General features: G+C 46.3%; 3 protein-coding genes and 1 long non-coding RNA gene across 4 annotated transcripts; 2 read left to right on the plus strand and 2 right to left on the minus strand.

Annotated features, from left to right (window-relative positions):
* Positions 1-1174: 1174 nt before the first annotated feature.
* LOC109772359 (anthocyanidin 5,3-O-glucosyltransferase) lies at positions 1175-2962 on the minus strand. Its single transcript, XM_020331042.4, has one exon. It carries the CDS (start codon positions 2854-2856, stop codon positions 1432-1434), a length of 1425 nt encoding a protein of 474 aa, XP_020186631.1. The 5' UTR covers positions 2857-2962; the 3' UTR covers positions 1175-1431.
* Positions 2963-9864: 6902 nt separating this feature from the next.
* Positions 9865-11723, minus strand: LOC109772371 (uncharacterized). The gene is made up of 6 exons (XM_020331057.1): positions 11359-11723; positions 11084-11291; positions 10886-10969; positions 10284-10773; positions 10052-10215; positions 9865-9930 (listed from the first exon to the last, which is right to left on the minus strand). Exons 1-6 carry the CDS (start codon positions 11721-11723, stop codon positions 9865-9867), a joined length of 1377 nt encoding a protein of 458 aa, XP_020186646.1.
* Positions 11724-29522: 17799 nt separating this feature from the next.
* On the plus strand, positions 29523-31206 carry LOC109772360 (UDP-glycosyltransferase 88B1). The gene has a single exon (XM_020331043.4). It carries the CDS (start codon positions 29697-29699, stop codon positions 31122-31124), a length of 1428 nt encoding a protein of 475 aa, XP_020186632.1. The 5' UTR covers positions 29523-29696; the 3' UTR covers positions 31125-31206.
* Positions 31207-32536: 1330 nt separating this feature from the next.
* LOC141025332 (uncharacterized) lies at positions 32537-37127 on the plus strand. Its single transcript, XR_012186814.1, has 5 exons — positions 32537-32844; positions 33373-33458; positions 33725-33950; positions 35124-35220; positions 35821-37127. It is a non-coding gene; the product is annotated as an uncharacterized lncRNA (long non-coding RNA).
* The last annotated feature ends 34962 nt before the right edge of the window (positions 37128-72089 follow it).

A 72089-nucleotide genomic window follows, 5' to 3' on the forward strand; every position in this document is an offset into this window, starting at 1 on the left:
ACTTTATCTCCCCAAGAGAATTTACAAAGGTATGCATCAATGTTTGATTCTGCAATGTCAGATGCCAAGAAAGCACTCGTACATTTTCATGGCAATATTATTTCCAATCAAACGTCATACACATTGCCTGGCTTCTTTTACCCTGGAGATGAATTCATCCAGATAATCTTGTAGACCATCCATCACATTGTTTTGCCTGCAATTCCAGTATGTACAAGTACAACACCATTCAACAGGGTGCACATGCACAGAAAAAGAAGTAAAAGAGACAAGTTGGGAGTTGTACATTACTAACTGAAAATGATCTTTTATCCATTTTCTTAAAAGATTCCTTTATTGTTGATTCTTCTTGGTAAGTATATGCTAATTATGAAATAAATGTCAATCATGTAATCAGATATGATAAGCACACAAGCAAACATAAATGGAATGACATGGCATGAAATCTCTAGCCAGGTTTTCTTTTTAATACCCGAAAGAAGAATCTGGCTGGTCTCTTTCAATTGCACCTCCAACTTTGTTCGGTGACAGCGACGTGGAGTTTAGACAAGATTCCCTGGGAGCACCTCCAACTGGACTGGTAGGGGTTTTATGTCGGCCAGTTGGATGCCCACTTTTTAGACTAGTTAGCCACTTAGTTTATACTTTAACAAATTATTAGTTGTTATGTCAATGTAAATCTCATTGCAACTAATTATCCGTCCAAATTATTAGGAATAAAATTGGTTTGAATTTTGGATTATTGGGGAACAACCTATGAGCTATGACCCAACAACATGTGTGTCCCACTTGCAGAAAATATGAAGGGCGCACTATGATGACTTTGTGTTTGCGCACAGCCGCCGCAATATCCAAATACATATGAAGTGCACTGCTCCATATGCATTATGGAGGCAACCGACATGAATCAGAATGAATAGGGAGGGGGGGGGGGGGGGGTCGATCGACACAATTTTAGGATAAGGAGTGCACATTTCATGAAATGGAGTCTGAGCTCACATTTTTCTCTTATGCTGGTGGAAAGAAAGAGCAAGGACAAAGGACAAAGTAACACATGCCTCTCTGATGATGTAATAATGTCGTCATTATTCAATTTGACCGGTATAACGAGAGCAATGAGGCCTGGTGCACTAGATACAGAAAATTGGTGTGTATGAGTCATAGGAGTAGGAGCTGTTGGTAATCAACGATATGCTCTTATTGATGATGTTATTGTTGTTGTAAAATCAAAGACGCATTACCCCAAATGCCTTCAGAAGATCTGAAGTAATTCCAGCTGTAATTGTGCGTATGGGAAAAAAATTGAAATGCGAAGGCAGTATAACAATCATCTATGATGAACAACATCATATTTTTCTCTTATGCTGATCAGAAAATCTGCATTATCTGAATTGTGTAAGTTGTCACTACCATCCTTCCACAGTTCATCCGTCAATTGTTGCATCCTCCATTCTCCATGCTGCTGTTCTCCAAATCACTCAAGAACTCGGCAAATGCCATTTGGGAAGACCCGCCGTCGCCGATCGCGTCCAACGCCATCTTCCTCGCCGCCGCAAGCATCTCCCTGAGCTTCCTCCCTTCCTCCGTCTCCATCACCAGCCTCAGCTTGGCCTCAATCTCCTCCGCCTTCACCGTCCCCTTCTCGTACCCCTCCAACGGCACGGCGATCTTCATCTCCTCCACCATGAACACCTTGTTTTGCGCCTGCTCGGCGTAGAGCGGCCAGCATACCATCGGCAGCCCGGACATGATCGCCTCCAGCGCCGAGTTCCACCCGCAGTGCGTCACGAAGGCGCCGACCGCCTCGTGCCGCACCACCTCCGCCTGCGGCACCCAGTTCTTCACCACCATGCCCCTGCCTCTCGTCCTCTCCAAGAAGCCCGCCGGGAGCAGCCGCTCGAGGTCCGGCTCGGGAAACTCCCTCTGCTCCTCCGGCGGGCTCCTCACCGCCCACAGGAACCGGTGCCCGGAGCTCTCTAGCCCGCGAGCGATCTCCTTCAGCTGCGCCGCCGAGAAGGCACCCTTGCTGCCGAAGCAGAGGAACACGACGCTCTTCTCCGGCTGCGCGTCGAGCCACGCGAGGCACTCGTGCCGCTTCTCGCCGCCCCCGCTCGCGTCGCCGCCGTTGACCAATGGCCCGATGCAGTACACCCTCGGCGTCGGCCGGTTGGGCACGCAGACGCCGTCGGCGAGCGCCTTCAGGGCCGTGGGCTCCAGCCAGTCGAAGCTGTTGACCAGCACGCCCCTCCCCTCCGCGAAGCGCTTGAACTGGTACATCCGGACCTTGGTGAGGTCGCTCTCCTTGTCCTGCACCGTGACCAGCATGTCCACCGCGCGGATCGGCGGCGTGCCGGGGCAGCGCACGAGCGCGTCGCCCATGTCCCTGAAGGACGGCAGGCCGGGGTAGAGGTACGGCAAGCTGAGGAACACGGCGAGGTCGCTGGCGGCGGAGGCGAAGAAGAAGTAGGCGGGGAGGGCGAGCTCGGCGGCGACGTCGAGCGCGTCGACGCAGAACATGTCGAGCAGGAGCGCGTCGGCGGGGGCCGGCAGCGCGCGCAGGAAGGCCCGGAGCGCGGGGTTGGCGAGGCGGAGCGTGTCGTGGGCGCGCCTGACCGGGTGCGCGGCGGGGTCCGTGCTGGGAGGGACCGGGAGGAGGCGGAAAGCGATGGAAGGGTTGGCCGCGGCGAGGCGGGCCACCGCGGCGGCCGAGGCGGCGTCGCCGTCTGGAGGGTCGACGACGGCGAGGACGGCGCTGTGGCCGCGGCGGAGCAGGTGCTTGGCCAGCTCCACCATGGGGATGAGGTGGCCCACGCCCAGCGACGGGTACAGCACGAAGGTCTTCGCCGGCGCTGCCATGGCCTGAGACCGGGGGCGGGTGGAAAGGGAAGGAGGCGGGGGAGGATGGTCGAGGAGGACCGCACAGGCGCACTTCCGGTGCTCGCTCCTACTCCTTTTCTGTCGACGGAGTAGAATCGGAAGTCAGAGGACTTGACTAAATTATCACCAGGTCGTTGCCGTGTGCAATCAGCGATGACGACAGACTGCACCGGTCAGCACGCCGGACTGACGATACACTGGACTGAAAGAGACACGTTTTTTCTTTAACACAAACGAGAAAAGTCTTTCTTTTCGAGGTAGAAGAGTTTTTATTCCATGTGATGAGAGTTACTGCCAGCTACCCTCTGTAAAGAAATATACAAACACTTTTATATTTCTTTCGGGTCTGTCCAAGGCACATCTTAACGTGTCATAGTTATTGCATATTTAAGTGAGTTAATCAACCATAACATGGCAAAGAAAAACCGAAAAGAAAATACCCATGTAAATCTTCGCGTAAGATCAATGATATACTCCCTTCATTTTATATTTGTCTTTTTAGACTACCAAATACAGATGTATATAGACAATTTTAGAGTGTAGATTCACTCATTTTGCTTCGTATGTGGTCGTTTGTTGAAATCTCTAAAAAATAAATATTTAGGAACGAAGGAAGTAGGACTTAGATGTGCAATACTTATGGTACACCTTTAGCAAAACTGATTTCTTTACTGTGAGAGTAGTTGGCAGAAGCTCAGTGATACAAGGGAACAATTATGTAGCCAACAACGCTACAATCTACTCTCCCGACGACGCCCTACACTATCATGCAAGTGGGAATCCAAATTATCCCGACAGGGTATCTCCGTCCGTTTCTCTCTTTACTAGCTGGACGTGCTTCGTTACGCGGTTGTTGTCTTTGGAATTACATTAAAACAAATGGTTTGGTGTGTGAAGCAGATGATGAAGCGTCTCTTCTTTTTTATAATAATATGATAGTTGATGGTCTTTTTTTTATATAATTATGTGTTATCTGTAAATTGACCCATACGTATATATGCAGACAAGTTTCTTTGCAGTAGTGATCATATATATTATATCGGTGTTTCAATGTTGTCATTTATTATTTGTTGGGTAATGAGAGGGTTGTGACAGATTGATTTGAGAAATCATTGACTGGCCAAAATTGTGAACCAAATTCAAATTTAAACACCTCACTTGAATGAGGGAGCTCCTCCAGAAATTATTGACTAAGTAAAAAATTAGGTACTCCCAAAATCATATTGATGCTACAGTGTTACATATTTGCATTTATTTCTTGTCAGTTGATGAGAGTGCAAGACTGGTATATTTTTGTAAGCTGGTTGCCGCCGATTGATTTTATAAAACCATTGACCAGTCAAAATCGGAACCAAAATGAATATTGAACACCTCATTCCAATGAGAAAGCTCCTTGAAAAATTGTTGAACACCTCATTTCAACGAGAGAGCTCATTTCAATACGACCGGCGGGGGAACCATAGGTACAGGTGGCACGCCCCCCGGTGGCAATCATGAAGATCGACCGCCCCGAGGGGCGGAGCGGTGCGGAAGCAGCGGCGGCTAGGGTTTGGATCGGGGCTAGGATTTGATGGAATTGATTATGTATTGCTTGAGTTTCGGCATAGATATATAGGAGTACATGACCATCTTGGAGTACAAGACAAGTTAAAACAAATCCTAATATATCCTATGTTTTCTAAATAATCATGATACTCAACAATAACGTATGAGTCGTAACCATTCAAAATGTGAGTTGTAACTTTTCATTTTTCTCTTGGAAAGTCTTGTCCAACTCCTTAATTAATTGATGAGACGAATCTTTTGTCTTCATTTTGAGAAAAGAAAGTTAGCATTTAAATGTTACTCCCTCCGTCCCGTAATATAAGACGTTTTTTGATACTAGTGTAGTATCAAAAAACGTCTTACATTATGGGACGGAGGGAGTAGTTTAAACATTAGTGGATCACTAGCTCTCTTGGCTGAACGGGCAATCGGAGTCGCGAGCTCCCATTCAATTTGCGGGCATGGCGCTAGGTGGTTTGAGTGGAGTAGAGGGAAAGCCGCCACAGCATACTCTTTTGAATGAGGGCCATTTGAGTAACTAGATGATGCCATGTTTGTTGCAGCATGAACCATGTTAAATGAAATGGATAAATATTTACTAATATTTTTTAAAACTAATGAAAAGCAAATGTAAGCTTATAAGAAATAACAAAAATAGGTGGAGTATATAAAAACAGAAAAAATATATAGTTACAAGAATATCATTTCTAACAAAATTGTGAAGGGTGAATTATATTGGTAGGACTAACATGCATGAATTGACGATGTGGTACCACTACATGCATAGAGTAATGAGAAAAAAATTACGACCTGCATGCATGACTTGCTTATGTGGCATAATTGCATGGCGGAAACAAGAGGTAGTGGGTTGTTATCACAACGATGACCATTGACCAGGAGCGTTGATGGGTGGTATTCAAAAAAGGTTCATGAAATAAAAAACACAATAATTAAAAAAAATTGTTTTACGAGTTTGAAAAAAGTCCATACAATTGGAAAATGGTCACCAATTTGAGAAAAGGTTCATGAATCTGAAGAAAAACGTTCATCAATTGATAAAAGTTTTTTGAATTTGATAAAATGTTCGCGCATTTGGAAAAAGGTCACAAATTTTACAAAATGATCATAAATTTGAAAAGGTTGATGCATTTGGAAAAAGTTCATGAATTTGAAAAGTGGTAAATTTGGAAAGTTCACAAATTAAATAATGCTCACACATTTTTTTAAAACATTATGAATAAGGAAAAAGTTCACAAATTTAAAAAATTTCATTAGTTTAAAAAACGTTCATTAATTTTTAAAAAGTTCATGAATTTCTTAAAGTTTGGTGATTCAGAAAATTTTGTGTATTTAAAAAATTATCAGATTCATGAAAAGGTCCACGGATTTAAAAAATTTCATGAATTATCAGATTCATGAATTTCTTATTTGAAAAAGTTTCATAAACTTTAAAAAGTTTCAATTTTTGAAAAGGTCCACGGATTTGAAAAATATTCATAAAAATAAATAAATATGAAAAAGGGATAAAAGGGAAAATGAAAAACGAGAATGAAAGTGAAAAATATTTTTTAAAGGAAAACAAAAACAAAAACAAAATTTATAAATCAATACAAAGTTAAACCAGAAAAATAGGTTAAAAAACCCGAGCAAAAAACCTTAAAAAAAGGAAGCATCTTTTTTTTGAGAAGATGAACAGGAAGCATCTAGTAGCTTCCTAAAACCGAAACGGCGGAAGCTTATCTGGATCGGCCCAATACGTAAGGCGCCTGAGTGCCGCGTAGTGTTAACGAACGCACGAGCGCCTCGAGCGCTAAATAGGATTTGCCATATTTTTTCGCTACGCCGTGTATGGCCAAAATCACTAATTAAGGAGTACTCGTTGCAAAGAACACTCCATCTTCCCAGGTCACGATCAGTGGCGCACATGCAGCACGCCACTTGTCGCAACCTGGGAGTTTTCCTTTTTTTCGTAGATTCGTTTATTCAAAACGTTTTATCTCTTAAACCGTGCGTCCAAATCTCAAACCGTTTTCACCATTGAATTCCTCGCGTCGAGATCTTCAAAACTAGATCCCATGTTGATAGGTTTTGATGAACTTTTTTTTCACGAAAAAAACCGGACGAAAAAACCAAACCGGGAGCACGGTTTTTTCCCTTCCCGTGCCTCTCGTGAAATCACAACCGTGCCTCTCGTGGAAGCAAAACCGTGACTCTCGTGGAAAGAAAAAAACAGAAAACGCGTTTTTTTCCCTTTCCGAAAGAGGCACGCCCGTGACTCTCGCGAAAGCACAACCATGCCTCTAGCAAAAGCAAAACCGTGACTCTCACGAAAGAACAAAAAAAACAGAAAACACGTATTTTTTCCCTTTCCGAGAGGCACGGCCGTGACTCTCGCAAAAGTACAACCGTGCCTCTCGCGGAAGCAAAACCGTGACTCTCGCGAAAGAAAAAAACAGAAAACGCGTTTTGTTTTTCCCTTTCTGAGAGGCACGGCCGTGACTCTCACGAAAGCACAACCGTGCCTCTTGCGGAAGTAAAACCGTGACTCTCGCGAAAGAAAAAAAACATAAAACGCGTTTTTTTTCGTTTCCGAAAGGCACGGCCGTGACTCTCGCTAAAGCACAACCGTGCTTCTCACGAAAAAAACGTGACTTTTCATGAAAGAAAAAAAAAGTAAACGCGTTTTTTCGCGCAAATTTTTTTTTAAATTTTTTTTTGATCGAAACGCTAAGGAAGACCGGGGAAAAACCAAAACGTCGAAAATAACCGTTTAAAAAGCCGAAAACGCGTGCGGAAAAATAAAAAAACAAAATCTGGAGGGAGCGTCTAGAGCGCGACACGTGGCGAATGGCTGAGAGCGTGGCGCTGATCGTTGCGAGGCTCCCGAAGGAGCGCTCGTTAACTAGTTGCTTCCGCGTATGGCGTGGTCTGCGTTAATCCCAGGTTCTGCTGGGCTCTGGCCGCGGGGGCCCGCGTCTATTTTGTACCCCGTGGACAATCATTGGATCGGACGGGCACTGTCGTTTCCTTTTCCAGGATCATAAATTCCATTCTCACAAAAAGAAGGCCTAATAAATTCCAAGAATCATGTTTCCTTCTCCTCCTCCCCGTCGCCGTCAAGTCACCAAAACCCTAGCATGGGAGAGCCCCGGCCGCCGCGCGGCGCCATGGACGCCGCCCCCAGCGGCAAGGAAGTCTTTGAGGTCAGCCATTCGATCTCATGTGATTCGTATGTGTAGTTTTGGGTTTACAGAAGCACGGATGACGAATCCGTCACAGATAGCCATATCGGTTCTCTTGATTGATGATGATTGATTTCTCCTCGGCATAGCGCAGTTTGAAACCGAAGAAGCTTTGAGTGCTCGCGCGAGGTTAGGGTAGAAGAATATATGGATTCGAAGTTTTTTAGTTGAGGTTGAGTGCTCGATCGAGTGTGGTGCACGGAGCAGCAATGGATCATCATCCAGTATGATTGAACGACGCCCACTTAGGCCTTGTTCGGTTGCATCGGGTTTGAAGAGGGTTAAAGGGGATTGTGAGGGATTAATCCTCCCCAATCCCCTTCAAACCTCTCCAATCCCCCTGGAGAAGGAATTAACCGAACAAGCCCTTACATACTTACTCCCTCTAGTTCTTTTTACTCCTCGTATTAGATTTTTGTCAAGTCAAACTTTTTAAAGTTTGACCAAATTTATATTAGAAAACATCAACATCTACAATACCAAATATATATACTATGAAACTACATTTCATAATAAATCAAACAATTGATTTGGCATTATGAGTGTTGGTATTTTTTTCCATAAATTTGGTCAAAGTAAAGGTACTTTGACTTTGGACAAACCTTATATTGGTTAAAAGTGAAACTTCGAAATTTATTCACATGTTTGCTACAGTTCATCCTTGTTTAATTTACATTTATTTTAATTAGTTTTCTTTAGTCTTCCCGACTTATTATGAACTGGTAACATGCTTAATTTGCAAACATGCCAAGGTAAGTAGGTAACTAAATGCACGTGTTGTTTCTTGTCACAATTGTTATGTTGCTTTGTTTGTGATCTACGCCTAGATACAAGTTCCGTAGATCTCAATTTGTTACCATGGTTAGCATGCTAGAATATCCATGTCTCCCTGTGTACATATTTGTCTGTGGATCAGTGGTTAGGTAATGTATATCGTTGTTTTCAGAATCAGAGATGTAAATCCTTTCTGGCGTCTCTGGAGTGCCTTTTGGTGCTCATTTGAGTTTTCTCATGTAGGAGCTTCACAACAAAGAACTCATCACCTTGCTCCAGTCTTCCGTGCTACCGTGTCACAAGCAAGTGCTAGAGATGCTCCCGCGCTGATACAAGCTGCAGCTACTGCTGCTGGTGGACGAATCATCACACAACGCATGGTCCCCAATTTTTCGAAAGCTGAACAATACACGAACTTTGTGCACATAAGATCTCGACGAACTGGACCTTCAAAAACATCTACAAGCTCTAAAGCATCCGGTATGACCAGTGAGCCTGGAACACGGATTGGCAGTGCTCAACACCCAGAACTTCCGAACTGTAGTGTCCCCGCACCACCTCCTCCAGTTCCGACTATACAAGCACCCATGCAAGTTAATGTCGAGCCAAGAGCTGCAGTAGTAAATTGCCGGAAAAAATCTGCTAGCACGCATTTGTTGGAAACTGATCGAGCACTGAGCACCATACCGGTGTCTCGCCCGTGCGAGGATCTGGAGATGGACGACGAGTCTTCATTTTGTGTAGTCACGATGGAGGACTTTTTGACTGAAGATATGGAGCAGCTACATATCGTGGATCTCGATGCTGAGGAGATGATAGATCCTGAGGAGGCTGACATGGTGGTCGTCGGTCGCCATGAAGTTGATGGACCCTCCGTCCACAACTGGACATGAGCTTTATTATATAAGGGATTTTGGATTCAGCTAGCAGAGCTTATTTGTTGGACGGTGCACTTTTGTATGAAATTCTTGTACTTGGAGCACATTGCGCTGCACCCAAAGAAAGGGGGCAGCTGGACCGGATATAATTTTTCTGACATATATACATTATTACATATTGCTTCCGTACCATCATTTTTTCTTAGATTTTTTTTGTGGCTTCTCTGATTAGATATTTGGATTTTGAGGTACGCAAGAACCAACCTCACCTACACTAATACACGATGCATCCTGTCCAATTGAGTCGTCAAGTTTGTTCCCACTGCCAGTCGGCCATTTCCCTATGGCCTCAGTAAGTTTGGGATCTGGCCAGTCAGTTCTAAATCGATGACGTGTTATTCTATGATCATGGGTTCAGCAGAAACTTGACAATTTGCTGCGAATGCCACTCCATCCCTTTTGGCACGTCATTCCCCCGTTCGTCGCCCACCCACTATCTAGTTCAGTCTACTCGTTCCTTTGACGTGATCGACCCGATGTTTGTTATACTAGATGACTTGGTAAACTGCATAGAAGGCATGGTTCCATTCATTTGAAACATAATTAGCAGCAAGCTAGGCACGCAATTGCAAAAGTTTGACAAGGACAATTATATTGATTATTCAGCAGTCTTTTTGCATCTTATGTCTTCGGGTGATAGAACGGTAACTCGGCCACAGGTGGGTCGTCACTCACTCTCCTGGCTGGATGAGCTTCCGGAGTCGCAAACTCCTCCTCAGCTGGAGGCCTGACGATGGGGTGGTTTGAGTTGAGGTTGTCGCAGCATACTTTGGTGGAGGCAAGAGCACGCTGCTGAGCGCATTGCGGGTAGCCGTTGCAGCTCTTAGCAGCTTCAGAACCTGTAAATCCAAGCAAACCGTCGTTGAGAACATAGTGCAAAACTGAAGAAGAAAGAAGAACGAGCTACTAGTTCTCTTTGAGTTTTGAGTCTTGACTGCCTGGGTTTTGTCAAGAGTTAGCTCTTTCTCCACGAGCTCCCCGTTCGGAATCTTCGCCGAACGTATGGCCTGGAGACTCCTGGCCAGGGAGAAATCGACGATGCGCAGGTCATCGGTCACCATGAAGTTGATGGGCCCTACGTTGACATAGCTTGTATAACCAGTGTCACGTCCCCGGTATGGGGATTTTGGATTCAGCTCGCTGAGATAAATCGGAGGAGAGTGATGCGACCTTGGATATAATTCTTCAACTTGGAGCACGTTGCTGCTGCACCCAAAGAAAGGGGGCAGCTTTGGTGATAGAAGCAAGCTTTTGCATTCTTGTTTGACACATCCAGCTACATTCACACTGTTGTAGATATTACGAAGACATACGTCTGGTGACAATTGACCGTAAGTCTTTATTACAGATCCAACAGGAATGCAGAGGAGGCCAAACAGAAGATCAACCAGGTCTTGCTGAACTTCAGCATACAACACAGACAAGCCTTATCTTTATAGGTTGGAACTTGGGATCAGCCACAATTGCTTGTGTTGTTAACAGTTTCTCAGGAAGCCGATAAAAACTCGCCCAATTCGGCGCAATAGCGACATCGAAATATAGGCCTGTCAAAGGTTGCTTAGACAGCAGTGCCCTCCTAAGCAAGCTAATTATCTGGAAGAGATACAATATAACCGTAACTGGTAGGGGAATCCTTTTCCAATTTGCACTATAGATACCTAAAATAACAATTAACAAAAAACAAGCTAGACTGGTAGAGAGACAGACCTTATTGGAATTGAGTTGGAGCACCTCCTCCTTGATATTCAGTGGTTCCTGCAGCCCAAGCTTGTCGATCAGAGAAAACATGAGAGTTGTAGAGGAAGGAGCAACTTGGAGATCATCCGTGACGATGAACTTGGAGCCACCTTTGGAGAAAATTCCATCCACAGTACTAGCTTCGGTAGCAGCAGGAGAACTACTCTGCGGCCATCTCCTGAGGCATACCATCATACGGCCACACTTGCAACTAACATCAGGGTTCAGGGATTGAGCTGAAGTACCCTGTACCACAGCTCGAGCTCGAATAATAAGGGCAGACATATATCCCTGTCTGAGCGGCGTCCACTTTGACCTTGAGCCGGTCGCAGTGAGCCGCCGCGGCATTGACGGGGCGAAGAAGCATTGTCCTGCAATCCCTGGTCTGGAAGTGCTCTTCCCCGAGGCTCTCCACGCTCCTGTACAGCTCGTCGAGGAACCCGATCTGGGAGTGTTTGTCAAAGAGACGGACGACGGTGCCGAGCGGCAGAGTGAGGAAGCTGAAGAGGATGTCCACGAAGTCCTTGTCGGATTCCGCGAACAACACCCTCTTCTTCTCCTTGTCGATGAACAGCTTGACGGCGACTGTTGGTCCGCCATTGCTGGACATGGTGTACACGGTGTCCAGGCACGCTCGTGGTCGTAACTGACGCGCAGCTTAACTCTAGGGATGCTTAGCAGTCCTTAAATGTCCACCATGGCCTGTTGGAGTGGGCACGGTTTAATAATGGTTACTCTACGTGGGATTTGAAGGGTGCTAATAGCTATACCCGAAGAGTCTCCCGGTGAAACGCAAATCTTTACTCTTCGCAACAGAAAAATGTTCAGCTTCCCCATGAATGGAAGCCATATGGCCGTTCTTAACCCCGAGCCCTCCTTGGTCCTTGGGTCTACACCATGAATTGGCATGTTTTGATTGGATTAAGGGGGAGTGAGGCTACACCATGAATTGGCATGTTTTGATTGGATTAAGGGGGAGTGAGGGCCCCACCCATGAAACTCAATTAAACGCCCGTGAGTGTAGTATTTTTGTTATTAACCAATAGTACTACATCCTGGCAGTCGAACCCGTGCCCGATCAGACTATCGGGTCGTACCCACACCCACGACCCTGCCCATGGGTCTGAACTTAAACCCACGCCCGAATCCATCGGGTAGCCCGACCCTGTCGGGCACCTATCAGGTCTGACAATATTTAATTTGTTTACTTAGTCGACGTATAATTTTCATTGTGCAGATCGCATGGCGTGGATGAGGCACCAATCCAGCAGTCTCTCTTTTATAGGCAGACTTCCCCTTCCCATGTGCTCCCGTAGGCGAGGTGGTACTAATGCATATGTGCGCCGCTGTGTACTGCTACTGCAGCCTGCATCCATCAATTTTGCTTGCATGGGCCGGGCTGAAGCTAGAATTGGGCCATACCAAGCGTGTGAATGAGAAGTGAGAAGAGGCCTAGTGATGGATTTGCTCCCGTATGGTCCCAGCTAGTTGTGCCTCGTTCTTTTTTAATAACCATTGCTAGTGAGGCGCTGTACGCTAGTGTATTTAGATTTAGATTAGACTAAAAACATCAGATATAATGGAGAATAAATAAATTATTTAATTATTAGTATTAATCGGGTGACCCATCGGGTAACCCACGGGCATAAACTTGAACCCATACCCTACCCATGACTAATCGGGTTACCCATGAGTAAGACCCATGGGCGAGGTCGACAACCCATACCCTACCCATACCCTACCCATTCGGGTCGGATGCCCATGGGCGGGCGAACCCATGGGTCGGATTGCCGAGTTGAGTGCCTAACGACTAAGGCTAGTCATAGGGAGTAACTTAGGTAGTAACATAGCACATTTCAAGAAATTTTTACTTATGTGGCATGTAGTTAATGAGGAGAGAGGTGTTTAGAATAACATAATATGTTACTGTAACATAGCACTTCCTAAGAAACGATGAGTCTATAAACTAATAAATGAAGTCATCTATGACACTATTACTATATGTTACTTTGCACTATGAAGATAGTAACTTAGGCTAGTGTCATATGCATGACACTAGTAGTATAAGTTACTCCCCACTATGACCAGTCTAAAGCACAACACTGATTGTCCGATATGCTCGAGAAAATAGCGAAACTGACAAGGCTGACGTGGTGTGCCTGCGTGGACAATCTGCTGAGTTGGACGAGGGTCCCACCTGTCAATGACTCAAGGTTTTTTTCTTTTGCATTTTTCTTTTTTTACTTCTTCCTCCTTTTTCTCTGGGCATTTCAACAAACAGGTTATGGGCGACGCCCGGAAATGTCGCCTGCTCGCCGCCAGGGTGCCGTGCTCTCGGGGTAGACCGGGCTTGGTGCTAGCCTTCGACCGCAGCCACGACCAGGCGAGCCCGTGTCGTCCGCACAGGCGAGGCCGCGCCGGCGGTGCGCCATGGAGCCGGCAGATGCAGCCGCGGCAGGGAGTAGCTCGGGCGGCGCCCATGGTGTTCTTCTGGGGTTGCGGAGGCGACGGTTGTCTCGGGCTGCTCGTGCTCAGCAGGGGCCGCCCTTGTCGAGCGTCGCCGTTGCTAGCGCGCCCGTGGCCAACGGTCCGACGCACGGCGGAGCAACAGCGAGCTGAGGGGTGGTTCGTGCGGCGGCTGGCGGAGCAGCTCGGCGCGACGCCGCTGCCGCCCGACGCAGACAGCGCAGGGCATCCATGGGAACGCATGCGTCTTCGTCCCTGTGTGCGCAGGGTAGCTTGGTGGACGGCGTCCAGCTCGGCGCAGTGCGTGCTGGGAGGGGACGAACCAGCGCCCATGGTCGACTGGGATTCAAGGCTCGCTGCCGTGAAGCTCCAAGTCATCATCGCCACTGGCCCACTGCTGCTCCCAGATTGTAGCTGGCCCAACCACAGGCTGCTCTCCTTCCACGGCAATACATCGAACACGTAATGGGCAAGAAGTTAAAGATGGGAAGAACATGATCATGTAGTCAATGACGGGGGGTCCACATCTCATCTGCCACCTAAGCTGTTCAGATTTTCTTTCCGTGCTTTGTCTTTGCCACGCCAGCCCGACAAGTGGGCCCAACTTGTCAGTTTCGCTGTTTTCACGAATAAATCAGACAATTAGTGCCCTCTGTTATATATTAGGCGCAGATATAGTGTTTTTTGTTTCTTACCTTAAATGTGGTACCAAGTTGTTACCCTAGCCTCAAGTGTGGTGGTTTTGGGTAAAAACTCTACTACATCATATAAGTTATTCTCTCAGTTCACAAATGGTAGTATAACATGTTTTAGATATTTCAATATGGACTACATACAAACTGAAATGAATGAACAAACTGACTAAAACATGTCTATATGTATATTTGATTAACAAAAAGGTTATAACATCTTATATTTGTGAACAGAGGGAGTACTTTCTATGTTTATGTTCCCTTGGGAGCTTAAGTATCACAAAATATTGCTCTTCATTTTACCTTTTTTTTAGAAAAGGAGGATGACCCCCGGCCTTTGTATCTGGGCGATGCATACGGCTACTTTATTAATTATTCTCACAAGACCTTATAAAGAAATACAACAATAAGACTAAAGCCGTCGTCTAAGCAACAGACTGTCGCTACACCTATCCAGTTGATGAAGGGGCGCAGATAGTCTGGGCCTAATACCAAACAGACATCGCAGCCAAACCTAACATCTAAGACCTGGGGTCCCATCCAGGACGCCTGCCGGGCATGGGTCTCACCGGTCCGGCGTGCACTTAGAGGCCGCCGGCGCCAACTGCCACCGCTCCATCTTCAGATCTGTACTGATGCATCAACCTTGCTCGGTCCAGCTATCGTCGATGCCACCACGGCGCCCAACGGCACCTCCTCCCTGCGTGCAAACAGCTAAGCACGTCGCGGTCGCCACTGATACACCTCAGCACCATGCTACCAAGTACCACCAGCGGGCACAGTTTGAAGTCTTTGGAAGATCTATCGTGCGTAGCACCTGCCGACCAGGCATGACAAAGCGTAGCACCTGTCGGCCAGGCATGACTTGACATCTCCACCAAAGCCCGCGAAGCTATATCAAATCATATGAAGCACACGGCTGGCAACAAATATTAAAACCAGAGATGGCAAATAGAGCAACAACAGCGCTGGATCACTCTTTTACCCCAAATTGAGGGGCTTGCCGGCCCTGATTTCATTTCATATGAAAAGAAACCGATGAACAACATTCAACCCCTTTAAGGGTTCCAAATCAAACAGATAGCAAGCACATGCGCCGTACCACGACATCTGTATAGAACACACACCCTAGGGTCATCGCACATGATTCCTCGACAATATGCAAGTAACATGCAAGCTACAGTAAATTACTACATTCTCAAATATAGCTAAACTGCTTGGAAAGACCATGTGGATCTATCCTCTTGATCAGAAAGAGTTACTCCCATGCATATTGCCTTAAGCTGATCCCACGTGTCAGCAGTTTCTCCCCACAAAATCCTTCTAAATCTAACTTTAATCATTTCATCTTCTAAGGCTTTGGCAACAATAAAATTGCACTACAAATAAGCATATACAATCTAGGGAATTGCACACATAAAGGTCTCTCCAATCCATAAATCCTTCCAAAAGAGTTCTCTCCCCAATACCTACCATTTTTCTACTATACTGCATGAAAATAAGTTTAACTTCCATTAAACTATTCCAAAAGTGAGACTGGCCAGGCTTGCTTTTTTTTTTTTGAAAAGGAGGAATGCCCCCGGCCTCTACGTCTGAGTGATGCATGCAACCATTTTATTGATGCAAAGTTCAAAAAACAAAGTCTTAGGTCCAACAAAGGCTCACAAAAGGAGCATGAAAACACAAAGGAAATATATAAATAAAAATGCCACAACCGGAGAAAAATAGGCCTAGATGACTCAACACCTATCCTATTATTGGATCGCCATCCAAACTGGTCATAGATAACCCGTGCTACCGTCTCCCACCAATTGCACCCAATAACCAAAAGCTCCCCGGAGTCCGCATGAGTGAGTAACAACCACGTACTGATCGAAGCAGTGTCTCTGTAAATAACCTGCAAAAAATTGATAAGTTTTTCCTGTTAAAGATGATATCATTTCTGCAGTTCCATATAGCCCAAAGTAAGGCACATATCCCTATCCGAATATGTCCCGTAGTATAAGATTCCACTCCAGTTAGCCACGTCCCAAATAACGTGTCAATACTAATTGGAGGAGTAACTTTAAAGGCTATATGTATCGTGCGCCAAAGAAGTTTGGCGAGAGGACAATCGAGAAAGAGGTGTTTTATGGTTTCATTCTGGTCATAAAAGCAACATCGTGAACTATCCACCCATCTTCCTTTACCAAGTTATCCTTGATTAAAATCACTTCCTTGTGGACAAACCACATAAATTTTTTGATTCATAGCGGATCTTTAATCTTCCATATGTGAAGTGATTTCGGTATTGGCCCAGAGTTAATTAAATCCACGCACATAGATTTCACTGTGAAACCACCGTTCTAGATAATTTCCATTGGATGGCATCAGACTGGTCAGAGAGTTGAACATCCATCAAACTACGAACCAGATGTAGCCACGAATTCCAATATTCCCCCACCAGAACCCTGAACTGTATGTTTAGGGGCACCGACTGTAATACCGTAGCAACATAAACCTCCTTACGTTATACAATATTATATAACATGGGATACTGCAAGGCTAGAGGCGTCTCCCCTAACCATATGTGTCCTCCCAGAATCTAGTAGCATTACGATTACCAATGTTAAACTTGACCCTCTGCAAGAATGTTTCTTTCGTCCTTATTAAACCCTTCCAGAAGGGCGATCTATTAGGCCTTACCGTAACCTCTCATCGCGAGGAGTTTTCTTTGCCTTTGAAAATACGCTTTATCCTTTCACACTTGTAGCTCTATCAAGACACACATATACATTTTTTTCAAAAAAAAGACACACATATACTTTCTTTTTTAGAGATTTGCTACAACTACCATTTTTTAGAGACTGAGGGGGTTACACAGGGACGTGGCATTTTTAAGTGAAGATTAGCGAGGACGCAAGCCCACCTTCAAATTAGGGGAGGAGGTGGTTAGTGGGTAAGGAAGGTTAAATAGGGAACGTAGAAAATGATATGTTCGTGATTTTTTCCCCTCTTGTCATCTTCATCTTCGTGCGAAGAGCTAGGGTTCCCCCCGCTCCCGCTCCCGCTAGGGTTCTCCCCCGCCGCCGGCGGGCCCTAGGCCCTTCCCGCCGCCGCCGCCCGCCCGGCGCGGCGCCCCACTCCCGCTACCACCGCTCGCCCAGCGCGGGCACCCTGTCCCGCCCCCCTCTCCCCTTCTCCTCGTCCCGCCGCCTCGGCCGTCTCCCCGGGAGGCGGCCGGAGCGGCGCGCGACCCCCTTCCGCCTTGTCCGCCCCCCCTCCGTCCTCCACTCCCTCGCTGCCGGCGGTCGCCCCCGGATCTGGCCGGGTGGTGTCGGCGGCGGCGGGCCGTTCCTTACCCACGCGCGCTCCTCCTTCCTGGGGTGGGGGGAGGCGGCGGTGATGCTCGGCCGGTGGCGGTCCGGCGTCCTGGTGCGGAGGCCGGCGGCGCTCGCCGTGGTGGTGCCGCCTCTTGGCGGCGAGGCGGCCCGGTGGTGCTAGTCGGCAGGTGGCGTGTCCCCGGCCCAGATCTGGGCCCGTAGGGTCCTTTCTGGGTCCTTGCAGGTCGGCTCCGGCGCAACCGCGACACCCTATGTATGGGAGGCAGGGGAGCGGCTTGGACGGGACAGCGACGCCGACGGCGTGCCAGCTGCTGCGCGGAGGCGGGAGTTGTCCGGGCCTTTGAGGGCCCGGCCGGGCTGTGGGGCCACGGGCCCGGTAGGCGCCTGCTATGGCGTCCGGTCGGCTACCGTCGTGGATGGTGGAGGTGGGGCCCTCCCGTATGCCGACGGTGCGGCTGCATAGTCACGGCTCCTCTTTTTCGTTGTGCAGACCATCGTCGCGGTGCCGTGGTGAGACAGCGTGGGAAGCTTCGTGTCCGTGTTGGCGCAGGGTGGTGGTCGGTTTGGTGGCGAGCTCCGATGTGCCTGAGGTAGACGCTGGGATCGGGAGAAATCCCTGTTGGCTTGGCCAACACCGACGCGGTGGCGCCTGAGGCTACCGCCGGACCTTCCTGGAGGGCGTCGGGGCTACTCTTCCTCTGTCCTCGCCGCGTACCGGGGGAAACCCTTGGCAGCAGCGTCGTCATCGTCGCGTTCCTTCTTGGAGGTGTTGATTGGTACCGGCGCTTCGGAGTCTCGGAGCTTGGTGGGTGATCTCCGGTGGATGCATCGGTCATGAGGCTTCGTCGTTTTTGTCGATCTGCCGTTATCGGCATTTGTTTCTTTTTTTTTTCTCTTTCATTTTTTTAGACGTGATTGTGCTGCTTCCGCCCCAGCTTCTATCGTGTTGTATCGGATGATTGTTTTGTAATACAAAGCGGGGGAAACCCTTTTTCTTAAATGATATGTTCGTCCCTTTTTTGACCCCATGACACACACAAGGTGTGCTCCGTCGATCCTTTTAAGAGTATGAACGATAAGCTTTGACTAGTCACTAGTTCAACTATAGGTGGATTGTTTGTCACATTTTTCTTTCTTTCAAAACGGCCTTTGTCACAAAATTAATATCACTGAAAAAGGGTTCTCAGTTCGTATCTGGATATTGTTAGGAATCGTAGCATAATTTAAAATTTTCCTACGCTCACCAAGATGCATCTATGGAGTCTACTAGCAACGAGGGGAAAGGAGTGGATCTACATACCCTTGTAGATCGCGAGCGGAAGCGTTCCAATGAACGTGGATGACGGAGTCGTACTCGCCGTGATCCAAATCACCGATGACCGAGTGCCGAACGTACGGCACCTCCGCGTTCAACACACGTACGGTGCAGCGACGTCTCCTCCTTCTTGATCCAGCAAGGGGGGAGGAGAGGTTGATGGAGATCCAACAGCACGACGGCGTGGTGATGGATGTAGCGGGTCTCCGGCAGGGCTTCGCTGAGCTTCTACGAGAGAGAGAGAGGTGTTGCAGGGGAGGAGGGAGGCGCCCAAGGCTTAGATCTTGCTGCCCTCCCTTCCCCCCCACTATATATAGGGCCAAGGGAGAGGGGGGGGGCGCAGCCTTGCCCCTTCCTCCAAGGAAGGGTGCGGCCAGGGGGGAGTCCTTCCCCCCCAAGGCACCTCGGAGGTGCCTTCCCCCTTTAGGACTCTCCTTTTTTTTCTTATCTCTTGCGCATGGGCCTCTTGGGGCTGGTGCCCTTGGCCCATATAGGCCAAGGCGCACCCCTTACAGCCCATGTGGCCCCCCGGGGCTGGTGGACCCCCTTGGTGGACCCCCGGACCCCTTTCGGCACTCCCGGTACAATACCGATAAAGCGCGAAACTTTTCCGGCGACCAAAATAAGACTTCCCATATATAAATCTTTACCTCCGGACCATTCCGGAACCTCTCGTGACGTTCGGGATCTCATCCGGGACTCCGAACAACTTTCGGGTTTCCGCATACATATATCTCTACAACCCTAGCGTCACCGGACCTTAAGTGTGTAGACCCTACGGGTTCGGGAGACATGCAGACATGACCGAGACGCCTCTCCGGTCAATAACCAACAGCGGGATCTGGATACCCATGTTGGCTCCCACATGTTCCACGATGATATCATCGGATGAACCACGGTGTCGAGGATTCAATCAATCCGTATGCAATTCCCTTTGTCAATCGGTATGTTACTTGCCCGAGATTCGATCGTCGGTATCCCAATACCTTGTTCAATCTCGTTACCGGCAAGTCTCTTTACTCGTACCGCAATGCATGATCCCGTGACTAACGCCTTAGTCACATTGAGCTCATTATGATGATGCATTACCGAGTGGGCCCAGAGATACCTCTCCGTCACACGGAGTGACAAATCCCAGTCTCGATCCGTGCCAACCCAACAGACACTTTCGGAGATACCCGTAATGCACCTTTATAGTCACCCAGTTACGTTGTGACGTTTGGCACACCCAAAGCACTCCTACGGTATCCGGGAGTTGCACGATCTCATGGTCTAAGGAAAAGATACTTGACATTGGAAAAGCTCTAGCAAACGAAACTACACGATCTTTTATGCTATGCTTAAGTTGGGTCTTGTCCATCACATCATTCTCCTAATGATGTGATCCCGTTATCAATGACATCCAATGTCCATAGTCAGGAAACCATGACTATCTGTTGATCAACGAGCTAGTCAACTAGAGGCTTACTAGGGACAGGTTGTGGTCTATGTATTCACACATGTATAACGATTTCCGGACAATACAATTATAGCATGAATAATAGACAATTACCATGAACAAAGAAATATAATAATAACCATTTATTATTGCTTCTAGGGCATATTTCCAACAGTCTCCCACTTGCACTAGAGTCAATAATCTAGTTCACATCACCATGTGATTAACACTCACTGGTCACATCACCATGTGACCAACATCTAAAGAGTTTACTAGAGTCAACGATCTAGTTCACATCACTATGTGATTATCACTCAATGTGTTCTGGTTTGGTCATGTTATGCTTGTGAGAGAGGTTATTAGTCAACGGGTCTGAACCTTTCAGAACCGTGTGCTTTACGAATATCTATGTCATCTTGTGGATGCTACCACACGCTATTTGGAGCCATTTCAAATAATTGCTCTACTATACGAATCCGGTTTACTACTCAGAGTCATCCGGATTAGTGTCAAAGTTCGCATCGACGTAACCCTTTACGACGAACTCCTTTCCACCTCCATAATCGAGAAAATTCCTTAATCCACTAGGTGCTAAGGATAAGTTCGACCGCTGTCATGAGATCCTATCCCGGATCACCATTGTACCCTCTTGACCAACTCATGGCAAGGCACACTACATGTGCGGTACACAGCATAGCATACTATAGAACCTATGTCTAAAGCATAGGGGACGACCTTCGTCCTTTCTCTATCTTCTGCTGTGGTCAGGTCTTGAGTCTCACTCAATACTCACACCTTGTAACACAGCCAAGAACTCCTTCTTTGCTGATCTATTTTGAACTCTTTCAAAATCATGTCAAGGTGTGTTGTCTTTTGAAAGTATCATCAGGCGTCTTGATCTATCTCTATGGATCTTGATGCCCAATATGTAAGTAGCTTTATCCAGGTCTTCCTTTGAAAAACTCCTTTCAAACAACCCTTTATGCTTTCCAGAAATTTTACATCATTTCGGATCATCAATATGTCATTCACATATACTTATCAGAAATGTTGTAGCGCTCCCACTCACTTTATTGTAAATACAAGTTTCTAACAAACTTTGTATAAACCCAAAAACTTTGATCACCCCATCAAAGCGTATATTCTGACTCCGAGATGCTTGCTCTGATCCATGGAAGGATCGCTGGAGCTAGCATACCTTTTAGCATCCTTAGGATCGACAAAACCTTTCTGATTGTATCAGATACAACCTTTCCTTACGAAAACTGGTAAGGAAACTTGTTTTGACATCCATCTGCCAGATTTCATAAATGTAGCTAATGCTAACATGATTCCGACGGACCTAAGCATCGCTACGGATGAGAAAAACTCATCGTAGTCAACTCCTTGAACTTGTGAAAATACTCTTTGCCACAAGTCGAGCTTCATAGACGGTAACATTACCGTCCATGTCCGTCTTCTTCTTAAAGATCCATTTATCTCAATGGCTTGCCGATCATCGGGCAAGTTCACCAAAGTCCATGCTTTGTTCTGATACATGGATTCTATCTCGGATTTCATGGCCTCGAGCCATTCGTCGGAATATGGGCCTACCATCGCTTCTCCATAGCTCGTAGGTTCATTGTTGTCTAGCAACATGACTTCCAAGACAGGATCACGCATTACTCTGAAGTAGTGCGCATCCTCGTCACCCTACGAGGTTTGGTAGTGACTTGATCCGAAGTTTCATGATCACTATCATAAGCTTCCACTTCAATTGGTGTAGGTGCCACAGGAACAACTTCCTGTGCCCTTCTACACACTAGTTGAAGCGACGGTTCAATAACCTTATCAAGTCTCCACCATCCTCCCACTCAATTCTTTCGAGAGAAACTTTTCCTCGAGAAAGGACTCGTTTCTAGAAGCAATTACTTTTGCTTCCAGATAGGAGGTATACCCAACTGTTTTTGGGTATTCTATGAAGATGCATTTATCCGCTTTGGGTTCGAGCTTATCAGCCTGAAACTTTTTCACATAAGCATCGCAGCCCCAAACTTTTAAGAAACGACAAATTAGGTTTCTATAAACGGTGTCGTCTCAACGGAATTGCGTGGTGCCCCTTTTAAAGTGAATGCGGTTGTCTCTAATGCCTAACCCATAAACGATAGTGGTAATTTGATAAGAAACATCATGGTATGCACCATATCCAATAGGGTGCAGTTATGATGTTCGGACACACCATCACACTATGGTGTTCCAGGCGGTATTAATTGTGAAACACTTTCCACAATGTCTCAATTGTGTGCCAAACTCGTCACTCAGATACTCATCTCTATGATCATATCACAGACATTTTATCCTCTTGTCACGATGTGTTGGGAATCGTAGCATAATTTTAAAATTTTCCTACGTTCACCAAGATGCATCTATGGAGTCTACTAGCAACGAGGGGAAGGGAGTGCATCTACATACCCTTGTAGATCGCGAGCGGAAGCGTTCCAATGAATGTGGATGACGGAGTCGTACTCGCCGTGATCCAAATCACCGATGACCGAGTGCCGAACGGACGGCACCTCCGCGTTCAACACACGTACGGTGCAGCAACGTCTCCTCCTTCTTGATCCAGCAAGGGGGAAGGAGAGGTTGATGGAGATCCAGCAGCACGACGGCGTGGTGGTGGATGTAGCGGGTCTCCGCAGGGCTACGCCGAGCTTCTACGAGAGAGAGAGAGAGAGGTGTTGCAGGGGAGGAGGGAGGCGCCCAAGGCTGTTGTATGCTGCCCTCCCTCCCCCCCTTTATATAGGCCCCTGGGGGGGTGCGCCAGCCCCAAGAGATGGGATCTCAAGGGGGGCGGCGGCCACAAGGGGGGGAAGGGGTTGCCTTGCCCCCCAAGGCAAGGGGGAACTCCCCCTAGGGTTCCCAACCCTAGGCGCATGGGGGGAGGCCCAAGGGGGGCGCCCCAGCCCACTAGGGGCTGGTTCCCTTCCACTTTCAGCCCACGGGGCCCTCCGGGATAGGTGGCCCCACCCGGTGGACCCCCGGGACCCTTCCGGTGGTCCCGGTACAATACCGATAACCCCCGAAACTTTCCCGGTGGCCGAAACTGGACTTCCTATATAAGTCTTCACCTCCGGACCATTCCGGAACCTCTCGTGACGTCCGGGATCTCATCCGGGACTCCGAACAACTTTCGGGTTTCCGCATACATATATCTCTACAACCCTAGCGTCACCGGACCTTAAGTGTGTAGACCCTACGGGTTCGGGAGGCATGCAGACATGACCGAGACGCCTCTCCGGTCAATAACCAACAGCGGGATCTGGATACCCATGTTGGCTCCCACATGTTCCACGATGATCTCATCGGATGAACCACGGTGTCGAGGATTCAATCAATCCCGTATACAATTCCCTTTGTCAATCGGTATGTTACTTGCCCGAGATTCGATCGTCGGTATCCCAATACCTTGTTCAATCTCGTTACCGGCAAGTCTCTTTACTCGTACCGCAATGCATGATCCCGTGACTAACGCCTTAGTCACATTGAGCTCATAATGATGATGCATTACCGAGTGGGCCCAGAGATACCTCTCCGTCACACGGAGTGACAAATCCCAGTCTCGATCCGTGCCAACCCAACAGACACTTTCGGAGATACCCGTAGTGCACCTTTATAGTCACCCAGTTACGTTGTGACGTTTGGCACACCCAAAGCACTCCTACGGTATCCGGGAGTTGCACGATCTCATGGTCTAAGGAAAAGATACTTGACATTGGAAAAGCTCTAGCAAACGAAACTACACGATCTTTTATGCTATGCTTAGGATTGGGTCTTGTCCATCACATCATTCTCCTAATGATGTGATCCCGTTATCAATGACATCCAATGTCCATAGTCAGGAAACCATGACTATCTGTTGATCAACGAGCTAGTCAACTAGAGGCTTACTAGGGACACTTTGTGGTCTATGCATTCACACATGTATTACGATTTCCGGACAATACAATTATAGCATGAATAATAGACAATTACCATGAACAAAGAAATATAATAATAACCATTTATTATTGCCTCTAGGGCATATTTCCAACACGATGATCTTCAACTTCACTCTGAAATTGCTTGAACCTTTCAATAATTCAGACTAGTGTTTCATCAAGTAAATACACTCAGCATCTACTCAAATCATCTGTGAAGTAAGAACATAACGATATCCACTGCATGCCTCAGCATTCATTGGACTGCATACATCAAAATGTATTACTTCCAATAAGTTGCTCTCTTGTTCCATCTTACTGAAAACGAGGCCTTTCAGTCATCTTGCCCATGTGGTATGATTTGCATGTCTCAAGTGATTCAAAATCAAGTGAGTCCAAACGATCCATTTGCATGGAGTTTCTTCATGCATATATACCAATAGACATGGTTCCTATGTCTCGATCTTTTCAAAAATGAGTGAGTCCAAAGATCCATCTACATGGAGCTTCTTCATGCGTTCTATACCAATATGACTCAAGTTGCAGTGCCACAAGTATGTGGTACTATCATTACTATCTTATATCTTTTGGCATGAACATGTGTATCACTACGATCGATATTCATTTTAGGTGCAAGACCATTGAAGGTGTTATTCAAATAAACAGAGTAACCATTATTCTCCTTAAATGAATAACCGTTTTGCGGTAAACATAATCCAATCATGTTCAGCGCAACCACCAAATCTCGATGGTAGAGGGAGCATGCGATGCTTGATCACATCAACCTTGGAAACACTTCCAACACATATCGTCATCTCACCTTTAGCTAGTCTCCATTTATTCCGCAGCTTTTATTTCGAGTTACTAACACTTAGCAACCGAACCAGTATCTAATACCCTGGTGCTGCTAGGAGTACTAGTAAAGTACACATTCATATAACGTATATCCAATATACTTTGTCGACCTTGCCTGCCTTCTCATCTACCAAGTATCTAGGGTAGCACTGCTTCAGTGACCGTTCCTCTCATTACAGAAGCACTTAGTCTCGGGTTTGGGTTCAACCTTGGGATTCTTCACTAGAGCAGCAAACGACTTGTTGTTTCATGAAGTATCCCTTTTGCCCTTGCCCTTCTTAAACTAGTGGTTGTACTAACCATCAACAATTTATGCTCCTTCTTGATTTCTACTCTCGCGGTGTCAAACATCGCGAATAGCTCAAGGATCATCATAACTATCCTTGATATGTTATAGTTCATCACGAAGCTCTACTAGCTTGGTGGCAGTGACTATGGAGAACTATCACTATCTCATCTGGGAGATTAACTCCCACTCGATTCAAGCGATTGTGGCACTCAGACAATCTGAGCACACGCTCAACGATTGAGCTTTTCTCCTTTAGTTTGCAGGCTTAAGAAACTTGTCAGAGGTCTCATACCTCTTGACGTGGGCACTAGTCTGAAATCCCAATTTCAGTCTTCGGAACATCTCACATGTTCTGCGACGTTTCAAGAACGTCTTTGGTGCCACAATTCTAAACCGCACTGAACTATCACGTAGTCATCAAAACGTGTATGTCAGATGTTTCGTAACATCTACAGACGACGCTGAGGTTCAGCACACCGAGCGGTGCATTAAGGACATAAGCCTTCTGTGCAGCAATGAGGACAATCCTCAGTTTACGGACCCAGTCCGCATAATTGCTACTACCAACTTTCAACTAAATTTTCTCTAGGAACATTTCTTAACCAGTAGAACTAAAGCGCAAGCTATGACATAATTTGCAAATACCTATTTGACTATGTTCATGATAATGAAGTTCATCTGATTATGAACTCCCACTCAGATAGACATCCCTCTAGTCATCTAAGTGAAACATGATCCGAGTTCAACTAGGCCGTGTCCGATCATCACGTGAGACGGACTAGTCAAGATCGGTAAACATCTCCATGTTGATCATATCTTCTATACGACTCATGCTCGACCTTTCGGTCCTCCGTGTTCCGAGGCCATGTCTGTACATGCTAGGCTCGTCAAGTCAACCTAAGTGTATTGCGTGTGTTCCGAGGCCATGTCTGTACATGCTAGGCTCGTTAACACCCGTTGTATTCGAACGTAAGAATCTATCACACCCGATCATCACGTGGTGCTTCAAAACGACGAACCTTCGCAACGGTGCACAGTTAGGGTGAACACTTTCTTGAAATTATTATAAGGGATCATCCTACTTGCTACCGTCGTTCTAAGAAAATAAGATGCAAAAACATGATAAACATCACATGCAATCAAATAGTGACATGATATGGCCAATATCATCATGCTCCTTTGATCTCCATCTTCGGGGCACCATGATCATCTTTGTCACCGGCATGACACCATGATCTCCATCATCATGATCTCCATCATTGTGTCTTCATGAAGTTGTCACGCCAACGATTACTTCTACTTCTATGGCTAACGCGTTTAGCAACAAAGTAAAGTAATTTACATGGCGTTATTCAATGACACGCAGGTCATACAAAATAATAAAGACAACTCCTATGGCTCTTGCCGGTTGTCTCATCGACATGCAAGTCGTGATTCCTATTACAAGAATATGATCAATCTCATACATCACATATATCATTCATCACATCTTCTGGCCATATCACATCACATAGCACTTGCTGCAAAAACAAGTTAGACGTCCTCTAATTGTTGTTGCAAGTTTTTACGTGGTTTGTAGGTTTCTAGCAAGAACGTTTCTTACCTACGTATGACCACAACGTGATTTGCCAATTTCTATTTACCCTTCATAAGGACCCTTTTCATCGAATCCGTTCCGACTAAAGTAGGAGAGACAGACACCCGCTAGCCACCTTATGCATCTAGTGCATGTCAGTCGGTGGAACCTGTCTCACGTAAGAGTACGTGTAAGGTCGGTCCGGGCCGCTTCATCCTACAATGCCGCCGAAACAAGAAAAGACTAGTAGCGGCAAGAAGAATTGGCAAACTCAACGCCCACAACTACTTTGTGTTCTACTCGTGCATAGTAACTACGCATAGACCTGGCTCATGATGCCACTGTTGGGAATCGTAGCATAATTTAAAATTTTCCTACGCTCACCAAGATGCATCTATGGAGTCTACTAGCAACGAGGGGAAAGGAGTGGATCTACATACCCTTGTAGATCGCGAGCGGAAGCGTTCCAATGAACGTGGATGACGGAGTCGTACTCGCCGTGATCCAAATCACCGATGACCGAGTGCCGAACGTACGGCACCTCCGCGTTCAACACACGTACGGTGCAGCGACGTCTCCTCCTTCTTGATCCAGCAAGGGGGGAGGAGAGGTTGATGGAGATCCAACAGCACGACGGCGTGGTGATGGATGTAGCGGGTCTCCGGCAGGGCTTCGCTGAGCTTCTACGAGAGAGAGAGAGGTGTTGCAGGGGAGGAGGGAGGCGCCCAAGGCTTAGATCTTGCTGCCCTCCCTTCCCCCCCACTATATATAGGGCCAAGGGAGAGGGGGGGGGGGCGCAGCCTTGCCCCTTCCTCCAAGGAAGGGTGCGGCCAGGGGGGAGTCCTTCCCCCCCAAGGCACCTCGGAGGTGCCTTCCCCCTTTAGGACTCTCCCTTTTTTTCTTATCTCTTGCGCATGGGCCTCTTGGGGCTGGTGCCCTTGGCCCATATAGGCCAAGGCGCACCCCTTACAGCCCATGTGGCCCCCCGGGGCTGGTGGACCCCCTTGGTGGACCCCCGGACCCCTTTCGGCACTCCCGGTACAATACCGATAAAGCGCGAAACTTTTCCGGCGACCAAAATAAGACTTCCCATATATAAATCTTTACCTCCGGACCATTCCGGAACCTCTCGTGACGTTCGGGATCTCATCCGGGACTCCGAACAACTTTCGGGTTTCCGCATACATATATCTCTACAACCCTAGCGTCACCGGACCTTAAGTGTGTAGACCCTACGGGTTCGGGAGACATGCAGACATGACCGAGACGCCTCTCCGGTCAATAACCAACAGCGGGATCTGGATACCCATGTTGGCTCCCACATGTTCCACGATGATATCATCGGATGAACCACGGTGTCGAGGATTCAATCAATCCGTATGCAATTCCCTTTGTCAATCGGTATGTTACTTGCCCGAGATTCGATCGTCGGTATCCCAATACCTTGTTCAATCTCGTTACCGGCAAGTCTCTTTACTCGTACCGCAATGCATGATCCCGTGACTAACGCCTTAGTCACATTGAGCTCATTATGATGATGCATTACCGAGTGGGCCCAGAGATACCTCTCCGTCACACGGAGTGACAAATCCCAGTCTCGATCCGTGCCAACCCAACAGACACTTTCGGAGATACCCGTAATGCACCTTTATAGTCACCCAGTTACGTTGTGACGTTTGGCACACCCAAAGCACTCCTACGGTATCCGGGAGTTGCACGATCTCATGGTCTAAGGAAAAGATACTTGACATTGGAAAAGCTCTAGCAAACGAAACTACACGATCTTTTATGCTATGCTTAAGTTGGGTCTTGTCCATCACATCATTCTCCTAATGATGTGATCCCGTTATCAATGACATCCAATGTCCATAGTCAGGAAACCATGACTATCTGTTGATCAACGAGCTAGTCAACTAGAGGCTTACTAGGGACAGGTTGTGGTCTATGTATTCACACATGTATAACGATTTCCGGACAATACAATTATAGCATGAATAATAGACAATTACCATGAACAAAGAAATATAATAATAACCATTTATTATTGCCTCTAGGTCATATTTCCAACAGATATCTATTTTGTACTCTCTCCGTCTCATAATATAAGATATTATTACATCATACTCTCTCCGTTTTTAAATATTTGTCTTTCTAGAAATTTCAACAAGTGATTATATACGGAGCAAAATGAGTGAATCTACACTTTAAAATATGTCTATATACATCCATATGTGGTAGTCCATTTGAAATCTCTAAAAAAATAAATATTTAGAAATGGAGGGAGTATATGTGAGTATATTTGATGTAATGAGGTCTTATATTAAGGGACAGAGGGGATATAACGTAATTCACGTTGTTGTATGTATTTTAAGATAACGGTAATTTGTGAAAAAAAGCACTATGTTTAGATAATGATTTTTTTACAAATATGTAGGAGTATTTAACATAAAATACATGTGGCAGGTAGGTCCATATCATTGCTCCATTATTTTTTCTTTTTTTTTGCGGCGACCATGTCATTATTGCTCCGTCATTGAACTACGAGACAATATTAGGTGAACCCGCAGAATTTTTTTTTTGAACTACGAGACAATATTAGGGGAACCCGTGAAAACCACTGCAACGGCATTGGCGTCACAAGTCTATCCTTCCCGCGTCAACGGCAGCAGGTCCATGGCGAACACCGTGATCCTGTACCCCGGCCTCACCGTGAGCCACTTCGTCCCCATGGTGCACCTCGCCGGCGCCCTCGTCAACCACGGATACGCCGTCTCCGTCGCGCTCATCGACCCCGCCGTCAACGGGGACCCCGCCTTCCGCGCCGTCGTCGCCCGCGCGGTCGCCTCCATGCCGTCCCTCCGATTCCACGCGCTCCCGCCCTCCGAGGACGCGCCCACGCTGAGCCCCGACGCGCCGTTCATCCCCAGGTACCTCGACATCGTCGGCCGCCACAACGACCGCCTCCGCGACTTCCTCTGCTCCTTTGCACGCGGCGTCCACGCCGTGGTCGTTGACTCGCTGTCCGTCGGGGCGCTCGGCGTCGCCAAGCGGCTCGGGATCCCCGGGTACGTCATGTTCACCTCCGGCGCGGCCGCCCTCGCCGCCTTCGTCCAGCTTCCTTCCGTCCTCGCTGAGGTGCGGACGAGGTTCCAGGAGCTAGGCGACGCGCCGCTCGAGTTATTCGGCCTTCCGCCCATGCCTGCCTCCCACCTGATCGGCGAATTGCTCGAGGACCCTGAGAGCGACACCTACAAGGCGACGGTGATCGCGCTGTACGGGATCCCGGAGGGCGATGGCATCCTGGTGAACACGTACGAGTCGCTGGATGCTGGGGTGGTGGCAGCGCTCGGCGACCCTCGGTGCCTCCCGGGCCGGATCATGCCACCGGTGTACTGCGTCGGGCCATTCGTTGGGGGCGTCGGAAGCGAGGCGAAAGACCGGCATGAGTGCCTCACGTGGCTAGACGGGCAGCCGGACGGCAGCGTCGTGTTCCTCTGCTTCGGCAGCGGGGGAAGCCACTCGGCGGAGCAGCTCAAGGAGATCGCCGTCGGCCTGGAGAACTGCGGCCACCGGTTCCTGTGGGTCGTGGGAAACCCTTTCAACGACGACCAGGCCAAGCCGTTCGACCAGGACCTCGACGCTCTCTTGCCGAACGGGTTCCTGGCCCGCACCAGAGGCCGTGGCCTCGTTGTTAAGCAGTGGGTGCCGCAAGCAGAGGTGCTCCGCCACAGGGCCACCGGCGCGTTCGTGACGCACTGCGGGTGGAACTCTGTGCTGGAGGGCCTGACGGCCGGCGTGCCGATGCTGTGCTGGCCGCTGTACGCGGAGCAGAAGATGAACATGCTGCGCATGGTGGGGGAGATTGGAGTCGCCGCGGAGATGGTCGGGTGGCAGCGGGGGCTGGTCGAGGCAGCCGAGGTGGAGGGCAAGGTGAGGCTGGTCATGGACTCCGAGGATGGCATGGAGCTCCGGGCGCGGGCGGCGGCACACAAGGAAGGCGCGGCCGCGGCTTGGAGCGACGGCGGCTCATCGCGCGCGGCGTTTGCCCAGTTCTTGTCGGATGTCGTCAGACGGCAGCCTCAGACTCGTGGTGATCCATGAGAGGGATGTGTGTTGTACCAGAGCGCGTATCCAGAAACAAGAAAGGAACGACCTCAGGGCGCTCCTCAGCGATTTCGGCTTCTCGGCTGTCGGATGTCGTTCCTGATGCGTTTTCGGCCGTTGGATCTCACCCTCAGATCGCCTGGGCCGTCGGATCGAAATTGAGCTCGTTGCGATGAACCGTGTGCGTCCCGGTCGTGCCACCGCGTGTAAATAGCCTGCCCCACCGGGGGCATTTTCATCATTTCACTCACAGGGGGTATAAAAGGGTTGCTCTCGTGGAGACAACCCTGGCCGGCTCCTCTCCCGCTCGCTCCGCCTCCTCCTTCCCACCCGCGCCTCCCTCTCCTCCTTCCCCGCCGCCACCCGGCCTCCTCCCCACCCGCGCCTCCCTCTCCTCCTTCCACCCCTCCGATCTGGCGCCGCCAAACCCTAACGCCCCGCCCCGGCCCCGGCTCCCACGGGAAGGAAGGAGGAATGGCGAGGCGAGGCAAAGGCGGCGGCGTATGGGACGCGACGCGGGCGGCGTGGCCCAGGGGGTCGGCCTCCTCCTCCCCTACGCCTCTCTCCTCTGCCCCAAGCGCATAGTCGCGCCGCTCCTCTTCCTCTCCCGCGTCCGTCCCGGGGGCGGCGGCGACTTGCAGGAAATGGGCGAGTCCCAGTAGGGGGGAGAGAGACAGGATGAGGGCCTCTCGCGCTCGCTTGTGACCCTCAGCCGTGGCTAGGGTTTCGGGCTGGGCATTGCCTTCGTCGCCGGCGCGGCTCTAGTGGACTCCGACGGCTCCTCTTCGTCTCCTCCCTCGCCCCCACGCGAGGCAAAGAAGAAACGAAGCACCTCACCTGGCTCCTCAGAACTCAGGCACTTTCGGCTGTCGGAACCACTTCTCTGGTAAGTAACTAGAGATACTTGAAGTAATTAGTAAGTTTGGTCCTTGCTTAGCCATATAATCATAGGACAAATACGTCGTGGTTGCAGTTGTTTGAATCCAGGTGATGTTTTTAGGTGCTTTGTGAAAATAGCTACAGTTTTCTGTCTGAGATGCGGATATTCGCTAGATTAGCAAATGCACATTTGATTATGATGTTATGTTGTGTTGTTAGCATGTAGAAATATTAGTATAAGCTCCGTAGAGAAGAAAAGCCACGAATTTGTAGGAGCTGGTTACATCATTTATTTGTGATGTTTATGGTTGTAGTGGTCGACGGCAACTATGTTCTCAAGACCGGTTCTGATGATTTGTATCTTTGTTGGTGCTCTGATAGAAAATGTGAAGGTTCTTCATGACCACAATGAGACATCAGTTTTGTTTACTTTTGAACATAATGAGTACATGTTGAAGGTTTGCTCGTCCCGCTTCCTCTATAGCCCGTATGAGCTTTAGTCGGAGCACTGCGTGTCGATGGTATATATATGTGGAACTACCAAAGGTCACAATCCTATATCATTTGTACTGTAGGATTATTTTTTATATGATATGTGCCTTGAATTGATCTTGGCTAACCACAATCTCTTGGGACAGATTGTTACATTGCCTGAGATATATGTATTTTGTCTTCAAGGCTTCAAGTGTGGTTAGCACAACATACAGAGACACTTTGGCAGTAGTGCAAAGGGGGTCTGGCTGCGTCTTTCAAGAGTGGTGTCAATAACGAGAGGCTTCTATGACAATGGAGGCAGCGACAAGCACATATACACTCTAGCTTTGAGGCACTAAATTGTGTATGTTCTGAACTTACATTAGAGCTTCACATATCATTATATCGTGAGTCAACAAAAAAATTGCATTGCAAAACTGTACGCTTTTCTCTCGACCGTTTGACATCTTAATCCTTTTAGGTTGGCATGGAAGTCTATGAGTGGATTTTTGTTATTGTGTTGAGCCATGCTTTGATCTATTAATTGGCCAATATTTGATGTCATATTTTCTTTAGATGCATCACTTGTAGTTGATTTCTATTAGTTGGCCATCATTTTTTTCTGGAGCCGTAATTCTGTTATAGCATTTCCCTGCCTTTTTTCTTTGAAAAACACCATTGATCAGAAACTGATTGTGCCAGCAAGATATTTAAGCATAGCTAGGATATTTATATTTTAGTTGGCAAGTAGTTCTGCCAGTTTTTGTGATTTATCTGTTATCTATTTCTTTCACCTTTTAATACTTTGAATATACTAGCACATATTGTTCGTTGCTTTGTAAAGTTAACTTTTGTAGGAACCTGATTTGCAAAGTTTAACTTTCTATAACAGTTTGGCGTGTTCCAACTAATCGATGCCCTGCTGGTCCTCTTCGTGTCTCTGGCAGTAGTACCACTTGCCATCCAGCGGTCAATGAGGTACAATGGCACAACTGACATAATCTCTGTTTTCCCCTTACATTAAATTTTTTGTTAGCTGTCACGTACTTATGGTCATGTACTTACTAATGCTTTGACCTGAGACTATAACCACTGTAGTTGTACCGCCTCGATGTAAGATGGCAGTAAAAGGCCTTTTGATTTTACCTTCGGCACTACAAGCAGCTAATAGATAGGCCCATTGCTTGTATGATGATAAGTTTTGACCACAAGAATGTTCTAACAAATCTTATCCTTGATTGCAGCTAAAAGAGAACTGACTAGGCCCCAGTCATCTCCGCCTCTGATGGTGCTCCTAGATGTGCTACACATCGCCTACTCGTCTCCTTGGCCGCTTCGGTGCCAGTGGCGTTCGTGCTCGTCGGCGGGACGGTGCAAGGCGCAACTCCGACGTGGTTCCTCGCCGGTTGGACGGCGTTCAGGCGCAACCCCGGCGCCCACTGAGTACTGCCTCGGCTACAACCTCCCTTGGTGAGCTCCATCTTCCCCTGCTCTGCTTCAGCTACTGTATGGGACATGGCCAGGGTCATGATGATTAGTTATGGCTGATATAGGCATGCTCTCGAGCAATCGAGGCACTTGTGGGTATTAATTTGGATCCTCCCTCGTTTCTTTCAGCCGTTTTGATCACGTTCTTATTTTAGTGGCTCTGTCCTTGGCTGGTCATTTATGATGAGTGATAACCAGGGCAGTTTCACCCTCGTAAGAACATATTGATCTGTGATCCATCCAGAAATAAGTCCCGCGGCAAGTTCCCTGGCTCCTCAGAGCTCGGGCACTTTCGCCCGTCGGGTTGATTTCCTGATGCAATTCTGGTCGTCGGATCTCGCTCCGGATTGATCTCGGCCGTTGGATCGAGGCTGAGCTCCTGTAGCAATGAAAAGTTACTCCCGCGGTGAGATATCTCATGCCACCGCGTGTGAATCACATGTCCCATCGGTCGGAAGCCACTCTTGCTAGGGCGATGATGATTAACCGGCGCTAAAATAAGTGTGCCTTTGAGCAGTCGAGGCACCTGTGGGTATCAAGTTGGATCCTCCCTCTTGTCTCTAGAATCCTTTTTGATCCTGTGATACTTGTTGTTGTCCTTGGATGGTCATTCTTGTTGAGTGATAACCAGGGCAGCTCTATTGTATAAACAGATTGATCTGGTGATAAGAGATAATGGGGGTAGGTTATATGATCGAGGAAAGGCGAATCTGAGCCCATTGTATAATAAAACTGCAGCTACCTCCCCTACTGTGTGTAATATTGAAGGCAAAACAGAACTTTTCATGTCTTGCTACTTTAAAATTCCAAAAGGTTCATTCTTCCTTTGTTGGTTACTTAACCATGACTTTTCTTTGCTTTGGTTCTGGTTGAGATACTAAAGGTTGTTTATATATGAAAAGAACAGACACTTACAGTTTTGTATGCCTCAATTGTAGCTTAGGATCTCGTGTTGTAGTGCTTTGCCTAATTAAGAATAACTCTAATCAATAATAGTGGTTCTTTCCTTCTGATTTGAACTGAGGGAGGGCCATTATTTCTTGATCTTAAGGTGACCCCCATTTTTTCTATGCCTCATGCTCATGCTGCTCTATGTTCCCTTTTAAAAATCCTGGCTGGCATGCCTCACCTCCACCTCTCGTGGCCCTGACCCAGGGTTTGATTGGCGAGCTCACTGCCGTCGGCCTTGGACGAGGAGATCCGGCATACACACAAGAAGGAGCTCCGCCTCTGCTGCCTCCGCACGCCCCAGGTATAGCAGATCCCCATCCCTGCCTTTTCTAATTTCCTCATTAATAATTTGTAGTGGTTGTAGTATCGGGGAGACAGTGGGTTCGTATGATATCATTTTTTTAATCCTGAAAGGAGCCTGTGCCGTTGAATGCTATAAAGAACATGATCAATTGGTTTCACAAGGAGATGAATATGGACTGGTTTAGGAAAAGAAAATATTTTGTATGTATGCATTGGTAATTGTTCCTCAAAAAGATGCTGGTTAAACTGAGTCATGTTTAGTATCTTGGTCTGTACCGTGCTTGATATCCTAATATTGAACGTGAACTTAAGATATGGAGTATTGGTTCTCCTGATCCTAACTTCACATTGGATGTGCTGTCAGGAAGGTGCATGGCAGATACGATCTCTAGAAAATGGTAGTTGTCACTTGGCTTCCATGGATGTGCTGTCAGGAAGGTGTATTCCTATGTAAAATGTGGCTTCTATGTATGCTGTACGAATTGTTTGATTATTATTGCTGTTGTGCTTTGCCTGGTTAATTTGATCTATTATTTGCTTTGTTTATTTACTGTTTTACAAGGCTAATTTAGTGCTTGGGGCTGCTATGTGTTTCCAGGTTACTAGCCAGTTTTCTAGCCGCCAAGGGCAGTACGAAGATGGCGTCAAGGCTCGGGCGTGTGGCCGTTGACGTGGAGCAAGCAGAGGAGGAGCGACTACTACCCCAACGGCAGCCTCTTCTCCCTTGTCCACGGCCAGTGCCTCTTCTCCATTGCTGGTTGCTTTGCTCCTTTTCTGTTGATGTACACTGAAATGAAATGAAATGAAATGTATGCACTGAAATGAAATGAATATACTCCATGACTGAACTAGGGGGTACTCACATAGTTAGGAAAATCTGAAGCACCTGTTAGTTTGTTGGCAAGCCATATACATCATAACTACGTACTTTTACCTGTCATGGAATTTGAATATAATTTTGTTTGTTGGTGCTCTTGGGTATATTTACACGAATCTGAAGGTGGTCATGATTCAGCTGACCAGTAGGCTTTTCTTCCATGTTCGGAGAAGAAAGAAGCTGGTAGATAGTATAGAACCAAAGTAGTCGATCCTATATTTACACAAATCTAAAGGTGGTCATGATTCAGCTGACCAGTAGTCTTTTTTTTCTGTGCTTAGAGAAAAAAGAAGCTGGTAGATAATAGAACCAAAGTAGTCGATCCTCTTGTGTACGTTTGTAAAACATAAATAGAATAGCTACTTCGTGACCTGAAGATTGCTGTCATGTTTTTGTGGGCTAGCTACACTGTCGCCAATACTTGCGAAACCACAAGATGATATACAGAATGCGTAAACACTAAAGATTGGGATTGCCTGGGCCTTACTCTAATGTACTAAAATCGTTACAAGTTGCGATTTAAAGGATCATGATGTATTACAGAAAAATCTTAAAATACTCATGACACTGTTAGTCAGGATCGAGATTTCTACATAATTACTATGTTTGTCCATATTGATTTGATTTTAGAGGGCACATATATATTTTGCTTCTGTCAGTATATTTTTGATGGCCATGCCCCCTGATTGTCAGTGTATATTTTGCTTCTATCACTATACTCTGCATAATATGTTTGGATGGGTGTTCTTATATGAGGTTTTTGTGGTAAGTAGTTAAATCACTCCTGCGGAGTGTATATCTATTTTTGACCTGGTTTGAAGAATGACCAACTGGATGGCTTCTGCAACTTTTGGTTCAATTCATGGGTAAATTAAATATGTAGTTGTGAAGTTTCATCTTGCAATTCAGAATGCGTTAATTGGATTATATGAACGATGATATGTATAAGGTTATTGGTCGAATGCCCTGTTGTTGGTTTAGCTTCTCAGTGTGTGACTAACAATCAGATCATCTTGGGGTGCCACCCCCCCCCCCCCCCCCCCCCCGCCCCTCATTGTCAGTGCATTCTGCTTCTGTCAGTACACTCTGCATAAGATATCTCCGTGCAACTAATCGAAGATCAAATCCTGCCATATTATGGTTAGACAGTAGCTTGAGGAAGGGAGAGGAAGAGGAACAACAGATCTGCAGTGTTTTATTTTATTAAGCATTTGCATTCTCAGGAGAACACCTCCTGTCCAGCCACTTCCATTTTCCCTCATTCTTACTGATGGGCACTCAATGGTGCTGATTGGCTTATGTGGTTATAGATGATGAGTATTAGCGTATTAGGAAAGCTTGTAGCAACATTATTTTGAGTAAGAGCTCAATCCATGTATGTTGTTTGCCATCTAATTTTAAATTCTTAACTGCAAGGAAGTTGTAGTGTACATATTGAATAATGTTTGTGCTTACATGTGTCCTTCTATTTGTTTTTATGTTGGTTGATCAAAGTGTAGGTCTGATCCAGTGACAACAACAATAGTGCAGGGTGCATGAGCAGGCCTACATATTCTCAAAAGAGCACGCCGTTGCCAACGACTGGAGAAGCGCCAGCCACCGAGTCGGACATCCACTTCGCCATTGTCGTCGTCCTCGCCCCGGCAACAGTTATTCTTCCAGCAAACATATACTCCCTCCGTTCCATATTAGTCGTTGAAGAAATGGATGTATCCAGACATATTTCAGTGCTAGATACATCCGTTTGAGCGACCACTAATATGGAACGGAGGGAGTATGTTTTTGTGTCTGTCGTTTGTAAGCTCATAAAGACAGCGAATCAAATCCGTGCTGCCTATATATATGTGTGCTGTTTTTTTTTTAAGGTTTTCTGATTATGAAAGGTAGGAGGCCCATATATAAATAGAGTGCACAAGCCAGATGTCTTCCCAGGCGTCTATCCTACCTTTTCAGATCCCCTACTCCAAATTGAACAGGGTTTTGTTGGTAGTTTGTGATTTTTTTTTGAAATAACGAATGAGTTCTAAAATCCTGAATTAAACTTGGCATTATCGCTTGACCAAAACGTTGGGACTAGCACCTCGCGCCAAGGCGCGATCCCGATCTAGTAAATAAGAGAGCACATCCGTAAAAACTTGATGTAGGTCGTGGTTGGAAATATATATTTTACGAATATTTCATAAGAATTTGAAATTTTAGAATACATGATTCCATCTGTGGTTAAAATATTGAAACGAAAAAACCTACCAATCATGATATCAGAAATAATTTGCTACCCATGATGGTAGCTACGCACGGACCTGATTTTTATCTTTAATTATTTTGGCAAATTATTTTAGACTATCAAAAATAAATCTATAATGAAAATATCGTGACTTTGGACCAGCCAGGCAAGCAATCAGGCAATGCCAAAAAGGCAAGCAAAAAGACGGAGAGAACTGACAAAAGTCCATTTCTACGCAACAAAAAGGCACTTGTGTCAAAAAGGTAATAAAAAATACAAACAGATGTGAGAAATGGTCATTTCTATACAAAAAAAAATGCACTTGTGCCAATGCCATAAAAAACCCGACACCTCATATATAAAAAAAGACACTTATTACAAAGGGTCTGTAGTTGCCACTATGTGGGCGTAGCTACCATCATGCATAGGAAATCGACTCTCATCATGATATTACCAGGTAACAAAGTTAATGTGCAACCGTTGTTCAATCTGCAATGGTTTAAAAGGCATATAATTGGAATTAGTGTCTAACCAATGTTGAGTTCCAAAGGGCCTAACTAAATTGATGAGCCAGTGGACAGACCTTCATATTGTTATGGTCAGGCTTTAGAAACTTGCAATTTTTATTGGTGTTAGAGAATCCAGTAAATTAATTAACAGTTCTTAGCTATAATCGGGGTCTCCATGAAAACTCCGTGAAAAAGGGAGACCCCGATTATAGCTAAGAACTTTTAGAGGATATCTCCCAAATCATAAGCTTGCTAATGTTTCATATGTGAAGTATTTGATTTGGTATGATTGAATCCGACCGATGTCTTTTAGAGGATATCTTTGCCCCCATAATTCCAACAACAACAACAAAAATGCACTCATACTCTTAAAAGGGACAGCCCGATGCATGTAACTTCTACTTGCGCAGGGTCCGGGAAAGGGTCCGACCACTTTAAATCTATAGTACACAACCTTTCCCAACATTTCTGTAAGAGGTTGTTTCCAAGGCAACAGCTTTACCACTCCGCCAAGGCTCCCCTTCGCACACATACTCTTAAAATAAACATTTTACATCTATTGCAATTAAATAAATTAGGGCAAGCTCAATGCCATAGGATTCAAATTGCCATGGCTCCAAAAGGTTTCCTTTGTCTCTCGGGCGATTAAGGCTTCCTTGTCTCCCGTCAACATCGCCGCAGATCTTCCTTGTCTCCTGTGGCCTTAGGGCCACTGAGACGCATTGGACCTTGACCCTTGCCAGCGGGAGCGCTCCTGCTCAATTGTTAGGTGTCTTTTTGTGTCGTTTAGTGTTTGTGCCCTGCTTAGGAAGGCGAGGCGGCGGCGGCTCTCTGAAGATGGAATAAGATTCTCCATGCCTAGCGTCCGTCTTGGCGATGTGTCTAGCATAGTCGGAGGGCACGTGGAGGTGTATATCAGGCAGATCTCACGGAATTAGGTTGGCGTTTATCTTCGGTGTATCTACTTGGATCTGGTCTTCATTCGTCTAGTTGGTGTGTGTATAGCTTAGATCCTTCCGATATACGCTTCTCTTCATCAGCGACGATTGTTGTTCTGACCCGCTGGGTCCTATGAGGCCTTAGCACGATGACTTTTTGATTGTCTACTATAACAAGCTTTGCGCAACTGCAGTGAGGAAAGGGTGATGATGGCGGCATGCCTTCGGCTCGCTCCAGTACTTGTGGTCGTCATTAGGTGGTCTATGACCAAATGCAATTTCTATTACTTCTGGTATTCTTTCGACTGCCATGACAATTGATAAAAAAAATCCCAAACAAATGACATGGCGCCACAATCTCTTTTTTTCATTTCTGGAATCCCGCAAACCAAAATTCCCGAATATATTTCACTCTATATACTTGCTATCTCAAATGTACACTTCGATTTTTCACTAGAGTTTTCAATAAGGCACAATCACATTGAAAATTATACACCAGTTATCTATACCTACTAATAAAGCAAGGTGTGTTTCTCCGAATTTTTTCATCCGCTCATCGATGTATAAATTTCTATCTGAGGTGGTACTAAATTTTTGTGCATCCATCTGCTAGAAAAGGAAAACAATTTTCGTACATGGGCCGCGCACGCAGTGGCCCGGCGAAGCCAACCCACTTATATGTCTGCACAGACAGCTGTGAAAGCCTATTTGCCGCACATAGCGTCAAATAGTGGGCGTTTGCATAGGACGCCCAAGACTGGGCCAGCCCATTTAATATTTTACGGTGTTCTGTTTCTATTTTTTCCTGTTCCTTTCTGTTTTTCTTTACTGATTCTTTTTTCCTTCCAATTTTAGATTATTTTTCCTTTTCTCCTAAATTCAAATCTTGAAAAAAATATTCAAAATTTCAAAAAAATCCCATATTTTAGAAAAAATGAATTTATTTTTTCCTCTCTTGTAAGATGGTCAAAACTTAAATTTTTCGTCCCCATTCCAAATGTGTTCAAAATTATTAAATGTTCCCAATTTTTAAATTTTCTTAGTATTACAAACAAAAATTCAAATAAGTTGTATTTTAAAAAAATATCCGAGGTGGTAGTAAATTTTTGTGCATCAGTCGGGACTTCCTATGGGACGCTCTCGACGTCAGAGTGTCGAGGTTTCGCATAGGGTGCGCCTCACCTGGGCCGGCCCAGAGTGGCACACGGTGGCAATTCGCATGGTGGAAAAATCGCCAAAAAAATGCGGGGCTAGTCCTGTGATTCCAACCTAGACTTGGCAGATATTAGCAAGCTGTGCTAGCCGCTCCTTCCATCGAACTTCTGTGCTATAGAAGCAGTGCGGCTCTTAAAGAAGGAAACGACAGTGGTGAAATCTAAACATTAATAATCCAGGCGTGCTACGAGTGAACCAAAATCGCTAGGCATTGTGACTAAAAATAGCAACCCAGTGCTTATGAACTATAAGTCGCACCAGACTTGAATATTTTTCGAAATTTCAAAACTTATTTTTTTGAAATATGTAAATATTTTTCAAAAGTGAAGCTTTTCAAATTTATGAACAAAATTTTCAAAACACAATCATTTCCTGAAAAAACGTGAACATTTTTTGAATTTCTCAACCATTTCTTGAAAAAAGGAAAAAAAATTGAAAAAGAGAACAATTTTTGACATTACAAACAATATTTAGAAAAACAGAAACATTTTCTTAAAAAAGGAACATCATTTGCAAATGCGAACTTTTTTCAAAATTATGGATAACTTTTCAAAGTGGAAACATTTTCCGAAAATTCCCAGTGCATTTCGGATAACTTTAAAAACATGAACATTTTTAAAATATGTGAAAAAACTTGGAAAAGCTGGAACATTTTTTTAAACCCAGAAACATTTTTTAATTTGTGAGATTTGTTTCAAAAGATGAACATTTTTCGGAAATATATACAATTGTTTAAAAATGCAAACATTTTTTAAAATTACAAAGAACGAAATGAACAAAACTCTTTCAATCCGTGAACAAAATGAACACGAACATTTTCGTAGTATGTGAACAAATTTGGAAATGCTGGAACATTTTTGGAGATTGTAGAACATTTTTTGAATTTATGATTACAAGTAAAAGTACGAACATTTTTTTCAAATTCTCCGAACATTTTCTAAATTTGCGAAACAGATTAATAAAAGCATGAACATACTGAAATTTGTGAACAAAATTTGAAAGTAGGAAAAAAATAAATATTTGCAAATGATGTTCCTTTTTTAAGAAATTTTTTCTGTTTTTCTAAATATTGTTTGTAATGTAGGAAAAAAATATAAATTGTATATATTTTTTCAAAAGTTCATAAAATCTGTGAAAGCCTATTTGCCGCATGTAGCGTCAAATAGAGGTTGTTTGCACAGGACGCTCAACACTGGGCCTGCCTCTTTAATTGTTTTTCTGTGTTCTGTTACTATTTTTCCCTGTTCCTTTCTATTTTCTTTACTGATTCTTTTTTCCTTCCAACTTTAGATTATTTTTCCTTTTCTCGTAAATTAAAATATTGAAAAATGTTCAAAATTTCCATAAAATCCCATATATTGGAAAAAATGAATTTTTTATTCCAATCCATTACAAAAACATGCTATTACAAAAAAATTCAAATAATTTGCATTTTAGAAAATATTCCAGATTGTAAAAATATTCATGTTTTAGTGAAATGCTCATAAATTCAAAATAATGTTCATGGTTAAAACACATTTTGTAAACTTGTTCTAAATGTTCAAAACATGTCCACACATTCAACAAATGTTCGTGTTTTTTCAGAAGGTTCATGTTGTCAAAAAATGTTTATGAATTTTTAAAAAAATCTACCTATTTCAAATGATGTTCGTCTTTTTCCAAAAGTGAACAAAATTTTCAAAGAATGGTTCTTTTTTGAAACTATTCAGGCTTAAAAAATTGTGCATGTTCCCAGAAATATTTGGCAATTCATAAATATTAATTTATTTTGAATCTGACACTATAGCATATTTTTAAACATTCGGGCTGGCCATTGGTTAGCAGGACCCATTTGTTCGAGTGGCTAGCAGCCTGTGGTCGAGTTTTTAAGATCGCGAGTTTGATCCTTCAACACATTTTTTTTAATTTATATCATGCCATACAAACATATGTCGTTTTGGTGCCTGCCAATGGGCCGACTCAGATGTGAACTGTTGTTCGTCCCACACGCTATTGTGGGGATTTTGTATGCACTAAATGCACGGTAAATGAAAATGGCTTAAATATAGCAAACAAGACCTGAATGGGCCAAAAAAAATCAAACCTTGGGTATATCGGTGATTGCTTACCGTGAATAGGCGGAACGATGAAGTCACCGACGATTGAAGTCCGAATTGTCGCGCCTCCTATTGGAAACTATGATCCTTCTTATGAGATGCTTTGGTTTCCAAGGTGCGAGCATCAAAACTAGTGCGAAACTTTACCAGAAATTTTCCATGGCGTCGTGGGAGCACGCCACGGTGGCACACCGATTTTCGGAATTTTCGGACTTTATATGCATTTCCTATGCTTGTTGGCTACAATTGAAATATATTGTAGGCACGTGCCAATAAAAAAGAATATGCTGGTTTGGCTCTATTTAAGAAGAACTGTGGGCACGTGAGGGTTGAAATAATTAAAAAGAATAAACCCTGATAAAGAAGGGACTGCCTGGTTATGCATGGATTATGATAATAAAATAGGATTTATGCATTTCAATTAGTAATCCATCTGGTTACGTTGTTGTAGGAGAGAATGGTCGAAGCAACCGTGCCCCAAAGGTCGCCGCGCAGCTCCAAATGAGAAGACATCCACAACCCCCACACGGAGGTGAACCTGAAGGAAACAAAAAACATGAGTTGGGTGGTCGCCGCCATGCCTACTAATGCCACCACTATCAACATCTCGCGGGACAAACATGACTCGCGAGAAGACCACAACTCCTCGCTCTGTCGCCCCACCACTGTGGATACCGTTTTTGGTGAACACATAATTTATCTCTCTCATTGCTTCTCGAAAAAATATCCCCCTAACAACGCACAGGCATATGTGCTAGTAAATATAATATATGTTCTAAATATTCCTATGTGTTCATTTTTTTTACCACGTCACACATGTGTTAAGCAATCCAAACTTGATAGTCATGTTTTCTGCAAAGCTCTTAAGAAATCAACTCGAGCTCCCATATAAACATATGGACCAAAAACATATTGCTCAAATTATCAGAAGTTAATTGTAAGGATGGTTAACTGAGAATTGTTTAAGACTTTTAGCAATTGTTTATTGTATGCGTTAGATGGACAAGCAACTTACATAATTCAAAGTGAAGTCTGAGTTTTTTTTAGAAATAGAACAAGAAGCGCCCGACTTTAAATTAATAAAGCCAACAAGGCCAAATAGCGTTAAGAGTGTTACAAACCAACAAAACTAAAGGAGCGTAAAAGAAACAGTTTGACATTACCTATCGCTACTCACAGATAAGTGCAAAGATAACTACAAAAGCTACTGATAAGCGCTACTTTGTTGTGTGTGAAGTAGTTTGGTCCTCCGGAGCATTTCCGCCGCCATGTCACTATCCTGCCTCTTCCCTAGAGGCCTTCACTGCTGAAAAAACATAGCCCATTTAAAATATAATTAGCAGAGTGTGAGGGAATAACATCCTCAATGGCCAATTTGTTGCGGCTAGTCCATAGCGCCCAAGCTAAGGCCTCAAAGGCTCCCCAAGCCAACTTACGATGTTGTCCATGCGAGTATTGAAGTAGCTTCAATAGTTAAGTCATGGATTTAGGATTCCACGAGGCCCCAAAGCAATCACACACGTAACTCCATAGAAAAGAGGCCGGTGCACGACGAAAAAGAATATGGTTGACGTCTTCTGATGCACCGCAAAGGGCACAAATCATGTTGCCCGGTCCATGACGTTTTTGAAGGTTGATCGCAAAGGGCAGACGGTCTAGCGCCGCGTAATACCAAAGGAAAATCCGCACACGAGGAGGAATACGCGAGGCCCAAAGGGCTTTAGCGTATCTATCTTTCGGGCCAGAAGACAACCTAGCATAAGTACATTTCACCGAGAAGTTTCCCAAGGCCTCCAAAGACCAAGAAACCTCTGAAAAACGCGGTACCAATGATCCGTGAAGGGAGGCGGCAAATCTATAGGGTGAAATATGAGAAGTTGCCTGACTGGTGTGCAGTCTGCGGGATGCTGGGCCATCAGTTTAAGGAGCACGGGAGCGGGATCCACCCTCCCTATGCACTGATTTTTAAGGATCTGAGGGCGTCGTGGGCCATGAGAACCGGCCGAGGACCTGGAGATGGAGCAGGCAGAAGGGGAGGAAGGAGAGGAGGCCGATCAGGCGGCCGGAGGCGCAGCGACCAGTACTCATCATACGATGGAGGCAATGGCTTTGAGGGGGCAGTAGTTTTAGAGAAAGATCTAGAGATGAGAGAAGTGGAACTAAACAGGAAGATAGGCTCAGAGTTGACAGGGAATCATCAGAAGCCACCGGCAGCAAACAGCTCGGTGACAACCCCAGCGTTGCCGAGCAATACGTTGGCTCTTCCTGCCCCATCGCTTCCACAGAGCCCGAGCACTAAGCAGGACCAGAAGAGGACAAAGCTGATCACAGATTCCGGGAAGCTTATCTCGGAGAAGAATGGAGTGCAAGGAAGTCTAGAGCAAAAGTTGGCGGGCCCCGAGGGGCACCGCCGAGTCCAATGAATGCTATATGTTGGAATTGTCGCGGCGCGGGCAAGGCCGCGACAGTTCCCGAGCTTCGCGACTTCGCGAGGCAATTTGCCCCTACCCTTCTATGTATTGTAGAGACACAGATAAAAGGAGATAGGGTAGAAGCTCTAGCTAGTACTTTTGGTTATGATAATGCTTATGCCATTGATAGTAATGGTAGGAGCGGTGGTATTGGTCTTTTCTGGAATAGTTCAATAAAAGTTGAAATTCTCGGCTACTCTGATTATCACCTAGATGTCTCAGTTGAGGAGAATGATCATGACAAGTGGAGGATGACTTGTGTCTATGGAGAAGCACAGACACACTTGCGGTATCAAACATGGGATGTGTTGAAAAATATTAGTACTTTGAGCACACTTCCTTGGTTGTGCTGGGGTGATTTCAACAAAGTTTTACGTCCAGATGAACACGAGGGAGTTGGACAACGCAGCAACGCTCAAATCCAGGCCTTTAGAGATGCTATAGATATTTGCATGTTGCTAGATTTGGGGTACAAAGGAAACTTTTGGACCTTCGAAAAGAAAGTTTCTGGAGGCACTTACACTCGCTGCGGGGTTGATAGAGCAATGGCAAATGCTGACTGGATGGCACGGTTCCCCTCTGCATCGATCACACATCTTACTGGTAGTACTTCAGACCACGCACCATTTCTCCTGGAGGTTGGGGATTCAAACCTTGAGCGAACAAATAGATCTTTCAAATATGAACTCATGTGGGAGCAACATGAAGGCCTCAAGCAGTTTGTGGCGGAGGGATGGATGGCCCAAGCACCATGCAATTCGGTGGAGCAGTTAAAACAGAAGCTACACAATTTGCCGCAGGGGTTAGATAGGGGGAGCAGAGATACCTTTGGGAGTGTGCGGAAGGAGATAAAGCAATTGAAGCGTGTTCTGGAGGAGTTACGAGGAGATCTTTTGAGGACTGCCCCGTCCCATGCTGAACTGAAAATAAACGAGCGGCTGGTTGAGATGTACCATAGGGAGGAGATCATGTGGCGTCAATGTGCTTGAATAAAGTGGTTATCGGAGGGCGACAAAAACACGAAATTCTTCCATCTTAGAGCCAGCCTTCGCGGAAAGAAAAACATGGTGAAAGCGCTTCAAAACTCCCTTGGGGTGATCGTTTCTGACCCGGGGGGATTGAGGGAGATGGTGAATTCCTTCTACCAGACTCTGTACGCCTCGGAGGGGGTCAAACAAGTGGAAGCGGTGCTGGCTCACGTCCTGCGGAAAATCACGGAGGAGATGAATGCCTCCCTATGTGCACCATACACTAATGAGGAGGTCAAAACAGCATTATTTCAGATGTTTCCGACGAAAGCCCCGGGACCGAATGGATATCCTGCTCACTTTTACCAGAGACACTGGGATATATGCGGTGAAGAGGTCACCAATATTGTTCTAAGGATAGTCCGAGGAGAAGAGTCTCCGAAGTGCATCAACAATAAAATTCTGGTTCTTATTCCAAAGGTAACAAGTCCATCTGTTTTGGCTCAATTTAGACCTATTAGTCTTTGCGATGTTCTATACAAGATAGCTTCGAAGGTTGTTGCAAATAGACTGAAGGTTATACTACCAGATATCATATCTGAGGAACAGTCAGTTTCGTGCCAGGAAGACAAATCACTGATAATATCATATGTGCTTATGAGTGTTTGCATTTTATGAAGCGGTCGAGATCAAAAGCTAATAGTTTCTGTGCTTTGAAGTTGGATATGTTGAAAGCCTATGACAGATTGGAATGGACCTATTTGAGGGCGATCATGACAAAACTTGGTTTTGCAGCGCAGTGGATCAACACAGTTATGGCAATGGTAACATCCGTTTCTTTTTCTGTTATGCTGAACAGAGAGAGACTTGAATCTTTCAAACCAACTAGAGGGATTCGGCAGGGAGACCCAATTTCCCCCTACTAGTTCTTGATTGCTGCAGAGGGCCTTTCGTGCCTCCTGAAATCCAGTTCTCAGTCATCATCTTTGACAGGTATTAAGGTGGCCCCCTCGGCGCCATCCATTAATCACCTTTTATTTGCAGATGACAGCCTGTTGCTGTTGGGGAACGTAGTAATTTCAAAAATTTCCTACGCACACGCAAGATCATGGTGATGCATAGCAATGAGAGGGGAGAGTGTGTCCACGTACCCTCGTAGACCGAAAGCGGAAGCGTTATGACAACGCAGTTGATGTAGTCGTACGTCTTCACGATCCGACCGATCCAAGTACCGAACGCACGGCACCTCCGAGTTCAGCACATGTTCAACTCGATGACGTCCCTCGAACTCCGATCCAGCCGAGCTTTGAGGGAGAGTAACGTCAGCATGACGGCGTGGTAACGATGATGATGTTCTACCGACGCAGGGCTTCGCCTAAGCACCGCTACGATATGGCCGAGGTGGAATATGGTGGAGGGGGCACCGCACACCGCTAAGAGATCAATGATCAATTGTTGTCTCTATGGGGTGCTCCCCTCCCCCGTATATAAAGGAATGGAGGAGGGGGAGGGCCGGCCCTCTCTATGGCGTGCCCTAGGGAAGTCCTACTCCCACCGGGAGTAGGATTCCCCCTTTCCTAGTAGAACTAGGAGCCCTTCCAAGTAGTAGGAGTAGGAGAGAAGGAAAGGGAAAAGAGAAGAGAAGGAAGGAGGGGGCGCCGCCCCTCCCCCTAGTCCAATTCGGACTAAGCCTTGGGGGGGCGCGCAGCCTCCCCTCTCTCTTTCCCCTAAAGGCCAATAAGGCCCATATACTCCCCGGCGAATTCCTGTTGTTGGGGAACGTAGTAATTTCAAAAAATTTCCTACGCACACGCAAGATCATGGTGATGCATAGCAACGAGAGGGGAGAGTGTTGTCCACGTACCCTCGTAGACCGAAAACGGAAGCGTTAGCACAACGCGGTTGATGTAGTCGCACGTCTTCACGATCCGACCGATCAAGTACCGAACGCACGGCACCTCTGAGTTCAGCACACGTTCAGCCCGATGACGTCCCTCGAACTCTGGTCCAGCCGAGTGTTGAGGGAGAGTTTCGTCAGCACGACGGCGTGGTGACGATGATGATGTTCTACCGACGCAGGGCTTCGCCTAAGCACCGCTACAGTATTATCGAGGTGGACTATGGTGGAGGGGGCACCGCACACGGCTAAAAGATCAAACGATCAATTGTTGTGTCCTTGGGGTGCCCCCCTGCCCCCGTATATAAAGGAGCAAGGGGGGAGGTGCGGCCGGCCAGGGAGGAGGTGCGCCAGGAGGAGTCCTACTCCCACCGGGAGTAGGACTCCCTTCCTTCCTTGTTGGACTAGGAGAGGAGAGGGAAGGAGAGAGGGGGAAAGGAAGGGGGGGGGGCGCGCCGCCCCCCTCCTTGTCCAATTCGGACTGGGGGGGGAGGGGCGCGCGACTGCCCCTTGGCAGCCTCTCCTCTTCCAGCAATTGGGCCCAAGAGGCCCAATAGCCTCCGGGGGGGGGGGGGTTCCGGTAACCCCCCGGTACTCCGGTATATATCCGATAACCCCCGGAACCATTCCGGTGTCCGAATATAGTCATCCAATATATCAATCTTCATGTCTCGACCATTTCGAGACTCCTCGTCATGTTCGTGATCACATCCGGGACTCCGAACAACCTTCGGTACATCAAAACATACAAACTCATAATATAACTGTCATCGAAACGTTAAGCGTGTGAACCCTACGGGTTCGAGAACTATGTAGACATGATCGAGACACGTCTCCGGTCAATAACCAATAGCGGAACCTGGATGCTCATATTGGCTCCCACATATTCTACGAAGATCTTTATCGGTCAGACCGCATAACAACATACGTTGTTCCCTTTGTCATCGGTATGTTACTTGCCCGAGATTCGTCGTCGGTATCTCAATACCTAGTTCAATCTCGTTACCGGCAAGTCTCTTTACCCGTTCCGTAATACATCATCCCACAACTAACTCATTAGTTGCAATGCTTGCAAGGCTTAAGTGATGTGCATTACCGAGAGGGCCCAGAGATACCTCTCCGAAATCGGAGTGACAAATCCTAATCTCGAAATACGCCAACCCAACAAGTACCTTTGGAGACACCTGTAGAGCACCTTTATAATCACCCAGTTACGTTGTGACGTTTGGTAGCAAACAAAGTGTTCCTCCGGTAAACAGGAGTTGCATAATCTCATAGTCATAGGAACATGTATAAGTCATGAAGAAAGCAATAGCAACATACTAAACGATCGAGTGCTAAGCTAACGGAATGGGTCAAGTCAATCACATCATTCTCCTAATGATGTGATCCCGTTAATCAAATGACAACTCATGTCTATGGCTAGGAAACATAACCATCTTTGATCAACGAGCTAGTCAAGTAGAGGCATACTAGTGACACTCTGTTTGTCCATGTATTCACACAAGTATTATGTCACATCCCTAGTTCTGGTTTGCTCTAGGCTAGCTAGTCATGTGTGCATCATGTTTAATATTTGAAAGAAACTTGAAATGGGGATGTTCAAACCCTAGCATTAAATCAACTCAACTAGGATGGATTAAAATCTTCCAATAAACCCAAAGTGACTTCAGGAAAAGTCCATCATTTTTGAAATTGGTGAAAACCTCTGACAAATATTGGTGCTTATTTTCCCTAGGCCATTTCAGGTTTTTGGATTAAATCCTAAGTATTTGAATTGGAGCATTTAATGGCTATAAATATTTTAAATGCTTCAATAATTCTGAAAACATTTGAGGGCTGTTAGTAAACATTTTAAAAGTGCCCACAAATTTTCTCAGGAGTTTTAAAAAATGGTTTAGTACTATTAGTAAATCAAAAACAGAAAAACAAAATAGAAAACATAAAGTAAAGAGAGAGAGAGAGAGTTACCTGGCCTTTTAGGCGGCCCAGCTGGCTGGCCCAGCCCAACTTCCCGCCTGTCGTCTTCCTCCTTGTGCCAGTGGGCACGAGGGCGTGTGGCCGCCGCGCGCGCCCACGCGCTTGGCCACCTCCTGCTTGGTTGGCCTCCCCGACCCCTCTGGACGACGCCACGCGCCACCCCGGGCCCCTCTCACTCCTCCCCCCATGCTCATCCCATCCCCTGTCTCTCTCCCGCGACAACCGAGCAGAGCTCGTCGCCACCGCTCGCCGTTGCCGCACCCACAGCCTTCCCCGCGCCTCTCCGACGTAACCACGAGCTCCGCCACGACGTCGTCGTCCTCTCCATCGAGTCACGCGGCGCCAGAAGCTCTGCTGCATCTCCAACGCCGCTGATCTCGACCTCGGGCGCCGGTGATCCCCACCGTCGTTTCGCCGGACCCCGTGCCTCCCCTGCCTCGCCAGCAGCACCAGAAGAACCGCGGTGAGCCGTTGCACCGTTTCCCCCTTGCCTCATTGCTTGATTCGCCCCCTAGCCGCATCAACCACCAGAGCCGAGCGCTCCCCGCCGCCGGCCATGTCGCCGCTGCGGTTGCAACACCCGCACGTCGCACCAGAGCACGTAGGCGTGCTCAGCGCTTCCTCAGGAAGCCGCAGACCCCACCAGTTCGCCTCGAAACGCGCTGTAGCGCCTCACCCGTCGGTGCCCGAGCTCCGGCCGCCGCCGCGAGCTCGCTTCCGACGAGCTCGGTCCGTCCCAGCCCCTCCCGTCTGCCCTAGCAGATGCGCGCGAACGCCAGCTCGCCATAGCTCCAAACCGCGCCGCAAATCACCGCCTGTAGCGCCGTCCCGAGCAACTCCAGCGATCCTCCGCCGTCAGCTTGGTCGCCGGCGTCCAACTCCGGTGGTTGGTGACGTGGCACCGTCATTAGCGCCTAACTAACCCCCCTAGAGTCACTGACAGCGGGCCCCGCAGCGGGTCAAAGCCGGAGTCAACGCGGGATTAGTGTCTGTCTCACTGACCAGTGGACCCCACCGGTCAAGTTTGACCCGGACCAGCCCCTGTTGACCTGCTGACGTCACAGTGACGCAATGCTGACGCAGTATTACATTTTCTGGATTTATTTTTAATCAGGAAATTCCAGAAAATGCCCTAAACTTCTAAAATTCATAGAAATTCAACCGTAGCTCCAAATGAAACAAGTTATATATGAAAAATGATCAGAAAAATCCAATCTATCCATCTGTACTGTTTTCATGCATGTTAGAACAACTTATGGCTGCTGTTTAGACCAAATCATATAGAAGGCATTTAAACCCTCACATATGAAGTTTGAATTTGAACCTAAGGTTCAAACCAACTCCATTTAATATGTTGCTAGTTGCATTAGCTCAAAACACATTCATATTGCCATGTCATAGCATGCATCATATTGTGCATTGCATTGATCGTGTTTCTTCTCTGTTTGCCGTTGTTGTCCCCTCTCAGTAGACGTTGCTTCGACGATGCGATCGATGACACCGATGAAGAGCTATACTATCTTCGGAAGTGTCAGGCAAGCAAAACCCCCTTGTTCATTCCGATACAAACCCACTCTCTCGCTTCTGCTCTCTTTTACTGCATTAGGACAACAACGATTCAACTGTTACATGCTGCGCTAGTTGAACCCCTTTCCTCTGCATGACCTGTCATTGCCACAGTAAATAGATGAAACCCACTAGCATGAGTAGGAGTTGTTTGAGCCCTGATGTGCCTACTCATTCATGCCTGCTTGTCATGCCTGCTATTGCTTAGAGTTGTGTCAGGTCTGATTCATCGGGGATGAATTGTAATGTGGTGAACATGTCCTACTGTTGAGAGCTAAGTGTGTGAACATGATTTGGTAAAGGTAGCGGTGAGAGGCCATGTAGGAGTACATGGTGGGTTGTCTCATTGCAGCCGTCCTCAGGAACTGAGTTCTGTGTTTGTGATCCATGAACAGTTACTACCACACATTGGAATGCTTAAGTGCCCCTCTCGACTTATTAATCGACTTGATCTCTGTCCAGGAGTTGCAACTAGTTTTTGGTGTTTGTAGGTTGTGTTAGTAGTCTACCAAGTGGTACCCGGTACAGGTGGGCTTGGGACAAACTAGGCACTGTGGCACGGTGTACCAAGCGTAGATCCATCCGTCGAGGTGGGCTTGGGAACCCTGCACACATCGTTTGGGGCCGTGAGCGACACCCCGGCCGGATCTCCTTGCGGATGGAACCCGAATAGGCGATAAACCTGGACGAGAGACTTGTGTGGTTAGTCAGGTCATGGCCGACTCCCTCGCCAGGCTTCCGCTTGAAGGTTGCCGAGGTACACGACGTGTACATGGTGGTAAGTGGCGAGAGCGTGTGTGACGAAGTACACCCCTGCATGGTTAATATGATCTATTCGAATAGCCGTGTCCGCGGTAAAGGACTTCTGGGTTGCCTGTACAGTTCATAGACAAGTGAAAGTGGATACTCTAAAATGCGCAAGATAAGCGTGAGTGCTATGGGTGGCGTTCTCGTAGGGATACGGGAGCGGATCCATAGTGGTGTATTGATATGGTGAATATGTGGACTCGTGTGCGCCACCTCAAAAGAGTTACTTGCAGTCGTAGTTCAGGATAGCCACCGAGTCAAAGCTGGCTTGCTGCAGTTAAACTCCACCACCCCCTTTGTTGATACCGATGCATATGTAGATAGTCCTGATGTAAGTCTTGCTGGGTACATTTGTACTTATGTTTGCTTATTTTATGTTTTGCAGAGAGACGTCAGTCTCGCTAGTAGTTCCGTGTGGACTTCGACGTTTAGCTTGATACCTCAGCTACGATCTTGTGCCCTCGGCAGGGTCTTGTAGATAGTCAGGCTTCGCAGCCTTTTTCTTTTGTAGATGTCTGTACTTAGACATGTTAAGCTTCCGCATGTGCTTTGACTTGTATGCTCTAAATGTTGGGTCATGAGACCCATGTTTGTAATATCTCGCTCTTCGGAGCCTAATGAATAAATACTCTGAGTCGTAGAGTCTTGTTGTGATGCCATGTTGTATTTGCACATATCGAGCATATTGTGTGTATGATTGAAATGCTTGGTATGTGCGGGATCCGACAACCTAGTTGTTTATCCTTGGTAGCCCCTCTTATGGGGAAATGTAGTCTTGTGCTTCCATGAGCCATAGTAGTCCGCTACAGCCCGGTTCACCGGAGTCCTGCTAGCCCAGCACTACTGCTCCGGAACACTTGACTGGCCGGCATGTGATTCACTTCGTTCCTGTGTCTGTCCCTTCGGGGAAATGTCACGCGGTGACATCCGGAGTCCTGCCTAGCCTGCTACAGCCCGGGTTCCCGGAGTCCTGTTAGCCCAGAGCTACAGCCCGGAATCGCACGCTGCTGACCGACATGCTCGATGTTGATTCATGTATGCCTGTCCCCGTAAGTTAGTGCCACTTTGGGTTCACGACTAGTCATGTCGGCCCGGGTTCTCTGTCATATGGATGCTAGCGACACTATCATATACGTGAGCCAAAAGGCGCAAACGGTCCCGTGCCATGGTAAGGCGACACCCGTGGGAATACCGTGCGTGAGGCCACAAAGTGATATGAGGTGTTACCGGCTAGATCGATGTGACTTGGAATCGGGGTCTTGACAGCTTTGGTATCAGAGCCTGACTGCCTGTAGGATTACCAAGCCAAACTGGTCGAAGTTGAGTCTAGAAATGCTTTAGTTATATAAGGGAATTGATTGTGGAAGGGAACGTAAGGCTCTTTTTACTCCTTTACCTTATGCCCTTCTGATCTGAGTCAACCTCTTCTCCTCTACGGGGATTAAGCACTAGGCTTCTCATCTTTCTATCAGGATCACGTGTTACTAATCCGTAGACTCGTAGGATTGTTGGTCTGAAGCCTCAGTTCAGTTTCTACTACTTCCATGTGTTGACAGTTGATCTCGAAACCTTGATATTGTGATTCTGAATGGTTATGCCACCATTTTTGCAGGATGTCTCAAATCTTTTTGAGCATTTACAGCCGTTATGTTGTCCGAGTCATCCTAGGTTTCTAAACAATCTGATGCACTTGCAAAATCCTTTCCCTCTGTTTTTGCGTCCCTTTGGGCCAGAATAAGCACACTACCGGTGCGTTGAGGTACTCCATTGCCTTGACATATATGTTGAAGCTAGTATTACGACCCTAGGCATCCTAGAAAACCACCCAGTAATCTAGCAATGCTTTATATTCCTAGTGTGATGATTCTGGCCGTCATTCTCGAAAGCATCCCGTGATGCCATTTGGTTAATAGGCATTCTATTCATGGGTTTTTGAGCCCAAAATTCACCCTACTTACCTCGTGTTGATAGTGTTGCTAGTTCCTTTAGGATATTAGTAACCTTTGCGATAGTCCTCGAGGTCCGTGGTATTTCCTTCTTCCAAATACCATGAACTGCTTATGGCAGAAGTTCTTTTTAACCAAAAGATCACAACCAGGGCGCTCTTGAGGAGTACTCCATTCAAATTGTGAATCTGCCAGTCCTTCTTCTTCTGCATGGGTTATCCGGAAGAAATATGTTGAACTTGTTCGACATGCTAAACCATGCATCCATAACTCAGAAAATCATTTGTTCCTTTGGGTTGTGCCTCTTTAGTTATTTTCTGGCCTTCGTCTATCAATTGATAGTCAGGAGTAGTTGTACATCCGTGTTATCGATGCGTACTATCCTTGTGGTCCGTCAAGCCATTCTATTTCAGAATGACTAGGAGAAACAAAGTCCAGAACCTCGTCCATATCTAGGATTGGGTCAAAGCAATTGTATTCCGCAGACCAAAATGCCAATCCAGCTTCTGCTCTGCTCTACCTTGGAGCGTTACCATCTTTATGTCAAGAGTGTCATGAGAATTGCACCACCTCTTATGAATTCTTGACGCAGTGATACTTCTCGCCATCATTATTCATTCCTCGGTCCCGTGTTGTCACAACCAGAATACCGACAAGTGAACCGTGATGTGTGAAATCAATACTCTGAGCAACTCGTTGCTTGGTAGTTAATGGAAATACTCTCATTCTTAGCGTGCTGGTGATTGAATCATCATCCTAAGATTGATCGTGCTACCTAGTCCTTATTTTTGGTGCAATCTTCAATCAATGAGTTACGATTTTGTCAAACCCTTGCTCAGTTGATCATATCGTTTTGCCCTGAAAAGCAAGATTGTTCTCGAGCTTAGTAACATATCGGTGGTTCGTGATTTTCCGAATATCTTCTCAGAAGTATCACCAGGTTGTCACCTGACCGCTATGTTGAGCTCGTGATCAAATGGTTTTCCTATAAACCACTCTTTCTCCAAGAATCTGTGTTGGATACCTTGAGCTAGTTGGTTAAGCTAAACAACAACTTGGAGAGTTGGAAGATAAAAGCTTGCCTGACTTAGTTCTTTCCAAAGGATATCTCTTGTGTGTGTGTTTGTTGTAGAAAGATGATTTCTTCATCGATTGGTCCTCGTGATCAATTAATGGACCTATCATCTTAACCAAACTTTGATTTGAGTATGGGCTATTATCAAATCAAATCAGAACCAACGATGTTCATAATGTTGTCTTACTCGTGGTTGATCCCTCGAGCATGCACCATTATATCTTTTGGGTCTGACCAATGCTATCACTTGTTCACATAATTATGGAATTCCATCTCCATGGAAACCTGGATGAATTGTTGTTGAGCCCATCAGCAACACTGCTACCTTCTCCATGATTCGTGTTGAACATCCAGCTAGTATTGGAAATTTTGTAAGCATTGCCTTCATGTTCCGCTCATGAGGTATACGTTTGGATGAAAGTAGTGACTTCCTCTAATTCACGTGCATTTGATGTAAGTTGCCGCCGTGGATTCGAGAAAGATTGTTTTTGCTTCCTTTGGAATCATCCCAAGTCAGTCATGCACATGTGCGAAGTACTCTATGGTTTGGAGACTTGCAACCTTCATTCTATATGTATCCCTAGCACACCAAGCCACTGATTGATTTGTTCAAGGAGAAGAAGTTTCTTCTTAGGAGCTAGACTTACGCAAGGACTTCGACATCCTTGTTGATGGTTCCTAACCAGAACTCGGTAGTGTTTTATTATAAGACTACTACGTGGCCATGCTTGTCCGGGACAGCGTGCTCACATGTATGTAGCAGAACCAGCTCATGTTTTGGAGCTTGCTACCGTAGCTCATTTCCCGAGAATCTCGCAACGTCATCTCGTTGATTTGTGTTGCAAACCTTCATTTTCTTCTGGACTCGATGAGTCTGGAATATCCTGTTACCAACTAGATCCGAATCTCAGGCAGATATGACGGTTGGAACTTTTCCAAGATTATGATGTAGGTCCCGACAAGGTTGATGTTCTAGCCGACACACCTAGCCGGAAGATCTATCATTGTAGTATCTTGATTGAGCTGTTTAACCATCTTCTCCATGAGGATTTAGTGCAACTTATTCTAGAAGTTGATCCTCAGGGGTCCTTGTGCTCTCGGTTTCCTCGATTATGCTAGAACCATTCAACGGTGGAATCACTCTCGTTGAGTTATCCCTAGTTACCAGAATCATACCCAACATTTGCATTTTGTTCCCAGCTTGCACCTCAGTAATTACTGTTTAGGATCATCTTCAAAAGTGGTCCTACTATGGGTCCCATCCATCCCCGATGATAAGCAAAATCATCCATGGTGTTGTCTTCAACAAGGTAGTCCACATCATTCCCTCTAGTATGAGTATGCCATTCTTTCGAATTCGTTCACACGATCGTTTGTGATTGCCTTAGGCTGGTGTAAAGAGTTTCAACGATCTTTGTATCAAAAGTAATTCTTTTTGCCACTTAAGGGAATAATTCTACGAGTCACCTTTCCTAAGGTGCCCCGTTATGGAGTCATGGCAATTAACTCCTCGCTGCTTTGGAACCCATGCACCATATATCTAAGCGTGGGATTGTTGCCCACCAAATCAAACCTCATCGTTTGTTCTTCCATCCCTCTCGATGCGTTTTGTGTCTCAACTCGAGATGTTTCAACATCTCATTCTGCGAGTTGATCTTGTATAGCTCGATCTTCGAGAAGATCAATCCTGTAGAGTTTCCCTCTCTTCCGTCATCATAGTTGGATGAAGCTCTCGAAAGAAAAGATGTCAAGATCAGGATGATGCAATGAATCAACATCTTCGAGAAGAACAATTGGATCGTGAAGATTATGTTAGTTTGCGTCCCCCTTTCATCTTACCCTACGCTTAAATCTCGGGACGAGATTCTTGTTTAGTGGGGGTGAGTTGTCACATCCCTAGTTCTGGTTTGCTCTAGGCTAGCTAGTCATGTGTGCATCATGTTTAATATTTGAAAGAAACTTGAAATGGGGATGTTCAAACCCTAGCATTAAATCAACTCAACTAGGATGGATTAAAATCTTCCAATAAACCCAAAGTGACTTCAGGAAAAGTCCATTATTTTTGAAATTGGTGAAAACCTCTGACAAAAATTGGTGCTTATTTCCCTAGGTCATTTCAGGTTTTTGGATTAAATGATAAGTATTTGAATTGGAGCATTTAATGGCTATAAATATTTTAAATGCTTCAATAATTCTGAAAACATTTGAGGGCTGTTAGTAAACATTTTAAAAGTGCCCACAAATTTTCTCAGGAGTTTTAAAAAATGGTTTAGTACTATTACTAAATCAAAAACAGAAAAACAAAATAGAAAACATAATGTAAAGAGAGAGAGAGAGAGTTACCTGGCCTTTCAGGCGCCCCAGCTGGCTGGCCCAGCCCAACTTCCCGCCCGTCGTCTTCCTCCTTGTGCCAGTGGGCACGAGGGCGTGTGGCCGCCGCGCGCGCCCACGCGCTTGGCCACCTCCTGCTTGGTTGGCCTCCCCGACCCCTCTAGACGACGCCACGCGCCACCCCGGGCCCCTCTCACTCCTCCCTCCATGCTCATCCCCTCCCCTGTCTCTCTCCCGCGACAGCCGAGCAGAGCTCGTCGCCACCGCTCGCCGTTGCCGCACCCACAGCCTTCCCCGCGCCTCTCCGACGTAACCACGAGCTCCGCCACGACGTCGTCGTCCTCTCCATCGAGTCACGCGGCGCCAGAAGCTCTGCTGCATCTCCAACGCCGCTGATCTCGACCTCGGGCGCCGGTGATCCCCACCGTCGTTTCGCCGGACCCCGTGCCTCCCCTGCCTCGCCAGCAGCACCAGAAGAACCGCGGTGAGCCGTTGCACCGTTTCCCCCTTGCCTCGTTGCTTGATTCGCCCCCTAGCTGCATCAACCACCAGAGCCGAGCGCTCCCCGCCGCCGGCCATGTCGCCGCCGCGGTTGCAACACCCGCATGTCGCACCAGAGCACGTAGGCGTGCTCAGCGCTTCCTCAGGAAGCCGCAGACCCCACCAGTTCGCCTCGAAACCCACTGTAGCGCCTAACCCGTCGGTGCCCGAGCTCCGGCCGCCGCCGCGAGCTCGCTTCCGACGAGCTCGGTCCGTCCCAGCCCCTCCCGTCTGCCCTAGCAGATGCGCGCGAACGCCAGCTCGCCATAGCTCCAAACCGCGCCGCAAATCACCGCCTGTAGCGCCGTCCCGAGCAACTCCGGTGATCCTCCGCCGTCAGGCTTGGTCGCCGGCGTCGAACTCCGGTGGTTGGTGACGTGGCACCGTCATTAGCGCCTAACTAACCCCCCTAGAGTCACTGACAGCGGGCCCCGCAGCGGGTCAAAGCCGGAGTTAACGCGGGATTAGTGTCTGTCTCACTGACCAGTGGACCCCACCGGTCAGGTTTGACCCGGACCAGCCCCTGTTGACCTGCTGACGTCATAGTGACGCAATGCTGACGCAGTATTACATTTTCTGGATTTATTTTTAATCAGGAAATTCCAGAAAATGCCCTAAACTTCTAAAATTCATAGAAATTCAACCGTAGCTCCAAATGAAACAAGTTATATATGAAAAATGATCAGAAAAATCCAATCTATCCATCTGTATTGTTTTTATGCATGTTAGAACAACTTATGGCTGCTGTTTAGACCAAATCATATAAAAGGCATTTAAACCCTCACATATGAAGTTTGAATTTGAACCTAAGGTTCAAACCAACTCCATTTAATATGTTGCTAGTTGCATTAGCTCAAAACACATTCATATTGCCATGTCATAGCATGCATCATATTGTGCATTGCATTGATCGTGTTTCTTCTCTGTTTGCCGGTGTTGTCCCCTCTCAGTAGACGTTGCTTCGACGATGCGATCGATGACACCGATGAAGAGCTATACTATCTTCGGAAGTGTCAGGCAAGCAAAACCCCCTTGTTCATTCCGATACAAACCCACTCTCTCGCTTCTGCTCTCTTTTACTGCATTAGGACAACAACGATTCAACTATTACATGCTGCGCTAGTTGAACCCCTTTCCTCTGCATGACCTGTCATTGCCATAGTAAATAGATGAAACCCACTAGCATGAGTAGGAGTTGTTTGAGCCCTGATGTGCCTACTCATTCATGCCTGCTTGTCATGCCTGCTATTGCTTAGAGTTGTGTCAGGTCTGATTCATCGGGGATGAATTGTAATGTGGTGAACATGTCCTACTGTTGAGAGCTAAGTGTGTGAACACGATTTGGTAAAGGTAGCGGTGAGAGGCCATGTAGGAGTACATGGTGGGTTGTCTCATTGCAGCCGTCCTCAGGAACTGAGTTCTGTGTTTGTGATCCATGAACAGTTACTACCACACATTGGAATGCTTAAGTGCCCCTCTCGACTTATTAATCGACTTGATCTCTGTCCAGGAGTTGCAACTAGTTTCTGGTGTTTGTAGGTTGTGTTAGTAGTCTACCAAGTGGTACCCGGCACAGGTGGGCTTGGGACAGACTAGGCACCGTGGCACGGTGTACCAAGCGTAGATCCATCCGTCGAGGTGGGCTTGGGAACCCTGCACACATCGTTTGGGGCCATGAGCGACACCCCGGTCGGATCTCCTTGCGGATGGAACCCGAATAGGCGATAAACCTGGACAAGAGACTTGTGTGGTTAGTCAGGTCGTGGCCGACTCCCTCGCCAGGCTTCCGCTTGAAGGTTGCCGAGGTACACGACGTGTACGTGGTGGTAAGTGGCGAGAGCGTGTGTGACGAAGTACACCCCTGCATGGTTAATATGATCTATTCGAATAGCCGTGTCCGCGGTAAAGGATTTCTGGGTTGCCTGTACAGTTCATAGACAAGTGAAAGTGGATACTCTAAAATGCGCAAGATAAGCGTGAGTGCTATGGATGGCGTTCTCGTAGGGAGACGGGAGCGAATCCATAGTGGTGTATTGATATGGTGAATATGTGGAATCGTGTGCGCCACCTCAAAAGAGTTACTTGCAGTCGTAGTTCAGGATAGCCACCGAGTCAAAGCTGGCTTGCTGCAGTTAAACTCCACCACCCCCTTTGTTGATACCGATGCATATGTAGATAGTCCTGATGTAAGTCTTGCTGGGTACATTTGTACTCACGTTTGCTTATTTTATGTTTTGCAGAGAGACGTCAGTCTCGCTAGTAGTTCCGTGTGGACTTCGACGTTTAGCTTGATACCTCAGCTACGATCTTGTGCCCTCGGCAGGGTCTTGTAGATAGTCAGGCTTCGCAGCCTTTTTCTTTTGTAGATGTCTGTACTCAGACATGTTAATCTTCCGCATGTGCTTTGACTTGTATGCTCTGAATGTTGGGTCATGAGACCCATGTTTGTAATATCTCGCTCTTCGGAGCCTAATGAATAAACACTCTGAGTCGTAGAGTCTTGTTGTGATGCCATGTTGTATTTGCACATATCGAGCATATTGTGTGTATGATTGAAATGCTTGGTATGTGCGGGATCCGACAACCTAGTTGTTTATCCTTGGTAGCCCCTCTTATGGGGAAATGTAGTCTTGTGCTTCCATGAGCCATAGTAGTCCGCTACAACCCGGTTCACCGGAGTCCTGCTAGCCCAGCACTACTGCTCCGGAACACTTGACTGGCCGGCATGTGATTCACTTCGTTCCTGTGTCTGTCCCTTTGGGGAAATGTCACGCGGTGACATCCGGAGTCCTGCCTAGCCTGCTACAGCCCGGGTTCCCGGAGTCCTGTTAGCCCAGAGCTACAGCCCGAAATCGCACGCTGCTGACCGACATGCTCGATGTTGATTCATGTATGCCTGTCCCCATAAGTTAGTGCCACTTTGGGTTCACGACTAGTCATGTCGGCCCGGGTTCTTTGTCATATGGATGTTAGCGACACTATCATATACGTGAGCCAAAAGGCGCAAACAGTCTCGGGCCATGGTAAGGCGACACCCGTGGGAATACCATGCCTGAGGCCACAAAGTGATATGAGGTGTTACCGGCTAGATCGATGTGACTTGGAATCGGGGTCCTGACATATTATGTTTCCGGTTAATACAATTCTAGCATGAATAATAAACATTTATCATGATATAAGGAAATAAATAATAACTTTATTATTGCCTCTAGGGCATATTTCCTTTAGTCTCCCACTTGCACTAGAGTCAATAATCTAGATTACATAGTAATGATTCTAACACCCATGGAGCCTTGGTGCTGATCATGTTTTGCTCGTGGAAGAGGCTTAGTCAATGGGTCTGCAACATTCAGATCCGTATGTATCTTGCAAATTTCTATGTCTCCCACCTGGACTAAATCCCGGATGGAATTGAAGCGTCTCTTGATGTGCTTGGCTCTCTTGTGAAATCTGGATTCCTTCGCCAAGGCAATTGCACCAGTATTGTCACAAAAGATTTTCATTGGACCCGATGCACTAGGTATGACACCTAGATCAGATATGAACTCCTTCATCCAGACTCCTTCATTTGCTGCTTCCGAAGCAGCTATGTACTCCGCTTCACATGTAGATCCCGCCACGCCGCTTTGTTTAGAATTGCACCAACTGACAGCTCCACCGTTCAATGTAAACACGTATCCGGTTTGCGATTTAGAATCGTCCGGATCAGTGTCAAAGCTTGCATCAACGTAACCATTTACGATGAGCTATTTGTCACCTCCATAAACGAGAAACATATCCTTAGTCCTTTTCAGGTATTTCAGGATGTTCTTGACCGCTGTCCAGTGATCCACTCCTGGATTACTTTGGTACCTCGCTGCTAAACTTATAGCAAGGCACACATCAGGTCTGGTACACATCATTGCATACATGATAGAGCCTATGGCTAAAGCATAGGGAACATCTTTCATCTTCTCTCTATCTTCTGCAGTGGTCGGGCATTGAGTCTTACTCAACTTCACACCTTGTAACACAGGCAAGAACCCTTTCTTTGCTTGATCCATTTTGAACTTCTTCAAAACTTTGTCAAGGTATGTGCTTTGTGAAAGTCCAATTAAGCGTCTTGATCTATCTCTATAGATCTTGATGCCCAATATATACGCAGCTTCACCGAGGTCTTTCATTGAAAAACTCTTATTCAAGTATCCCTTTATGCTATTCAGAAATTCTATATCATTTCCAATCAGCAATATGTCATCCACATACAATATTAGAAATGCTACAGAGCTCCCACTCACTTTCTTGTAAATACAGGCTTCTCCAAAAGTTTGTACAAAACCAAATGCTTTGATCACACTATCAAAGTGTTTATTCCAACTCCGAGAGGCTTGCACCAGTCCATAAATGGATCGCTGGAGCTTGCACACTTTGTTAGCTCCCTTTGGATCGACAAAACCTTCCGGTTGCATCATATACAACTCTTCTTCCAAAAATCCATTCAGGAATGCAGTTTTGACATCCATTTGTGTCGGGGATATACCCCGCGGCGTAAACCGGCCGGAAGTATAACCCGGCCGGACATGGCAGTTTACTTGAGACCCGGCTGAGAATTGACGATCCACTGGCGACCCGTTTGGACCTGGCGGTTTACGATTCATTGGTAATCCGGCAGGCGGGTCAGAGGAGCGACAAGACCCGGTGGCCCAACGGGCGGTTCATGAAGGCCGATTCATACTATGGTGGGCCGGTTTACAAGGAAAGGCGTGAGGAATATTTGTCTTACAAGGTGTTAAGACCTGGACTTGTATCCGGTTTGTATTAGAGATAGACTAACCCTAATCCTACTAGGACTAGTCATGTAACCCGCCCCTTCAACATATATAAGGAGGGGCAGGGCACCCCAAGAGGGACAAGAAACAAGCAAGAAGAAACAATCTCTAGGGCTAGACACAAAGAGCCGGTTTACGGTGACTCCCTCGTGATCATAATGAGACCTAGCCTCAGACAGCATGTAGGGTTGTTACCGGATGATGTTTCCCGGGGCCCGAAGCTGTCTAAATCCTTGTCTTGTGTTGTGTCTCTCGATTCCGCTCAACCCCTCTCAAGCTACCACATAGATGCGTTGGCCTCACGACTAAGTCCTGACACTAAGGATCTGCCGTGACAAAACCACGACAGTTGGCGCCCACCGTGGGGCTCGCGCACGGTGGTGATGAGTTCCTGAAGGGATCTTTTCTCAAGGATGGAGAAGTTCATGATTTTCCGGATGAAGAAAGTCAGTTTCAGAAAGATATACGTTGTCAACCAGCACTCGGAACAACGCATACGAAATTAAGATTCGGAAGATTTTAGGGTAGCGGGCTAAGCGGCCGCTACGAGCGCCATGAAGATCCGCCGAGTCCGAGATAATTTTTTTGGTTGTGGCAGCTTTTGGCGATCCGTCAAGTTGTAAGCTGATGGAAAAAGAAAATCTCGACAATGATGATAGCAATTGCTTCCATATGTGAAGGGCAGTCAATGAAAAGTCAAACCACCGCTCTCATCGGGCGATCCGAAGACAATCAATCAAATCACGGAGACCGATAGGAGTACGGCAGGCTGTGTGCCTCGCAGACCATCAGATCATAACTCGCTGAGCCGCAGATATATTATGAGGGTGCAGATGTTGTTCCAAGTTTCCCATGGCAGCACGTCCGCGGTTCCTAGACTTCGTGTCCCGAGGCAACAAGCTACTGCTGCTGCTATTTTTTCCTGATGTGGAGATCAGTTAAATCCAAGAAACAAAGTGCTACGCACAGTAGTACAGACGAAGGCAGAAGTGCACTCACATCCATCAAAACCGCAAGCCGTCTATTCAAGTTAAAGTGTTTTGTTTGCACAAACTTCCAGATCCCGGTTGAGAGTATACTGCCAGCGAAACCTTCAAGAAAGCTCTCATGTGGTCACAAGGGACAAGCCGTTACATCAAAAATCAAATGACAATACGCAGCAAAAACGTACACTGAGACCGCTTAAAATCAGGTGCTATTTCTTCTATATATTTCCTTAGTACACTTTAAAATTAGTCCGAGGGCAACTACTCTGCTCTATGGTATTTTTTTATATGCAGGGTAATCATCTATTATAAAAACGGCTTTATATCGCAGATATGGAGCGTACAGTGTCATCATTTTGCACTGGTATTTGTCCATACTGCCGTGATCAATGTAAGCGCCCGAAGTCGCCGTCCCTGAGGTCCGGTCTACATCAACTCATCGGGACCGCGCCTGTAGTCGGTTCATTCGACCGTACCCGCGCTGACTCAACTGTCCGCATCCACGACCTACTCGTCTGTCCGCACCGGTTTACAACACCGATGCCGACTCTCCCCGTCACACCGGCTTACAATACCACGGTCGACGCATCTGTTGTCCGGGCGAATCAGGTGTTATCCCTCCAATGTATTTTATCAGTACATGTTAATTCATCCGACAACAGTTACTCTGGCCTGTAATATTTTTATGCAGGACGGCTATTAAAAGAAAAAGGGGTGGTATTATACCGCGGAGGCACGTTCGGCTGTGCCGCGCAGCTTCACGGACACGTGTATCGCGGTCCGGCTTACATCAACGCGCCGGCCAACTCGCCCATCCGCACCACCTTACAACACCATGGACGAATCGCCCGTCCGCCCTCACGGCCGGTTCACGCGTCCACGCCGGTTTACAACGCGGAGACCAATTTGCTCGTCCGCACCGGCTTACAACGCTACGGCCGACTCATCCGGTTGCTCCTTCGGGTGACTCATCCGTGGTTGATTTTAGCTTCACCGTGGTGACCATCAACTCCATGGCGGATAATTTCCGGCCTAACATATCATGTGATATCTATCTAAGTCTATTTTTGACACATATTGTTTTTTGTCAAAAGAACAATTACTTTGGACCGTGTATTTTGATATGCAGGACAATTATTCATTATAAAACGTGGTTACGGAGCACGCGCTGGCAACCTTCTGCCCGGTGTTCGTCCGTGTCACATTACACGGTGAATGAACGTGAGCAAGTCGCCGTCCCTGTGGCCCGGTTTACATCAGCTTGCCGGGACCACGCCTGCGATTAACTCGCCCGTCTGTGCTTGTTTACAACACCGGTGCCGATTTTCCCCGTCCGCACTGGCTTACAATGCCGCGGCCGATTCATCTAAGCTGCCTCTGATGCTGCGGTCATCTTTGTCGTCCGTCTCTCGCGGTCTGGTCTACATCAACACACTGGGCCGCACCTGTCTGCATGAGCTGTTTATTGAGTATGAGCAAGTCACAGCTTGGGTAGCCCGTTTTTCTTTCAACAAAATGGAGGCAAATTATCATATACTATCAACCGCCGTCTGCACTAGGTGGTTCAATGGGCAGGCGCACAAGTCGCCGCCACTACAGTTTGGTTAACTTCGAATCACCAGTTGGAAGGAACCATTGGCCGAGTTGCTGAAACGGCTCATACGGGATCATTTACAACCCACCGCAGTCACCTCAACCTTCTGTGGATTCACATCGTGCTATCAACACCAATGATATATAAGTTATACTGGTTTATATCACGGTCAAAATATGGAGAATCTCAAGCCAACTCCTCGAGTCACCTTTGAGACTCGGGGGCTACGATGACATGATTCATCAAATCTTGCCAGTTTCAGCAAATTTAAGAACCCCAGGACGATGGAGGGACAGATAACCCGGTCCCGGTGGCTACTGTTATATTGATGAAAAATTTAAAGGCCGTCAGAAAATTTCCGGCTTAGAAAGTATATGACAGTTACAAAATCCCGGCTCAATGAAGAAGTTCCGGGTCATCAGAAAGGATTCCGGTTTAAAATCTGGCTCAAGGGAAGTCAGTCTCACTGAAGCTCTCAATATCCGGTTTACAATCCGGTTCAAGGGAAACCTATTCTCCCACAAAGCTCTGAAGTGCTCAAATCCGGTTTAACAATGCCCAGTTCAAAAAGGAATTAACTTCTCGCAAGTTCAAGTTTAAAGGCCGTCAGAAAATTTCCGGCTGAAAATGAAGATTCTGGTTTAAAATCCGGTTCAAGGGAAAGATGTCTCCCACAAAGCTTTGAAGCTCTCAATATCCGGTTCGAAATCCCGGTTCAAGAAGAATTTATCTCTTGCAAAAAGTTAAAGGGTGCCAAAGAGGACCTGCTGCCATGAGGCGCGGTTCAAACGTGGGTATCATGCCTTATTGGCTTATCATATTATTGATCACTTGGGGGCTTGGTCGTATCCGAACCATAGCTACACCTCTTGATCGGCGCAATGGCACATCATCACTTGGGGGCTTGGTCGTATCCGAACCATAGCTACACCTCTTGATCGACGCAATGCCACAGCATCACTTGGGGGCTTGGTCGTATCCGAACCATAGCTACACCTCTTGATCGGCGCAATGCCACAACATCACTTGGGGGCTTGGTCGTATCCGAACCATAGCTACACCTCTTGATCGGCGCAATGCCACAGCATCACTTGGGGGCTTGGTTGTATCCGAACCATAGCTACACCTCTTGATCGTTGCAATGCCACAGCATCACTTGGGGGCTGGTCGTATCCGAACCATAGCTACACCTCTTGATCGGCGCAATGCCACAGCATCACTTGGGGGCTTGGTCGTACCTGAACCATAGCTACACCTCTTGATCGGCGCAATGCCACAACATCACTTGGGGGTTGGGTCGTATCCGAACCACAGTCACACCTCTTAATCGGCTCAAAGCCACATCAATCCGGGGCCAAAGAGAGTGTTGTAAAACAACAGCTCAAACATAGGCACCCACTGAGCACAGCTCACAATATTGCTTGGGGATTCTTTGCTGTCGAATTTGGGGCCTGGCAGCCCGTGAAAAGCCTCGACTACAGGTTTTCATCTGCTTTTATTTGCTAAGTTTTTTCTCCTTTGATGAGATTTATGATGTTTTTGATAAACCGGCGTTCATTACGGTTCGGCTTTCAACTACAAGTTGTCAGTACATGATCAATTATAATCTGGTGTTTATTAACCCGGTCTGGTTTCGATTATAAGTCGCCAATATTATATATGGTTAATCCGGTGTTTATCACAACCCGGCACGGTTTTATCATAAGCCGGCACAATATGGACGAAGTTATTAGTACTCAAGATTGGGGTTATCACCTTTACTACAATAAAGTTGGCCAACCAATGATGTGATTTAATGTCACAGGTATGATATATTTCATATTTGATTATTCTTAAGTGCAACCTTGGTTATCAACCCAGGTTATATGTTGGGCATTATGACCCGTCCGGCGGTAAACCGCCAGGACACTTTAAACTTGTTTTATGCAGAAACAGGTTGAATAAAGCGTGATTATAAATCACCGGCGTTTATTAACCCGGCCTGGCTTTCGACTATAAGTCGCCAGTATGATGATAAATTATCCGGTGTTTATTAAACCGGCCTGGCTTTAAGACGATAAGTCGCCAGTATATGATGAGAAATTATCCGGTGTTTGTTAACCCGGCCTGGCTTTGGACTATAAGTCGCCAGTATATATTTGGATTGCGCCATTGGAATCACGCGCTTATAAATCATTGGGTTATATTATTCAAATAGCCAAACTTGGCTGAATTTTCATTATGATATTGAATGAATAAGGTTTTCATACCGGATTATATTATCTTGAATAGCCAACATGGCTGGATTTTTATTACGGTTATTAGTAACCGGTATTATTGAGGTTTTCAAAGTCGCTTTAGCGCAATGGCTATTATTTTATCAAAGGATATGATTTATTCTACAATGGAAGGAATAGTCCCGAGTTGCTGCAGGCTTACGACCCGGCACTTGGGGGCTACATTATTCAAATTGAGATTACATGCAAGTCTCATGTCGCTGCAAGCATGCACCATGACACTTGGGGGCTAATGCAAAGTCATTTTTTATTGGCCTTATTGAAGACCTGACTCATCACATCATAATGAGCCGGCCCTTGGGGGCTACCAATTGCTCCTGTCAAACATTCAAGGTATACAAGCCTTAATCCATTATATTAAAGGGTTCATTGCTCAGTTGGTAAAGCACAAAGCTCTTAACCTTGTGGACGTGGGTTCAAGCCGTACGATGGAAGCTACATTATAAGATGTTATTTTCATTGAAGTATATATCAAGTCCCGGTTCAGTATTATCTTACTAAGCCGACCCTTGGGGGCTACACTGATTGAAGTTTTTATAAGCAATTACAAGTGCCAGGTTGCTGCAGGCATGACAACCCGGCACTTGGGGGCTACATATATGGAGTATTCAATTTATATGATTGAGATGAACAAACCGGATTTCTTCAAGGTTGAAAACACTTATTGGAGCAAGTCTTAAGTTATCACTATGTTCTCCTCTTAAGACTTGGGGGATACAGGTATTATGCATATAAAGGAGGAACATCTTCAGTTTATCAGTTTTGAGCAAATCAGGAAGATCAATTACATGACCCGGTGTCGACAACAATTATGACCCGGTGCCATCAATATTTATAAACCGGCAATTTTGACAATGATAAACCGGCAAGTGCTACATTTTCAAACCGGTGGATATCAGTTGAATATTTGAAGACCAATATCTTTGTCAAGTCAGCGCATTGAAGGCGGATTCAAATGGATTCTTTATTTACAAAATATCTTCTGCAAGCAAATTGATTATGAAGCTGGTCTATTGACTCGGATTTTCTAGGAGGAGGAAATAACAAGGACTTAAGGATGATCAGATGCCGGTTCACAAGAATTCTTAACCCGGAGCATAATCTGTCAAATTTGTTCTTGTGTTTGTTTTACAGGATCAGTTTAACATGGATAAATCCAAATTAAACTGGGGGCTAATGTCGGGGATATACCCCGAGGCGTAAACCGGCCGGAAGTATAACCCGGCCAGACTTGGCGGTTTACTTGAGACCCGGCTGAGAATTGACGATCCACTGGCGACCCGTTTGGACCTGGCGGTTTACGATTCATTGGTAATCCGGCAGGCGGGTCAGAGGAGCGACAAGACCCGGTGGCCCAACGGGCGGTTCATGAAGGCCAATTCATACTATGGTGGGCCGGTTTACAAGGCAAGGCGTGAGGAATATTTGTCTTACAAGGAGTTAAGACCTGGACTTGTATCCGGTTTGTATTAGAGATAGACTAATCCTAATCCTACTAGGACTAGTCATGTAACCCGCCCCTTCAACATATATAAGGAGGGGCAGGGCACCCCAAGAGGGACAAGAAACAGGCAAGAAGAAACAATCTCTAGGGCTAGACACAAAGAGCCGGTTTACGGTGACTCCCTCGTGATCATAATGAGACCTAGCCTCAGACAGCATGTAGGGTTGTTACCGGATGATGTTTCCCGGGGCCCGAAGCTGTCTAAATCCTTGTCTTGTGTTGCGTCTCTCGATTCCGCTCAACCCCTCTCAAGCTACCACATAGATGCGTTGGCCTCGCGACTAAGTCCTGACACTAAGGACATCTGCCATGACAAAACCACGACAATTTGCCAAATTTCATAATCATAAAATGCGGCAATTGCTAACATGATTCGGACAGACTTAAGCATCGCTACGGGTGAGAAGGTCTCATCGTAGTCAATCCCTTGAACTTGTCGAAAACCTTTTGCAACAAGTCGAGCTTTATATACAGTAACATTACCGTCAACGTCAGTCTTCTTCTTGAAGATCCATTTATTCTCAATGGCTTGCCGATCATCGGGCAAGTCAACCAAAGTCCACACTTTGTTCTCATACATGGATCCCATCTTAGATTTCATGGCCTCAAGCCATTTTGCGGAATCTGGGCTCACCATCGCTTCTTCATAGTTCGTATGTTCGTCATGGTCTAGTAACATAACCTCCAGAACAGGATTACCGTACCACTCTGGTGCGGATCTTACTCTGGTTGACCTACGAGGTTCAGTAACAACTTGATCTGAAGTTCCATGATCATCATCATTAACTTCCTCACTAATTGGTGTAGGCATCGCAGAAACCGGTTTCTGCGATGAACTACTTTCCAATAAGGGAGCAGGTACAATTACCTCATAAAGTTCTACTTTCCTCCCACCCACTTCTTTCGAGAGAAACTCCTTCTCCAGAAAGATTCCGAATTTAGCAACAAAAGTCTTGACTTCGGATCTGTGATAGAAGGTGTACCCAACAGTCTCCTTTGGGTATCATATGAAGACACATTTCTCCGATTTGGGTTCGAGCTTATCAGGTTGAAGTTTTTTCACATAAGCATCGCAGCCCCAAACTTTAAGAAACGACAACTTTGGTTTCTTCCCAAACCACAGTTCATAAGGCGTCGTCTCAACGGATTTTGATGGTGCCCTATTTAACGTGAATGTGGCCGTCTCTAAAGCATAACCCCAAAACGATAGCGGTAAATCAGTAAGAGACATCATAGATCGCACCATATCTAGTAGAGTACGACTACGACGTTCGGACACACCATTACGCTGTGGTGTTCTGGGTGGCGTGAGTTGCGAAACTATTCCGCATTGTTTTCAAATGAAGACCAAACTCATAACTCAAATATTCTCCTCCACGATCAGATCGTAGAAACTTTATTTTCTTGTTAGGATGTTTTTCAACTTCACTCTGAAATTCTTTGAACTTTTCAAATGTTTCAGACTTATGTTTCATTAAGTAGATATACCCATATCTGCTTAAATCATCTATGAAGGTGAGAAAATAACGATATCCGCCACGAGCCTCAACATTCATCGGACCACATACATCTGTATGTATAATTTCCAACAAATATGTTGCTCTCTCCATAGTTCCAGAGAACGGCGTTTTAGTCATCTTGCCCATGAGGCACGGTTCGCAAGTACCAAGTGATTCATAATCAAGTGGTTCCAAAAGTCCATCAGTATGGAGTTTCTTCATGCGCTTTACACCGATATGACCTAAATGGCAGTGCCACAAATAAGTTGCACTATCATTATCAACTCTGCATCTTTTGGCCTCAATACTATGAATATGTGTATCACTACTATCGAGATTCAACAAAAATAGACCACTCTTCAAGGGTGCATGACCATAAAAGATATTGTTCATATAAATAGAACAACCATTATTCTCTGATTTAAATCAATAACCGTCTCGCATCAAACAAGATCCAGATATAATGTTCATGCTTAACGCTGGCACCAAATAACAATTATTTAGGTCTAAAACTAATCCCGAAGGTAGATGTAGAGGTAGCGTGCCGAGCGCGATCACATCGACTTTGGAACCATTTCCCACGCGCATCGTCACCTCGTCCTTCGCCAATCTTCGCTTAATCCGTAGCCCCTGTTTCGAGTTGCAAATATTAGCAACAGAACCAGTATCAAATACCCAGGTGCTACCGCGAGCATTAGTAAGGTACACATCAATAACATGTATATCACATATACCTTTGTTCACCTTGCCATCCTTCTTA

Source organism: Aegilops tauschii, chromosome 1 (genome assembly GCF_002575655.3).
Source record: "Aegilops tauschii subsp. strangulata cultivar AL8/78 chromosome 1, Aet v6.0, whole genome shotgun sequence".
Taxonomy (NCBI): Eukaryota; Viridiplantae; Streptophyta; class Magnoliopsida; order Poales; family Poaceae; genus Aegilops; species Aegilops tauschii.

Excerpts from the sequence above, each read along its gene's own strand:
- LOC109772359 (XM_020331042.4), bottom strand. The coding sequence starts at position 2,856 with ATGGCAGCGCCGGCGAAGACCTTCGTGCTGTACCCGTCGCTGGGCGTG.
- LOC109772371 (XM_020331057.1), bottom strand. The coding sequence starts at position 11,723 with ATGTCCAGCAATGGCGGACCAACAGTCGCCGTCAAGCTGTTCATCGAC. Across the intron at positions 11,292-11,358 it reads AGCTCGAGCTGTGGTACAGG|GAGATGGCCGCAGAGTAGTT; the intron begins GTACTTCAGCTC and ends GGTATGCCTCAG. Across the intron at positions 10,970-11,083 it reads TCCAACTCAATTCCAATAAG|ATAATTAGCTTGCTTAGGAG; the intron begins GTCTGTCTCTCT and ends TATCTCTTCCAG.
- LOC109772360 (XM_020331043.4), top strand. The coding sequence starts at position 29,697 with ATGGCGAACACCGTGATCCTGTACCCCGGCCTCACCGTGAGCCACTTC.